The sequence below is a fragment of the Hyperolius riggenbachi genome, chromosome 1 (genome assembly GCF_040937935.1).
Source record: "Hyperolius riggenbachi isolate aHypRig1 chromosome 1, aHypRig1.pri, whole genome shotgun sequence".
In the NCBI taxonomy this organism is placed as follows: domain Eukaryota; kingdom Metazoa; phylum Chordata; class Amphibia; order Anura; family Hyperoliidae; genus Hyperolius; species Hyperolius riggenbachi.
In genome coordinates, this window is record NC_090646.1 from 506,650,186 (window position 1) to 506,722,274 (window position 72,089).

Below are 72,089 nucleotides of genomic sequence, written 5' to 3' on the forward strand. Positions count from 1 at the left end.
GTACACTGACATAAAGTTTAACAATTTTTCTGCAAACATAAATGTAATTATACATGACTTAAATGTTACTCAGTCAGAGAACACTTTTCCTGCTATCCAAGCTGAGTTGATAAGATCAACATTGCCCTGAATGAAACGTAACGTACACTCTGGTGACTGGCTAGCCATTGTAAATTCCAAGTTCAAATTGAAACTGGGCTAGTCACATCACATCACATGCACCATTAATTCTAAGCTAAAGAGAATTGTGGCATTTCAAACCAACGTATGCATGGGGAAAAAAAAGAATAGTGCCAGTAAACACCATCTTACAAAGCATATGACACAAACAATGAAGTAAAAAATTTAAATAAATCAATCATTTTGCGCATTGATAAACCCATTGTACAAGCATGAGAGGTTCTTAACAAGAGTCCTAGTTTAAACCAGGTTGTACAGATTTCATGAAATGTGTACATTTTGAATCTTGTGTACATCTCATTTTTTCCTTTAGAAGCCACCCATGAATACAGTGAATGTCAATGTATAAGTTGTGTTTTCAATGTGTTTGTCATGAAAAAGTACAACGAAAGTATTATAATGTGAAAAATCACTGTTTACTTTTCTCGAATCTAGCCTAACCAATCAATGCTATCACTGGGTTTCATAATGCCTTGCTTTTACTGATGGCTGATACGGTACCACACTCTACTGTTTATTCTTTTATTATCAGTTTTTGTTCATGCGTAGTGTAATATTTTATTTTTCTCCATCTTTTTCTTTACAGCTTCTTCTCATTTCGAGATTCTGGCCGGCCAAGTCTCAACCCTGCAGCAGGAAGTGGTGGTTCTGACTTCCACTGTTCAACAATTAGAACAGTGGAAGTCAGAACAACAAACGACTCTTCAGCAGCAGCAGGCGGACTTTGAGGAGCGACTTCGGCAGCAAGAGGCAGCTTTCCGCCACCAACTGCTGCAACAAAGGCAGGAGATGGAGGGCCAAATTGAGGAGCAAAGGCAACGCATCCTCGCTTTCAGGGAGGAGGCAGGACAGCTCCATGACTATTTTGGACAACTGGCAGGTACAAGGAGGATGTAATGTTGGTCCTGACTCCTCCTGGGTTCCGAATTATATCCAGTGGCTTGCAAAAGTATTCTGCCCCCTTGAAGTCTTCCACATTATATCATATTACTGCCACAAACATGAATCCATTGTATTAGAATTCCACGTGAAAGACCAATACAAAGTGGTAGACATGAATAGTATTTCTTGAAATATGGGCTACAAGGTGTAGAAAAGGCCGCCCGAGTTTTGATATAGCCTACAAGTGCTGGAAGCCGAAATATTTCATTCGCCACTATCCATGGCGGCCTGGAGGGGGAATAGTAATTAACACGGCCCTGGGCTTTTTTTGTAGCCAAAGTTTTTGTATGGGTACACGTGAGAAAAAGTGGACTGAAAATCATACATGATTACAAACATTTTTTAAAAATAAATAACTAAGTGGGGTGTACTTAATTATTCGGTCACCTGAGTCAATACTTTGTAGAACCACCATTTTTTTGCAATTACAGCTGCCAGTCTTTTAGGGTATGTCTCTACCAGCTTTGCACATCTAGAGACTGAAATCCTTGCCCATTCTTCTTTGCAAAACAGCTCCAGCTCAGTCTGATTAAATGGACAGCGTTTGTGAACACCAGTTTTCAGATCTTGCCACAGATTGTCGATTGGATTTAGATCTGGACTTTGACTGGCCCTTTCTAACACATATATATGTTTTGTTTTAAACCATTCCATTGTTGCCCTGGCTTTATGTTTCGGGTCATTGTCCTGCTGGAAGGTGAACCTCCACCCCAGTCTCAAGTCTTTTGCAGTCTCCAAGAGGTTTTCTTACAAATTTGCCCTGTAATTGGCTCCATACATCTTCCCATCAACTCTGACCAGCTTCCCTGTCCCTGCTGAAGAGATGCACACCCCCAGCATGATGCTGCCACCACCATATTTGACAGCGGGGATGGTGTGTTCAGAGTGACGTGCAGTGTTAGTTTTCCGCCACAGAGAGCGTTTTTCATTTTGTCCAAAAAATACCATTTTGGTCTCATCTGACCAGAGCAACTTCTTCCACATGGTTGCTGTGTCCCCCACATGGCTTGTGGCAAACTGCAAATGGGACTTCTTATGCTTTCTGTTAACAATGCCTTTCTTCTTGCCACTCTTCCATAAAGGCCAACTTTGTACAGTGCATGACTAATAGTTGTCCTATGGACAGATTCCACCACCTGAGCTGTAGATCTCTGCAGCTCGTCCAGAGTCACCATGGGCCTCTTGACTGCATTTCTGATCAGCGCAGTCCTTGTTCGGCCTGTGAGTTTAGGTGGATGGCCTTGTCTTGGGAGGTTCAAAGTTGTGCCATACTCCTTCCATTTCTGAATGGTCGCTTGAACAGTGCTCCGTGGGATGTTCAAGGCATAGGAAATCTTTTTGTAGCCTAAGCCTCCTTTAAATTTGTCAATTACTTGATCCCTGACCAGTCTGGTGTGTTCTTTGGACTTTACGGTCTCGTTGCTCCCAATATTCTCTTAGACAACCTCTGAGGCCCTCAAAGAGCAGCTGTATTTGTACTGACATTAAATTACACACAGGTGCACTCTATTTAGTCAATAGCACTCATCAGGCACTGTCTATAGGCAACTGAATGCACTCTGATCAAAGGGTGCCGAATAATTATGCACACACCACTTAGCAGTTATTTATTAGTAAAAAAAATGTGGACTCATGTATGATTTTTGTTGCACTTCTCATGTGTACACCACTTTGTGTTGGTCTTTCATGTTGAATTCCAATACAATTGATTCATGTTTGTGGCAGTAATATGACAAAATGTGGAAAACTTCAAGGGGGCCGAATACTTTTGCAAACCACTGTATATATGTTTTGTTTTAAACCATTCCATTGTTGCCCTGGCTTTATGTTTAGGGTCGTTGTCCTGCTGGAAGGTGAACCTCCACCCCAGTCTCAAGTCTTTCGCAGATTCCAAGAGGTTTTCTTCCAAGTTTGCTCTGTATTTGGCTCCATCCATCTTCCTATCAACTCTGACCAGCTTCCCTGTCCCTGCTGAAGAGATGCATCCCCCGAGCATGATGCTGCCACCACCATATTTGACAGTGGGGGTGGTGTGTTCAGAGTGATGTGCAGTGTTCATTTTCCGCCACACAGAGCGTAGAGTGTTGCATTTTGTCCAAAAAGTTCAATTTTGGTCTCATCTGACCAGAGCACCTTCTTCAACATAGTTGCTGTGTCCCCCACATGGCTTGTGGCAAACTGCAAATGGAACTTCTTATGCTTTCTGTTAAAGAGAGACACTGAAGCGAAAAAAATATATATGATATAATGAATTGGTTGTGTACTATGAATAATTACTAGAAGATTAGCAGCAAAGAAAATATTCTCATATTTTTATTTTCAGTTATATAGTGTTTTTTTCGCAGATTACATTATCCTATAATAATGTGCAGATTACACAACACTCAGCATTCAAAATGAGTCTTTCAGAGCAGTCTGTGAAGTAATGAACTCTCCTCTAGCAGAGGAAAAGTAAACAGTTCAATTACAGTTCAGATAATAAAAGTCAGATAACAGCCGTTTCCACAACTAAGTTAGTGGGAGAGCTTACTAGCTTTTTGGCATAGAGATAACAACTGGAGTTTCTAAATTCTTCCTGTACTGGAAACAATTAGACTGATGTATCTGATCTTAATGTTTTTTTTCTTAGCTGTACTACACATACAAATCAGAATATCATCTTTTTTTTAAGCTTCAGTGTCTCTTTAACAATGTCTTTCTTCTTGCCACTCTTCCATAAATGCAAACTTTGTACAGTGCATGACTAATAGCTGTCGTATGGACAGTCTCCCACCTGAGCTGTAGATCTCTGCAGCTCGTCCAGAGTCGCCATGGGCCTGTTGACTGCATTTCTGATCAGCGCTCTCCTTGTTCGGCCTGTGAGTTTAGGTGGATGGCCTTGTCTTGGGAGGTTTACAGTTGTGCCATACTCCTTCCATTTCTGAATGATCGCTTGAACAGTGCTCCGTGGTATGTTCCAGGCATAGGAATTGTTTTTGTAGCCTAAGCCTGCTTTAAATTTCTCAATAACTTTATCCCTGAACTGTCTGGTGTGTTCTTTGTACTTCATGGTGTTGTTGCTCCCAATATTCTCTTAGACAATCTCTGAGGCCCTCACAGAGCAGCTGTATTTGTACTGACATTAGATTACACACAGGTGCACTCTATTTAGTCATTAGCACTCAGACATCAAGTAATGTCTATGGGCAAATAACTTCCCTCAGATTATTTTTTTTTTCTGTTTTAAGAAACAAAAGTTTAAATTTTGTTTTATGTGTTTTATATTTGTTCACTTTTTAAAAAAAAGTTTAACAAAGTTGTTGCAAATTGCAATAAAATATTTATTATAACATGTTCACTGTTGGATTCTATGTATTGAACAATGTATGTATAACTACTAGCTGGTGATGATTGATAACCATCAGGCTCTTGCTTGCCTGGCATATTTTTATGTCGGTTGTATGCACCACAAAATATATTTACTGTAACACACAAATGTTCATTTGTCAAGGTTTAGAGATTTGCAATATTTTTCAAGCATAATTTGTTTCTTGCCTTACATCAAATTTGATGATATGGGGGTCAAACACCTCTCCTAGTTATTAACAAAGAATTCACTGTATCGGTTGAAAAGGGCACCTGGCCTACATCTATGAAAAGTGCGACGCCATAGAGATCAAAGTTATTTCTGGAAATATGGGCTTCTACAAGGTGTCTAAAAGTGCACCTGAGTTTTGATATAGGCTACAAGCCCAAATTATTTCAATCCCCGCTATCCATGGCCAGACCCGAAGTTGTTATATGGGCTACACCTGGTGCATTATTTGTCGCCGAAGTGTGTATATATGTGCTCTACCAGGCGCCCTATCCTGTTTAAGGATATCAAAATTCACCCTTGGATACAATATTAAGTAGCCAAGATGTAAAGTCTTTGTTCAGATTTTTAAACAAAATCTTTCATGCCATATTATATGATTTTGTTTAAAGCGGATCCGATATGAAACCGTAAATATAATAACAAGTCACTTGTCTATGTATCTTGTCTAAAGTTTAGATGGTTTACTCAGCAAATCTAGCTGCAAACACCTTCAACAGTGTATTTTTCAACAGTACTATTTTTTCCTGTGATACAATGGGATCAACCATGTATTCTGCTTGTCAGTCAATATTACACAATTACACTCAAGGCAAGCTTATCTGTATCTAGGCATGCTATTCTGCATATCTGCATATTCTTTGAATATTCCACTCCTATCTCCTCTATTACACAGAACACTGATCTGTATTCTGTATCTGCACTGCAACTCTCAGATTGTGATTACTCTGCCCCTGAAATCTATAGCTAGCAACACCCTTTTTAAACAACCCAGACTGAAATCACACAATCCCTTGCAAACACCAAGGCGTTTTCGAGAAGCTGTGGGCATGGCTTGCTTAGTTTATAGGAAATTAGGGTATTAAAAAACACAAGTATTTTCCTTAAGGAATGCCCTATAAACTATATGTAATGAAAACAATTATGCAATGAGTAAAAGTTCATCTCGGATCCACTTTAATAAATCTCTGACATCACTCGTTGTTCGAGGCACAGGGTATAACTTCCATAAGATGGCTTGGCAGTAGCGTAAGTCAATATTGGTTTTGAGGCAGCAGGTAACGGCTGCAGGGTAGACATGCCCTTCCAGAAGTCCAGAAGTTGAAGTTGTCAAAGCAGCAGAAGTAGGTATCATAAGGTTTGACGCAGCAGGTAATAATGTCAGCAGCGGTACAGGTCCTCGGACCCAAGAGAGACCAGGATTGAAGGATATAATGTCCAGCAGTTGAAGTTGTCCCAGCAGCAGAGGTAGGTATCGCAAGGTTTGACACAGCAGCAGGTAATAATGTCAGCAGCGGTACAGGTCCTCGGCCCCTAGAGAGACCTGGATTGAAGGATATAATGTCCAGCAGTTGAAGTTGTCCCAGCAGCAGAAGTAGGTATCATAAGGTTTGACACAGCAGCAGGTAATAATGTCAGCAGCGGTACAGGCCCTCGGCCCCTAGAGAGACCTGGATTGAAGGTTATAAAGTCCAGCAGTTGAAGTTGTCACAGCAGCAGCGGTAGGTATCGCAAGGTTTGACACAGCAGCAGGTAATAATGTCAGCAGCGGTACAGGTCCTCGGCCCCTAGAGAGACCTGGATTGAAGGATATAATGTCCAGCAGTTGAAGTTGTCACAGCAGCAGAAGTAGGTATCATAAGGTTTGACACAGCAGCAGGTAATAATGTCAGCAGCGGTACAGGTCCTCGGCCCCTAGAGAGACCTGGATTGAAGGTTATAAAGTCCAGCAGTTGAAGTTGTCACAGCAGCAGCGATAGGTATCGCAAGGTTTGACACAGCAGCAGGTAATAATGTCAGCAGCGGTACAGGTCCTCGGCCCCTAGAGAGACCTGGATTGAAGGATATAATGTCCAGCAGTTGAAGTTGTCCCAGCAGCAGAAGTAGGTATCGCAAGGTTTGACACAGCAGCAGGTAATAATGTCAGCAGCGGTACAGGTCCTCGGCCCCTAGAGAGACCTGGATTGAAGGTTATAAAGTTCAGCAGTTGAAGTTGTCCCAGCAGCAGAAGTAGGTATCATAAGGTTTGACACAGCAGCAGGTAATAATGTCAGCAGCGGTACAGGTCCTCGGCCCCTAGAGAGACCTGGATTGAAGGATATAATGTCCAGCAGTTGAAGTTGTCCCAGCAGCAGAAGTAGGTATCATAAGGTTTGACACAGCAGCAGGTAATAATGTCAGCAGCGGTACAGGTCCTCTGTCCCTAGAGAGACCTGGATTGAAGGATATAATGTCCAGCAGTTGAAGTTGTCCCAGCAGCAGAAGTAGGTATCATAAGGTTTGACACAGCAGCAGGTAATAATGTCAGCAGCGGTACAGGCCCTCGGCCCCTAGAGAGACCTGGATTGAAGGTTATAAAGTCCAGCAGTTGAAGTTGTCACAGCAGCAGCGGTAGGTATCGCAAGGTTTGACACAGCAGCAGGTAATAATGTCAGCAGCGGTACAGGTCCTCGGCCCCTAGAGAGACCTGGATTGAAGGATATAATGTCCAGCAGTTGAAGTTGTCACAGCAGCAGAAGTAGGTATCATAAGGTTTGACACAGCAGCAGGTAATAATGTCAGCAGCGGTACAGGTCCTCTGTCCCTAGAGAGACCTGGATTGAAGGATATAATGTCCAGCAGTTGAAGTTGTCCCAGCAGCAGAAGTAGGTATCGCAAGGTTTGACACAGCAGCAGGTAATAATGTCAGCAGCGGTACAGGCCCTCGGCCCCTAGAGAGACCTGGATTGAAGGTTATAAAGTCCAGCAGTTGAAGTTGTCACAGCAGCAGCGGTAGGTATCGCAAGGTTTGACACAGCAGCAGGTAATAATGTCAGCAGCGGTACAGGTCCTCGGCCCCTAGAGAGACCTGGATTGAAGGATATAATGTCCAGCAGTTGAAGTTGTCACAGCAGCAGAAGTAGGTATCATAAGGTTTGACACAGCAGCAGGTAATAATGTCAGCAGCGGTACAGGTCCTCGGCCCCTAGAGAGACCTGGATTGAAGGTTATAAAGTTCAGCAGTTGAAGTTGTCCCAGCAGCAGAAGTAGGTATCATAAGGTTTGACACAGCAGCAGGTAATAATGTCAGCAGCGGTACAGGTCCTCGGCCCCTAGAGAGACCTGGATTGAAGGTTATAAAGTCCAGCAGTTGAAGTTGTCACAGCAGCAGCGGTAGGTATCGCAAGGTTTGACACAGCAGCAGGTAATAATGCCAGCAGCGGTATAGGTCCTCGGCCCCTAGAGAGACCTGGATTGAAGGTTATAAAGTTCAGCAGTTGAAGTTGTCCCAGCAGCAGAAGTAGGTATCATAAGGTTTGACACAGCAGCAGGTAATAATGTCAGCAGCGGTACAGGTCCTCGGACCCAAGAGAGACCAGGATTGAAGGCTATAATGTCCAGAAGTTGAAGTTGTCACAGCAGCAGTTGTAGGTATCATGAGGTTTGACACAGCAGGTAATGGCAGCAGTACAGGCCCTCAAACACTAGAGACCTGGGCAGAAAAGTATAACGTCAGGTAGCTGAGTTGGCGGCCGCAGAAGTAATTTTGTTTTGGTTAGAGGCAGCAGAAATTATTTTTAAATAAAATACATTAGTTCCAGCCAGGCAGCGGTTGCGAAGCCGCAGTTCGACCCTCGCCACAGCTCGGACATCACTATTTTTCAACCCGGACAACACACAGAGTTTTTTTTTTTAAAAATGCAGCAGCAGTCAGCAGACAGTGTTGGAGTAGTATCAGCAGGCCGTGAACCCTCACTGTGGTACCACGGCACTTATTTTTATAACAAAATAATTGGGTTCAGCAGGAGTAATTTTTTTGGACAGCCGAGTATGTATTGTAGCACCCAAGCCTTTTTTTTTTCTTTTTTTTCTTTTTACTTTTAATTTGTTACACCAGTTGTGCCCTTGCCACAGGTGGGACATCACTATTTTTCTACCTGGACACCGCATAGAGTTATGAATTTTTTAAAAATAAATGCTGCAATAGATGTTTTTTGGATAAAAGTGGATCCGAGATGAACTTTTTCTCATTGCATAATTGTGTTTGTTACATATAGTTTAAAGGGCATTCCTTAAAGAGAACCAGAGATGAAGTACCCTCATGTATTTTGCCTTATAAATCAGTGGGAACATGACAGTAAACACCTAATCTGCTCTTTGTTTCATTGTTCTCTGTTTAATCTGACTGTTATCACCTCTGATAAGAATCCCCGACTGAGCTCAGTCTAGCTTTGCTACGGAAAGATTATAGCCGAGTCTGTCTTCTCTGGTGTCTTTTCAAGCCCAAGCCTGCCCCCTTGTGGCTCTGCTATAATGACTGAGCTATAATTATTCCCTGCAAAGACAGAGTGAATGCTCAGTCCGGGATTCTTATCACAGCAGATAACAGACACTTTTAGCAGTGATGATGAAACAGAGAGCATGGTAAGTGTTTTCTCTCATGTTCTTACTGATATATATGGTAAAATACACAAGGGTGCTTCGTCTCTGGTTCCCTTTAAGGCAAATATACTTGTTTTGTTTAAATACCCTAATTTCCTATAAACTAAACAAGGCATCCTATAAACTAAACAAGGCACACACACAACTTCTTAATAGAACCTTGGCGCTTGCAAGGGATTGTGGAATTTCAGTCTGGGCAGGTGAAAAAGGTGTTAATATCTATAGCTTTCAGAGGCATAGTTTCACAATCTGAGAGATGAAGTGCAGATACAGATCAATTGCCTTTGTAATGGAGGAAATAGGAGTGCAGTTTTCTCACAAAATTCAGATATGCAGATTTGCATGCCTAGACACAGATAAGCGTGCCTGCCTATGTGTGTAATTGTGTAATAGTGACAAGCAGAAAACATTTCTGCTCACATTGTATCACAGGAAAAAATAATATTGATGAAAAATATACCGTTGAAGCTGTTTACAGCTAGATTTGCTGTGTAAACCATCTAAACTTTAGACAAGATAGAGTATATAGACAAGTGACTTATTATATTTAGTTTTTCATCTCGGATCCGCTTTACATTAAAAAAATTTTGGGAGATTGTATCCAATTAATATATAATTTTGCGGGAGAGCGTGCGAGGGATTATGACCAGACCCTTTTACTCACTCTCTGGAATCAGTGACAGGGCCTTTGAACTGGTCATTGATCCAGGACTCATTCATTTTAATAAATGTGAGTCTGTCCACATTTTCTGCGGACAGACGGGTCCGGTAGTCGGTGACCACCCCACCTGCGGCACTGAATACCCGCTCAGAAAGCACACTGGAGGCGGGGCATGACAGAACCTGCAGTGCGTACTGAGCAAGCTCAGGCCAGGTGTCCAGCTTCTTCACCCAATACTCCATGGGGTCATCTGTATCCATATTGTCTGTTGCACTGGATGACCCCAAGTAGTCATTCACCATGCGAACCAGCCGTTGGTGGTGATGACTACTGCTGCCGATAGTGCTGCTGCTGGTGGGAGTATTGGGTGATTGGGGCGTATAAAATCCCCTCATCACAGCCAGCAGATTAACAGGTCGGGTGGGGTTGGTGCTCGTATTACCGCCACCACACCTCTGCTGGCTGTGACTAGCTGGCTGTCGCTGAGTAGTATGGGAAAGCGGAGGTTCAGGTGGTGGTGGAAAGGCCTGCTCCACTCGCCTGATTAAATCCTGCCGGATCGCTGACATTCGGGAGCTAAATTGTTGGGTACATCCCATTAACTCCCCCACTTTCCCCTTGCAGCGTGGGTCCAATATGGTGGCCACCCACAGATCATCCCTCGCTTTCAGTCGGATTATCCGGGGGTCCTTCCTGAGGCAGAGGAGCATGTGAGCAGCCATGTGGGAGAGATGACCGCTTTCCACCTCTTCCTGGCTGTCAGAAAGGGCATTTTCTGCTTCATGCTCCTGCTGCTCATTAAGGTCGTCCCACCCCCGGACGATTAGCTCTCCTGTTCAGGCCCTGACTCTGTCACCACCACCTCCTCCTCCTCCTCCTCCTCCTGGGCCTGAGCATCCTGGGGCTCTCCACCACTTGCCCCAGCATGGACTTCCTCCGCCAATTCTATCAGGTGACCCAGTGTCCTGTCCAGCATTAGCACAAGGGGGAGCACTTCTGAAATGTTGCAGTGCTCCATGCTGACCACCTTAGTAGCCTCATCAAAAGGCGCCAAAACATTGCAGACCTCCCTGATCTGCCGCCACTGGTCCCCAGTCAGATTCTCCGGAGGTGGTCTTGACGAATGGGAGGAGGAGGCTGAAGACAGGTAATGGATGACCGCCATTTTTTGCTCCAACAACCGTCTCAACATGTACAGTGTGGAGTTCCACCGCGTCTGGCAGTCAACCATCAGCTTGTGCTGCGGCAAGCTGTGGATGCGCTGCAGTTTGGCCAAGGACGCGGTGGCGGTTGCGGAGCGTCTAATGTGGCCACACACTTTACGTGCCAAAAGCACGACGTCACTCAAACCCTCATAGGTTCGCAGAAACCGTTGCACGATGAGGTTGAGGACATGTGCGAGGCAAGGCAGGTGTGTGTAGCCACCAGTACGAATGGCGGCCAGAATGTTGGTGCCATTGTCTGACACCACATTACCTGTCAACAGATCTCGGGGGGTCAGCCAATGCTGGATCTGCTCCTGTAGGACAGACAGGATCACATCTCCCGTCAGACTCCTGTGTTGCACTGGCTCCATCCTCAGCACAGCTTGACAGCGCTTGTGCTGTAGATTAGCGTAACAGCGTGGCCGCTTGCTGGGAGGCTCAGCAGCGGCCTGACCTGCTACAGAAGAAGTGGCAGAAGGGAGGGAGACGGGCCTCCCCTTGACCCCCCGGGGCGGCACCACCAGAGCCCCACAGCTCATACCCTCCCCAGCGCCATGAAGGGTGACCCAGTGAGCTGTCACAGTCAAATAGCGTCCCTGCCCATGCCTGCTGGTCCAGGCATCGGTAGTGAGGTGCACCCTTCCACAAACCGCGTAGTCCAACGAAAGGGATACACGCCCAGCTACATCCAGGTGTAGAGCAGGGATAGCAACTCGGGAAAAGTAATGGCGGCTGGGGAACCGCCATTGTGGAGCCAAACAGCTCATCAGTTGGCGGAAGGGGGCACTTTCCACAAACTGATAGGGCAAGAGCTGTTGGGCCAACAGCTTTGCCACGAGCCCATTGTTGCGTAGCGCTATGGGATCATTAGGGGGGAGAGGCCTCTTCCGTGCAACCATCTCAGTGAGAGAGGCCTGGCGCTGGGCGGCAACATTTTGTGGGGAGGATACAGCTGGTGATGAGCACACCGTCAAGGTCTGGTTGCCGCCACCAGCCTGGCGTGCAGAGGGAACAGCCATGCAGTGGGACTGCGCAGGTTGCACAGGACGCACAGAGGAACGGCTGAGAGGAACTGCTGCATCTCCTCCTGCCGCACTCTGTGCACTGCTGCCTTTACCTTGGCTGGTATTTTTTTTTATTAAGTCCCACTGCACAATATGACTTGTTTTAAGGTGGGAACGCAAACCTGATGTCCCAAACCCAGATGCTGCTTTCCCTCTGCTCACCGTCACACTGCACAGGTTACACACTGCACGGGAAGGATCCTGTGAGTGATCAGTGAAATAGTCCCATGCTTGGGAGGTCCGGCCCTTTCTCTTGGTGTTGACCGGTCGCTGACCAGCATGGGACTGGGTGCTCACAGATGGTGCTGCAGGCTGCTAGACAAGCTGCTGCTGCTGCTGTGTTTGGCCCTGCTGATTAAGCATGCTGCTGCTGCTGCCTATCACACCACCAGCGGAGTCCATGCCCCCCCTAGACTCCACCTGATGCACCCTCCTGACCGATGGACGCCTAACAGGTTCACTTTCACTGCTGCTGTTCGGTGAATTAGTTGGCGTCCAATTTTTGTCGGCCACCTCATCATCACCCACACAAGACAAATCGTCCTCCAAATGGGGACTTGACAATTCCCGACGACGAGTGACTGGGGCATTTCTTGGTGGAGTGGATGGAGAAAAAACTGGACCCACTTCATTCACCACATCCTCCACCAAACTTTGTGAATTGGGTCCCATAGTCTCATGCAGGGCTTCTCCCCACAATTGTCCAATATTACCCTCGTCAGCATTACCTTCAAAAAGATTGGGGGAGAAGCCAGACTCTGCAACATGACCAGCTGCCACAGAGTCTTCCCTGCTATTTGCACCGCTGCCACTCTTCAGATTGGGTGGAGGGCTCCGCACCGATCCAGTCAACCAATGAGGCCGCATCCTGCTTGCCAATGATGCGGCGCCTAGTGGTTGGGAACATAGAAGTGATCCGGGGAGTTCCCCTGCTGCGCCCAGGAAGAACCTCAACCTGATCTGTTTCTGCTACATTGCTGGGCCCTGCCTGCTGCTGGCGTCCTGATGAGGAGGAGCCACCTCGTCCACCAACACTCTTGATGTGCCTCATTTTTTAAAATTTTTTTTTGGGGTCGGGGACAGTAATGAAATTAAAGAAGAAGGGAGGGGACTTACAGGCAATCAATGAAGAAAATCAATGAAATAAATGTAGAAAAAAAGTATAAATGAAAAACTGACACTATGAAAAAGAAATAAAATACACTACACTATCTAGCTTTATCTAACCACTCTCACTGACTTACTAATTTCAAAATACTCTCAGTCACTTGTCACTCAATACTATATCTATCACACTAAATCTGTCTCTCACTCACACTACTAATACAGGCCTGATCTAACTTCAAACTGCTCTCACACTGTCTACAATCACACTACAATCTAATCTATCTCTCACTACTACTAGTATCTATCTAATATATATAGCAATAATAGCAATCACAGTGAAAAAAAATGTCTCAACAGCACACAATATAATAATGCAGCTCTGAGCTCTCTCTTTCACAATTCTCTTCTAACTAAAACCCACACATGACATCAGCATAAGCCTGTCTTATATACTAGAGGGGTGGGATAGACTCTGATAGGTTGCTAGGATGTGGTTGCTAGGGCCTGTGATTGGTGTAAATTTATGAGGACAGTTATTGGACAGTACTTTTCCATTTAAATCAAATTTCCGTATATTTATACGGATTTCCGCATTACATACACGGAATTACGCTTTTTTTACCGCGCTAAATTTCCTCTGATCATGATTGGTCAACTCATTCCGCATCTCCTCATTGGTCAATTCATTCCGGTTCCGTTTGGTCGGATTTCCGCGGAATTCCGCATTCCGGATTGTAAATTCCGGATTCCGCAGAACGATCCGGAAACCCAAATTCCGACGGAATTCGGAATTTTAGATTCCACGGAATTCCGGAAGCCCATGCCTGAAGCTTACGAGAAAATACATGATTTAGAAATCTGCGAGAATTATGTCTCAGATTCACATGTCTGGCACACTCATTCGCCCACACAAACAAATCCCCTTGGAAAAGATTGTAAGCAATCTGAGCACTCCAAGTGGAAATATTGGTGGCCTGAAATTCAGGATTTGCCAAGAATCTGGAACATTCTGATATAAACTCATCTCTGGTTTCAGAGTCCAGTATCTTAAACCTCTTAAAGATACAGGACCCATCTTTGACCAAATCGTACAAATCGGAAATTCCCTCTACACTGGGAATTTCGGTTTGGCTGGTCATACTGTAACGAGTGTGGAATTCTCTCCGTGATCAGCGCACAAGACGTGCGCTGACACTGCGGAAATCCTCCACAAGCGTGTAATTTGAGGGAACCCAGCAAAAGGTGCAATGCACCTGTAGAGGGAAATTCCTGTCGGCAGGTGGAGCTGTGGAGTGCAGAGGAACAGCTCCTCTGCCCTGCCACAGATGCAAGACAGGAATTGCATGAAGGGAAGAAACGCAGGGCAAGATTAGTGTTGGGCGAACAGTGTTCGCCACTGTTCGGGTTCTGCAGAACATCACCCTATTCGGGTGATGTTCGAGTTCGGCCGAACACCTGATGGTGTTCGGCCAAACCGTTCGGCCACATGGCCGAACTAAGAGCGCATGGCCGAACGTTCCCCGAACGTTCGGCTAGCGCTGTGATTGGCCGAACGGGTCACGTGGTTCGGACCCCGAACGTGCTCTGATTGGCCGAACTGTCACGTGGTTCGGGTAAATAAATACCCGAACCACGTCATATCTACGCCATTTGTCTGTGGGTTTAGCTTTGGGTAGGCAGGCAGGGTAGTTCGCGCTCCAGCCACGCTAGCCAGGGTCCCCCCAGTCATTGTGTCGCTGCTGGGAATAGTAGTACACCGCTCGCTCAGCCACACTATATAGCATTGTGTTTACTGCCACTCTGGGTACCTCGCTCAGCCACACTATATAGCATTCTGTTTACTGCCACTCTGTGTCTGCTGGGAATAGTAGTACACCGCTCGCTCAGCCACACTATATAGCATTCTGTTTACTGACACTCTGTGTACCTCGCTCAGCCACACTATATAGCATTGTGTTTAGTGACACTCTGTGTCTGCTGGGAATAGTAGTACACCGCTCGCTCAGCCACACTATATAGCATTCTGTTTACTGCCACTCTGTGTACCTCGCTCAGCCACACTATATAGCATTGTGTTTACTGCCACTTTGTGTCTGCTGGGAATAGTAGTACACCGCTCGCTCAGCCACACTATATAGCATTGTGTTTACTGCCACTCTGTGTACCTTGCTCAGCCACACTATATAGCATTGTGTTTACTGACACTCTGTGTCTGCTGGGAATAGTAGTACACCGCTCGCTCAGCCACACTATATAGCATTCTGTTTACTGCCACTCTGTGTACCTCGCTCAGCCACACTATATAGCATTGTGTTTACTGCCACTTTGTGTCTGCTGGGAATAGTAGTACACCGCTCGCTCAGCCACACTATATAGCATTGTGTTTACTGCCACTCTGTGTACCTCGCTCAGCCACACTATATAGCATTCTGTTTACTGACACTCTGTGTCTGCTGGGAATAGTAGTACACCGCTCGCTCAGCCACACTATATAGCATTCTGTTTACTGCCACTCTGTGTACCTCGCTCAGCCACACTATATAGCATTGTGTTTACTGCCACTTTGTGTCTGCTGGGAATAGTAGTACACCGCTCGCTCAGCCACACTATATAGCATTGTGTTTACTGCCACTCTGTGTACCTCGCTCAGCCACACTATATAGCATTGTGTTTACTGCCACTCTGTGTCTGCTGGGAACAGTACTACACCGCTCGCTCAGCCACACTATATAGCATTGTGTTTACTGCCACTCTGTGTACCTCGCTCAGCCACACTATATAGCATTGTGTTTACTGACACTCTGTGTCTGCTGGGAATAGTAGTACACCGCTCGCTCAGCCACACTATATAGCATTCTGTTTACTGCCACTCTGTGTACCTCGCTCAGCCACACTATATAGCATTGTGTTTACTGCCACTCTGTGTCTGCTGGGAACAGTACTACACCGCTCGCTCAGCCACACTATATAGCATTGTGTTTACTGCCACTCTGTGTACCTTGCTCAGCCACACTATATAGCATTGTGTTTACTGCCACTCTGTGTACCTCGCTCAGCCACACTATATAGCATTGTGTTTACTGCCACTCTGTGTCTGCTGGGAACAGTAGTACACTGCCGCTCACACAGTCACCCCATTACTATATAGCATTGCTGGGATCTGTAGTACTCTGCTCACCCACCCATACCATTGTACTGCCAGTCACTGTGTATTCTGCTGGGATCTGTAGTACTTCCCTCACTGTCAACCACTATATAGCATTGCGTACTCTGCCAGTCAGTGTGTATATTGCTGGGATCAGTAATACTCCACTCAACGTCAACCACTATATGAGCTCACCATGAGTTCCTCAGAGACCTCCGCTGTGAGCAGCACTCCCAACAACAGCAACAGCCAACGCCCCACGCAAGCTATAACATCCACCCCAGCAGCCAGTGGTCAGCAGCAGCCCTCCCCGGAGGAGAACGTTGTGTCCATCGGTCCGGTGCCAGAGCGATTATTGAGGGCTGCCATTGAGGAGATGATGGGGCCTGATGTGGAGGAGGAGGTCGGGCTCAGGCCAGCATCCCAAGTTAATGTTGAGGATGATGAGGGGTCTGTGTCTGGGGATGTTGGGGTGGCAGAGGTGGTGGGTGGGTCAGACTCAGGAGAAGAGTTGTATGATGAGGATGATGATCGGGACCATCTGTATGTGCCTCAGAGTCCGACCCCGGAAAACATGTTGTATCGTGTGTTTAGGTACTAAAATCTGCGTTCCCACTTCCCAGTACTGCCCGGGTCCACTGATCCATATAATTTTTTGGGCAGCACTATCGAACTGTGGTACTATGAGTGAGTTGCCATGGTCCTTCTGTGCTGTCACACTCACCGTCTGTCTGCAGATGGATTGTTCAACACAGCTACGCCATCTGACATGTAGTCCTTGACCATCTTCTCCAGGCGATTGGTGTTGGAGGACGTGGAACTGCCCGATTGCTGTTCTGTGGGCTGCTGCATGGGTGTCAGAAAATGTTCCCACTCCAAGGACACTGCCAATACCATTCCCTTTTGGGCACTAGCAGCAGCTTGTGTTCTTTGCTGCCCTCCTGGTCCTCCTGGGTTTGCTGAAGTCAGTCTGTCGGCGTACAACTGGCTAGAGAAGGAGGAGGATGTCAATCTCCACTCTAAAGTCTCCATCCTCAAGGGCCTGCTGGAATTGTTCCATTTTTGACCTGTCTGACACTTTCTTCAATCAGTTTTTTAACATTGTGTTTGTATAAACTGGGTATAAACCCAGTAATTGGAATAGTGAATAATGCGCGAGCCGTGTTCAATGCAGTCTAGCATGAATTGAGCCATGTGTGCCAGAGAATCCTGCCAGACTCCTCTGTCTTCATGTTCTTGTGAGCGTTGTGATTGTTGTGATGCATCATATTCGTCACCAGCATCACTTTCTTCCTCTTCTGCTGTCCATTCCCGTTAAATTGTGGAAGTCCAACGTGCACCGCTCTGTCCCTCGGCAGTGGGGGCATCCAATTCCTGCTCCAACTCCAGCTGTTCCTCGTCCTGTTCTTTGTCATAGCTGGGACCAGCGTTTCCTGAGGCAGGTTGCCTGATGTTGGTATCATCACGCTGATCGTTTTCATCTTCAGATTCCCCCACTTGCATCATGCCAGCGGTTTCCATCTTCAACATTGATTTCTTCAGTAAACACAGCAGTGGTATTGTAATGCTGACTGTAGAGTTGTCACTGCTCAGTCACAAGCAACGTGGATTGCTCAAAATTTTGGAGGACTTGGCAGAGATCCAACATGGTGGCCCAATCAGATCCACAGAAGCTTGGTAGCTAGCTGCTGGAATGCGCCTCGGCACTGCGCAAAAGTGTGCTAGCATGTGCAGCGTAGAATTCCAGCGCGTAGGGAGGGACATCACCCAGCGAGCGATGGTGCGCTACATTGAAGCGCTCCTGCATCTCTTGGTGAGTCCTTCAGAAGCGGTACTGGACTTTAAAAAATGTTTGTTTGTTTTTCCTTCAACAGAAGATCTGCCACGTTGGAGTGAGGAGGACGCCGCCGACCCCGACACCAAGCTGAACCCCGGCGAACTCCAAGCAGAGGGTCTTCAGGAACCCTCAAGGCTTTGAGCAAGCTGAGGAGGATCAGCAGTCCTGACGAGACCTCTCCTCATATGTGACTGTGTGCAGTGGAGTAGAGCTCCCCAGAACAACCTCTCACTTGTCACTTTGTCACTGGTCACTTTGTCACTTTGTCACTTTGTCATTTTGTCACTTTGTCACTTTGTCACTTGTCACTTGTCACTTTGTCACTTGTCACTTTGTCATTTTGTCACTTTGTCATTTTGTCACTTTGTCAGTCACTTTGTCACTTTGTCACTGGTCACTTTGTCACTTTTCACTTTGTCACTTGTCACTTGGTCACTTGTCACTTGGTCACTTGGTCACTTGTCCAGATGATCTCGGTACACCTCCTGCGATTCAAATTCCTGCACACATTGCTCTGGGATTTGGGTGTGATGAATGATGCATCTAACTGGCCACCGGAGGCAATTAAGGCCTTCAAAACATTGAAAGCAGCTTTCTGTTCCGCCCCCATTTTGCGTCATGTTGAGTTGTTGACGTCATATTCATCCTCGGCCTCGCCTTGCATTTCAGTGCGAGGTGCATTTTCCACAGAAAAAGGTTGTGAATCCGGGCACAACATTTGTGGCTGTTCCATTGACCTTTCACAGGTAGAAGATTGTGGGGGTGGGAATAGCTCCTCCGAATAGCCCATTGTGTCCTGAAAACTACTCATTGCATTGCTTTGTGCACGCATTTTTTTGTCCTCATGCAAGGCCTGAGTTGCGCATGAAAGCGTGGCCTTCTCCTCCTGCGCCTCCTCCTGTTCCATCACGTCTGCTGCTGCTGGGTTAGCGTTGCCGCCCGGTCCCTGTTTATTGAACCTCTTATCTTTATTACATTTATGACTGCATGGCGGTACAAAGCATGCTATCCGCATGCTTCTTGTCCTCATGCAAGGCCTGAGTTGCGCCTGAAAGCGTGGCTTTCTCCTCCTGCGCCTCCTCCTGTTCCATCACGTGTGCTGCTGCTGCTGCTGGGTTAGCGTTGCCGGTCCCTGTTTATGGAACCTCTCATCTTTATTACATTTATGACTGCATAGCGGTAAAAAGCATGCTATCCGCACGCTTCTTGTCCTCCTGCAAGGCCTGGGTTGTTGTGTCTCAAAGCGTGGCCTTCTCCTCCTGCGCCTCCTCCTGTTCCATCACGTGTGCTGCTGCTGCTGCTGCTGGGTTAGCGTTGCCGGTCCCTGTTTATGGAACCTCTCATCTTTATTACATTTATGACTGCATGGCGGTAAAAAGCACGCTATCCGCACGCTTCTTGTCCTCATGCAAGGCCTGGGTTGTTGTGTCTCAAAAAGCGTGACCTTCTCCTCCTGCGCCTCCTCCTCCTGTTCCATCACGTGTGCTGCTGCTGGTGCTGGGTTAGCGTTACCGGTCCCTTTTCCTGGAACCTCTTCTCTGTATTACATTTATGACTGCATGGCGACAAAAAGCATGTTACCTGTGCAAAGAAACATGACATTTTCCACATTAAAAGTTTTTCCTTTGAAACTTTACAATCAATTTTCTCAAAAACTATAAGCTCTTTTTCAAATATTTTTTCCCTCTTGCACCCACTCCCAAGGTGCACATACCCTGCAAATTTGGGGTATGTAGCATGTAAGGAAGCTTTACAAAGCACGAAAGTTCGGGTCCCCATTGACTTCCATTATGTTCGGAGTTCGGCGCGAACACCCGAACATCGCGGTGATGTTCGGCGAACGTTCGCGAACCCGAACATCTAGGTGTTCGCCCAACACTAGGCAAGATAGCCCTGAAGAAGAGAGAGCAAAGTGACAGAGGGTATGTGTGTGCACCAATCTAGTCGCCAACCCGCGACAGTGCATACACAACCATGAAGAACAGGAGAGAAGGCAAACCAACAGATGAGGAATGTATGTATGTCCACCAATCTAGCCGCCACCCTGCGACGGCGGACACACAACAAAGGAAACCAAGTGAGAACGCAATCGCAAGAGAAGCGTTTGCGAAAGAGAATGAGCACAGGGACAGATTGTATGTGTGTGCACCAAACTTTTTTGCCAACCCGTGACGGTGCATACACAACAGCAGATATGAAATAGGAATGCAATCGCGAGAGAGGCGATTGCCAGAGGTGACACAAGGCTACAGCAAGGCAGAGCACGAGAGTAGCAAAGGCACAGCAAATCATACAATGAGAAGATAATGAAAATAACAAACACTAGCTAAACGCGAACACCGCACTCATTCGCAACAGTGCACGCGTTTATGCGCGGTCTCCGCATGTTAAGCACAACAGAGACAAGCACGCCTAACTAACCACCGACAGACAAACATGAAACAGAGGACGCGAACGCTTGCTTAACGGTTACCTCACCGAGCCTCCAGCAAGCGTTCGTAGCAGACAAGACAGATACACGAAAACAGGATTAAGTGAGAGAGACGGATCCGCAGCACTAGCGCAAGGCGAGTGCGATCCAGGCAAAACAGATTAGAGGAGATAGCTGGTAGCAACCGCTGCTCCAGCTATACTCCAAGAACAAAGATCAGAATGACTTCCTGTCGACCACCGCTGGGACAGAACAATCGCAACAGACAAACAAAACAGATATGCAATCCTAACTGCACTAGGGAAACTGCCTAGTGCAGTTCCAGGGATTACTCTAGGCTAATCTTCAACAAAGAACAAGGCTGACACTCCAGGCGAGTGTTACACAGGAACTAACTCTTATGACCAGCAAAGGACTCTGGGAAACATAGCTCTTTATACTGTCAGTCATCAAAGGAGGCAGGTAGGAGATTTGCATGATGAGTGTATGCAAATTCCCCAGCAGCAGACCAGACCAGAAACTTGTAATGGAAAAACAGGTCTCTCTTGCAGAGACCTGCAGCCCACAGACTAGGGGAATGGTCAAACAGCTGTCTGCCAGTGCATCCAGCTGGGCGGATCATTACATGTTCATTTCCAGCTCCAGTAGCCAGGAAAGAAGGTGGAAATAAGGGTTGATTAGGAGACAGAGCACCCTCGAAATATTTTTTAGATGTTTAGAGGTCCATTTTAACTGTGGATCAGATGAATTAAGTTCCAGGGTTGGTATCTGCTCAATAGACCACAACGTTAAATTGTGGTTATATAGCACTGAGGTGGTGAGTTGGGTGCCCGTTGCTATCACTAGCCAATCAGCTAGTAGTTTGCCTTTAAGTAAAACTAGTTGATTGCCTATCACTAGCCAAAGTGCTATTCTTTTTAGGCTAACAAATTGGGTACTTTGGGCATCACAGGTTTAGTGTTAGACATTAGAAAGTGGGTTAGTGTTAGGCATTAAGTGTGTGTTAGGCATTAGGAATATTCGAATCAGGCATTAGGAGGAAGGGTTAGTCAGTAGTAAAATATTGGCATCAAAATGGAGCCCAGTTAAGCAGGTGACACTAACTAATTTAAAATCGACTGCTACCATATCATTCATATATTATAGTCATAGATTTTGCAACAAATATTTTTGCATTGAGATCTTATTTGGGTAGATTCATTAAATGGCGTCAGTCAGAATAACATGTGGAAAATCTTACTGCACAATGAGCAGAGCGTAATGCATTGCATGTAATATATTTCATTATGCTCTACTCATCGTGCAGTAAGATTTTCGCAGTGTTATGAGTATTAAGGAACATTTTGTGGTTAGAGTTGTTGTACAAAATAATTAAGATGGATCCCAGATGCAGAGGTCAAGAGTAAAAATTCCTGGACATCCACTTTAAACAATAATAATGTAGCAGCCAGTGTTCTAGCATTTTGTAACTTTTTTGTGAAGGTGCGAAAAAGGTGCAAAAACTACAGATTTTCTGCAGCTGATTGCTCATTAATGCAACACATGTTCAAAAAGTACAAGGAGAGGAATTAGTTTCTTGCTTGTTTGATCTTCAATTTCTGTCGTAATTGTATGTAGTTCGGCGTTATTCATGTAGAGAATCTGTAGACATAACAACAAAAGTTGTTTAGATGATACCTTTTATGACTAACTGTACAAGATTTCGTTGCACGTTTTTGAAACTTAAAGGACAACTATAGTGAGAGGGATATGGGGCTTGATTCACAAAGCGGCGCTAAGTGTTAGCGCCGCTGTGAAAGCCTCTTAGTGCCCCTTAAGTAGCTCTGCGCGCACTAATGGCCACACAGAGCTACTTCACGCACAGCCCCGCTCAGTGCGCACACAGGGCTGTGCGCCGGTAAAAGTGCGCGGTGCGACGATAACGTCACACACCGCTGCCCTTTAAATGTTGCACCCAGTGCGACGATAGCGGCGCATCAGGTGCCCCTGACACGGCGCATCAATGCGCCACTTCGGGGGCACCCGGTGCACCGCTATCGTCGCACCGGGTGCGACATTTAAAGGGCAGCAGGTGCAACGTTATTGTCGCACCGCACACTAATACAGGTGCACCTGCGCTGCGCGCGCAGTGAACGGTACTGAGAGATGTGTGGGCGCAAACTACTTAGTGCCATGGTTTGCGCCCACTAAGTGATAGGGCTCACTAACCAGCTTAGCACTGGTTAGTGAATCAAGCCCATGGAGCCTGCCATACTTATTTCCTTTTAAGCAATGCCAGTTGCCTGATGGCCCTGCTGATCCTCTACCTTCGCTAAAACTCATATCGTCCTGGCAATATGAATTTCTTTGTTACTCTGAGTTTTGGAAAGACTCTGTCCACTTTCGTCTTGTTGGTTGATATACCAAGCTTCTCGGTACCCTCATATAAACAGCTTGTGCTGACGGATGCAATAAACAGATTCTACATTTAGGTATGATGTACTAACCTAACTCTGTTCCTTTATATAAACATGGAGTGATCTAAGAAAGCCACTGACTAGTCAGAAAGCCTTGGGGACAAAATTGGAGCGCAAACTGTATCACTGACTAAGGGAACTCATATGCATTCTCTCTACTTATGTATATTGAAACAGTAATACCTAGTTTACAAAAATGGGAGTTCGCTGCTGGCCTTATAGAGACCCCTGGCAAGCACCTAGTGTAAGGTGGGGATTTTGTACGGTCATGTGATCTGCTTCCTGTTTCCTGTGCCTCTGGTTAACAATATGAGCATCTCACATGACCCATATTCCACTTGTGGATCACCAGACCCCTGGCCTATGGATCGTTCGGACTGGGACTCAAGTGTGGTTAAATTTTCATGTACTTCAGGATGTGCAGCTAAGCTGACATGTACTGAACTGTCAAAGTTCAAGACACTCAACAACAGGGTTTTTTTATGAATCAAAGTTCTCTTGTTTATTCTTCATACGTTATTTCTTCAAATTGCGGATCATACATGTAGATATAGCATCAGACCTTCACTTCACATCAAAAAATGCCTGACACGTGTTTCATGGCCAACAGCTGCTTCCTCAGAGGCACACCGTATACAAAACATCCGGGGTGTAAGCCCATACAGCTTTGGGATCATCGCTGATGGCAGTTTTACTCTAGACTTCAGATTGCGTTTAGAAGTTTGTCGTAGGCCCACGGATGTTTTGTATACGGTGTGCCTCTGAGACAGCGGCTGTTGGCCGTGAAACATGTGTCAGCATTTTTTGATGTGAAGTGAAGGTCTGATGCTATATCTACATGTATGAGAATGTCACACAGGACATGTTTGGGTGAAGGCAGTTTAATATATGCTGTATCTGAGCAGTATGTGTGTATGCATGCAGACAGGTGTGTATGTAGCAAGGCATGGCTACTGGTGGTTATGACAGTCTGCTCTAGTGTGTGACTCATATCTTAGTGTAGTCAACTGTACTAGACAGACTGGGCAGATGACAGTTGGACAGATGTAATGCAATTCATGTCTTTAATGTAAATGAAAAGTTATGCAGTCATGTGAATGATGATTAATGAGAACAGCAAGTTCTGTGCTACATTTTATATTACTGAGAAAAGGATGGCAGATTCTATATAACTGTAACTGATGTAACTGCGATTTATAGAAATGAAGAAGTGGACAAGAAAACTCTGCACTGCATTATATTTTACTGAATGCAGGCATGTTGTATTGAGGACAGGCAAGTTCATGTGGTTTAGTTTCTTTTACTGAGGACAGGCAGAGCATTTTATCAGTCTAGACATAGGGATGCTCATTCGGATTCCGCAGAAATGAAATTTCCACATTTCTGATCGGAAATCAGTAATCATAGTACATCCGTTGGAAATCCGAGATACCGATAGTCAGTATTTTTAGTCCAATCACAGCATTCTGAATGAATACGCCAATCATAGAATCAGATTGTACATTTGGAAACTTGGATTGATTCTGTAGAAAAAATGAAGCGTCATTACAACATGGCAATACGGATTCCAAGCGGATTTCTGATCATTTTCCTAACATTTTCAGATTCCGATTAGAATTCTGCACTGCAGCATACCAAATAGATATTAAGTTCAATCATTATACTGCAGACATGAGATCAGAATGAGAATTGGAAGCAGTATAGGATTTTGATCAGAATTGGCACAGCAATATGACAATCGGGTATTCAACGGAATCGGAAATCAGCATTTCCGACCATCCCTAGTCTAGAGCATACAGTCATGGCAGAAACTGCAGGGGATGTGCATATCCATATATGGGTATTGGTAGTGCTTATGGGTGGCGAGGGGCACACCGGAACAGTTGATTAGTTGTTAGATGGTTCAATCAGTTTATATTCAGTACAAGCGCTGCACTAGTCCACAAATATATCCTCATCTTCTGCCACAATTTCTCCTAGCTCCTTCTTCTGGTGTGCCAACAGAAATACATCCACCATGCCCAATCAAGCAACACTCACCAGTTATGAAGACCACCGGGGCCTAATAGCATGTTGGGGATATTCCTAGGTCACTCCTAATCTACATGACCAATGCCACTTCAAGTTCCTTGATCCAACTTCGATATCCCATACACGACCATATGATATCACCACAAATAAAAGCCTCTCATAGCGTAATACTTTAAAACTATTTAATACTAGTATAAAAGGGTATTGCACTGAGCACTCACATAAAAAGACTTGTAAAACAGCGTAGAGTTTTTTGTACTGGCTCTTCCCCAATCAAGGTGGCCTCAGCTGGCTCTGCCCCATGTAGATATCCTCCCAGTAGGTAGACAGCTGCCACGTGCATATCCTCCAGCCCAGAGCAATCAAACACAGATTGCTCAGTAGTACACGTGCATTGCCACATCAAGCCACATCCGGGATCTCTCCATGTCATGTGACATTTATCAGAAGTTGCAAGGAGATAGGCTGCAAGGCTATACTGAAGAGAGATGTGAGGACTTGTCCTGCCACTCTGCAAGTCAACGTAGGAGCAAATCCCATTAGGCTCTAGACCACCCGCAGTGGTGTGGGTTGTAGGGACTATTGTTACACCCCTGGTGCCACTGGTCACATAAAGCAAAGCCCAGCTCTACTTCTGGAAAAGCTTGAACATGTCCTATTTTTGGATAACGCATGGCCATCGTTTACTTTATGTGCATTGTTACACTAATTCACAAAGCTTTGCTATACCACAAATCCTAACTCAGAAGACAGCTTCGCTGCTTTATATGGTAGCAGCTTTTTGTCAAACATTTGGATTTGTCTTCAGGGTTTTCACCTACTGAACCATTTAAAAAAAATTTATCTTAGCAGTCAACTCTATGGAGTTAATCCATACCATTGTATACACCCACTAAAAACAATAGCAATCATATACACTACTGCAGGCTTCTGTTATTAAGGTAATTATTGCTAGTTGCCTTGGATAATCGTAGCTTAATAAGCACCTGTTAGCTAAATCCATTCTCACATTGACAGAATTGTTTTCCTATCAATTTGTTAATTACTCGAGGAGTTGCAGAGAATTATTTTAACATTTAATTAAGCATGGTGCATTAGCAAACTGATCTACAAACCTAAGACTGTGCTAATAAATATAATATACATACTCTCAACGTTCAGATTTAAAGTGTTCTAGCCATGAGAAAGTAATGTGAAATCCTTTCACACACATAGACGTGTACCTTGCCCTGCAAGGCTCTGTAGGTGATTAGGGACAAGCAGAAAGCTGTGGCATACACTTTCCCATTGTTTCCACAAAGCAGAAAAGCTTTCACCAAAATGTATTTTTACATTGAAGTCAATAGGGGAAGGGAAAATACATTTTCAAAGAACAGCCACAGGAGTGTCAAGACTCTATGTAAAAGCCGATCCATTACTGGTAACCTGTCGATGTTGCTGAGATCCAGGTCTTGTGGCAATTTAAAACCAGCTATTTTCCTAAGATGAAATTCCTTCCTCATTAAATATGCTATAAGTATGCATCAGTGCTGCTCGAGTCTTGCTGTGTTCAAACTTATTTCTTTACAGTACAGTAAAACCATGGTTTGAGAGTCATTTTGTTTAACCACTTCCCGACCGCCGTATATACAATTGGCGGCCGGGAAGTGGACCCCGCAAGGACTGCCGTATTGACAAATGGCGGCGGTCCTTGTAGGGGCATGGGCGGAGCGATCGCGTCATCAGTGACGCGATCCTCCGCCTCCTCCTAGCGCCGCTCACCCGCCGTAACATCCCGCCGGCCATACGGAAGCGCCGGCGGGATGTTAACCCGACGATCGCCGCATACAAAGTGTATAATACACTTTGTAATGTTTACAAAGTGTATTATACAGGCTGCCTCCTGCCCTGGTGGTCCCAGTGTCCGAGGGACCACCAGGGCAGGCTGCAGCCACCCTAGTCTGCACCAAGCACACTGATTTCCCAGCCCCCCTGCCCCAGATCGCCCACAGCACCCATCAGACCCCCCCCTGCCCACCCCCCAGACCCCTGTTTGCACCCAATCACCCCCCTAATCACCCATCAATCACTCCCTGTCACTATCTGTCAACGCTATTTTTTTTTTATCCCCCCCTGCCCCCTGCTCCCTCCTGATCACCCCCCCACCCCTCAGATTCTCCCCAGACCCCCCCCCCCCCCATGTACTGTATGCATCTATCCCCCCTGATCACCTGTCAATCACCTGTCAATCACCTGTCAATCACCCATCAATCACCTATCAATCACCCCCTGTCACTGCCATCCATCAATCAACCCCTAACCTGCCCCTTGCGGGCAATCTGATCACCCACACCAATAGATCGCCCGCAGATCCGACATCAGATCACCACCCAAGCGCAGTGTTTACATCTATTCTCTCCTCTAAACACCCACTAATTACCCATCAATCACCCATCAATCACCCCCTATCACCACCTGTCACTGTTACCCAGATCAGACCCTAATCTGCCCCTTGCGGGCACCCAATAACCCGCCTACACGCTCAGATTGCCCTCAGACCCCCCCTTATTAATTCGCCAGGGCATTATTTACATCTGTCCTTCCCTGTAATAACCCACTGATCACCTGTCAATCACCTGTCAATCACCCATCAATCACCCCCTGTCACTGCCACCCATCAATCACCCCCTGTCACTGCCACCCATCAATCAGCCCCTAACCTGCCCCTTGCGGGCAAACTGATCACCCACCCACACCAATAGATCGCCCGCAGATCCGACATCAGATCACCACCCAAGCACAGTGTTTACATCTATTCTCTCCTCTAAACACCCACTAATTACCCATCAATCACCCATCAATCACCCCCTATCACCACCTGTCACTGTTACCCATCAGATCAGACCCTAATCTGCCCCTTGCGGGCACCCAATCACCCGCCTACATGCTCAGATTGCCCTCAGACCCCCCCTTATCAATTCACCAGTGCAATATTTACATCTGTTCTCCCCTGTAATAACCCACTGATTACCTGTCAATCACCCATCAATCACCCCCTGTCACTGCCACCCATCAATCACCCCCTGTCACTGCCACCCATCAATCACCCGCTGTCACTGCCACCCATCAATCACCCGCTGTCACTGCCACCCATCAATCAGCCCCTAACCTGCCCCTTGCGGGCAATCTGATCACCCACCCACACCAATAGATCGCCCGCAGATCCAACGTCCGATCACCTCCCAAGTGCAGTGTTTACATCTGTTCTCTACCCTAAACACCCACTAATTACCCATCAATCACCCGCTGTCACTGCTACCTATCAGATTAGACCCCTATCTGCCCCTAGAGCACCCAATCACCTGCCCACACCCTCAGAATGCCCTCAGACCCCAGCCCTGATCACCTCGCCAGTGCATTGCTTGCATCTATTCCCCCCTCTAATCACACCTTGAGACACCCATCAATCACCTCCTGTCACCCCCTAGCACACCTACCCATCAGATCAGGCCCTAATTTGCCCCGTGTGGGCTCCTGATCACTCGGCCAAACCCTCAGATCCCCCTCAGACCCCCTTCCGATCACCTCCCCAGTGCAGTGGTTGCATCTATTTTCCCCTCTAACCACCCCCTGAGACACCCATCAATCACCTCCTGTCACCCCCCTAGCACTCCTATCCATCAGATCAGGCCCAATTCAACCTGTCATCTAAAAGGCCACCCTGCTTATGACCAGTTCCACAAAAGTCACCCCCTCATAGACCACCTGTCATCAAAATTTGCAGATGCTTATACCCCTGAACAGTCATTTTGAGACATTTGGTTTCCAGACTATTCACGGTTTTGGGCCCGTAAAATGCCAGGGCGGTATAGGAACCCCACAAGTGACCCCATTTTAGAAAAAAAGACACCCCAAGGTATTCTGTTAGGTGTATGACAAGTTCATAGAAGATTTTATTTTTTGTCAAAAGTTAGCGGAAATTGATTTTTATTGGTTTTTTTTTCACAAAGTGTCATTTTTCACTAACTTGTGACAAAAAATAAAATCTTCTATGAACTCGCCATACACCTAACGGAATACCTTGGGGTGTCTTCTTTCTAAAATGGGGTCACTTGTGGGGTTCCTATACTGCCCTGGCATTTTAGGGGCCCTAAAACCGCGAGGAGTAGTCTAGAAAACAAATGCCTCAAAATGACCTGTGAATAGGACGTTGGGCCCCTTAGCGCACCTAGGCTGCAAAAAAGTGTCACACATGTGGTACCGCCGTACTCAGGAAAAGTAGTATAATGTGTTTTGGGGTGTATTTTTACACATACCCATGCTGGGTGGGAGACATTTCTATGTAAATGGACAATTGTGTGTAAAAAAAATCAAACAATTGTCATTTACAGAGATATTTCTCCCACTTAGCATGGGTATGTGTAAAAATACACCCCAAAACACATTATACTACTTCTCCTGAGTACGGCGGTACCACATGTGTGACACTTTTTTACACCCTAAGTACGCTAAGGGGCCCAAAGTCCAATGAGTACCTTTAGGATTTCACAGGTCATTTTGCGATATTTGGTTTCAAGACTACTCCTCACGGTTTAGGGCCCCTAAAATGCCAGGGCAGTATAGGAACCCCACAAATGACCCCATTCTAGAAAGAAGACACCCAAAGGTATTCCGTACGGAGTATGGTGAGTTCATAGAAGATTTTATTTTTTGTCACAAGTTAGCGGAAAATGACACTTTGTGAAAAAAAAACAATTAAAATCAATTTCCGCTAACTTGTGACAAAAAAATAAAAACTTCTATGAACTCACCATACTCCTAACGGAATACCTTGGGGTGTCTTCTTTCTAAAATGGGGTCATTAGTGGGGTTCCTATACTGCTCTGGCATTTTAGGGGCCCTAAACCGTGAGGAGTAGTCTTGAAACAAAAATGACCTGTGAAATCCTAAAGGTACTCATTGGACTTTGGGCCCCTTAGTGCAGTTAGGGTGCAAAAAAGTGCCACACATGTGGTATCGCCGTACTCGGGAGAAGTAGTACAATGTGTTTTGAGGTGTATTTTTACACATACCCATGCTGGGTGGGAGAAATACCTCTGTAAATGACAATCTTTTGATTTCTTTACACACAATTGTCCATTTACAGAGTTATTTCTCCCACCCAGCATGGGTATGTGTAAAAATACACCCCAAAACACATTGTACTACTTCTCCCGAGTATGGCGATACCACATGTGTGGCACTTTTTTTGCACCCTAACTGCGCTAAGGGGCCCAAAGTCCAATGAGTACCTTTAGGATTTCACAGGTCATTTTGAGAAATTTTGTTTCAAGACTACTCCTCACGGTTTAGGGCCCCTAAAATGCCAGGACAGTATAGGAACCCCACAAATGACTCCATTTTAGAAAGAAGACACCCCAAGGTATTCTGTTAGTAGTATGGTGAGTTCATAGAAGATTTTATTTTTTGTCACAAGTTAGCGGAAATTGATTTTTATTGTTTTTTTTTCACAAAGTGTCATTTTCCGCTAACTTGTGACAAAAAAATAAAATCTTCTATGAACTCACCATACTACTAACTGAATACCTTGGGGTGTCTTCTTTCTAAAATGGGGTCATTTGTGGGGTTCCTATACTGTCCTGGCATTTTAGGGGCCCTAAACCGTGAGGAGTAGTCTTGAAACAAAATTTCTCAAAATGACCTGTGAAATCCTAAAGGTACTCATTGGACTTTGGGCCCCTTAGCGCAGTTAGGGTGCAAAAAAGTGCCACACATGTGGTATCGCCGTACTCAGGAGAAGTAGTATAATGTGTTTTGGGGTGTATTTGTACACATACCCATGCTGAGTGGGAGAAAGATCTCTGTAAATGGACAATTGTGTGTAAAAAAAATTAAAAAATTGTCATTTACAGAGATATTTCTCCCACCCAGCATTGGTATGTGTAAAAATACACCGCAAAACACATTATACTACTTCTCCTGAGTACGGCAATACCACATGTGTGGCACTTTTTTGCAGTCTAACTGCGCTAAGGGGCCCAAAGTCCAATGAGTACCTTTAGGCTTTACAGGGGTGCTTACAAATTAGCACCCCCCAAAATGCGAGGACAGTAAACACACCCCACAAATGACCCCATTTTGGAAAGTAGACACTTCAAGGTATTCAGAGAGGGGCATGGTGAGTCCGTGGCAGATTTCATTTTTTTTTGTCGCAAGTTAGAAGAAATGGAAACTTTTTTTTTTTTGTCAGAAAGTGTCATTTTCCGCTTACTTGTGACAAAAATTTATATCTTCTATGAACTCACTATGCCTCTCAGTGAATACTTTGGGATGTCTTCTTTCCAAAATGGGGTCATTTGGGGGGTATTTATACTATCCTGGAATTCTAGCCCCTCATGAAACATGTCAGGTGGTCAGAAAAGTCATAGATGCTTGAAAATGGGAAAATTCACTTTTTGCACCATAGTTTGTAAACGCTATAACTTTTACCCAAACCAATAAATATACACTGAATGTTTTTTTTTTTATCAAAAACATGTTTGTCCACATTTTTCGCGCTGCATGTATACAGAAATTTTACTTTATTTGAAAAATGTCAGCACAGAAAGTTAAAAAAATCATTTTTTTTGCCAAAATTCATGTCTTTTTTGATGAAGATAATAAAAAGTAAAAATCGCAGGAGCAATCAAATAGCACCAAAAGAAAACTTTATTAGTGACAAGAAAAGGAGCCAAAATTCATTTAGGTGGTAGGTTGTATGAGCGAGCAATAAACCGTGAAAGCTGCAGTGGTCTGAATGGAAAAAAAGTGGCCGGTCCTTAAGGGGGGTAAAGCCCTAGGTCCTCAAGTGGTTAAGAGCACTTTGCAACACAAGCAAATGGGTGTAAATAACTACAAATGATGGGGTCCCCCAGCAAAACTTTGATGGGGGCCCCTTCATGTTCCCAACCATTCACTTGCCTTCTGTGATGATCCGCTCAGCTGGCTGCACAGGCAGACAACTGTTTGTCCATTCCTCTAGTCTGTGGGCTGCAGGTCTCTGGAACAGAGACCTGTCTTTCCATTGCAAGTTTCTGGTCTGTTCTCTTGCTGGGGAATTTGCATACATTCGTTATGCAAATCCCCTACCTGCCTTCTTTGATGACTGGCACTATAAGAGCTTTATGTTTCCCAGAAGGCTTTGCTGGTCATTTCCCTTCCATGGTCTGTTCCTGATGGACACTGCTGGAGTGTCAGCCATTGCTATCTAGTATAGTTAATTCCTGGGGGTTGCTTTAGGCTCCCCTTCTAGCCCAGTCAGGTTGTATTATCTGTATTGCCTGTTCTGTCTTGTCTTGCCTGTTGCCATTGTCCTGTCCCAAAGGTGGTCGACAGGAAATGGTTCTGATCTCTGTTCTTGGAGTATAGCTGGTGCAGCGGTTGCTACCAGCTATCTCTTCTGTTCTGTCTCCTGGGATCGCGCTAGCTACTTTTCGCTAGCGCTGGGGATCCTTCTGTTCTGTCTTCTGGGATCGCGCTAGCTACTTTTCGCTAGTGCTGTGTATCCTATCTCTCGCTTGTCCCTGTTTTCGTGTGTCTGTCTTGTCCGCTACGCTTGCTGGAGGCTCGGTGAGGTAACCGTTAAGCCAAGCGCTCGCGTCCTCTGTTTCATGTTTGTCTGTTAATGGTTAGTTAGGCGTGCTTGTCTCTATTGTGCTTATCACGTGGAGATCGCGCATAACCGCGTGCACTGTTGCGAATGAGTGTGGTGTTCGCGGTTAGCTAGCGTTTGTTATTTTCCGTATCTCCTTATTGTATTATTTGCTGTGCCTTTGCTACCCTCGTATTCTATCCTGATCTGCCTTGTGTCACGTCTGGCGATCGCACCTCTCGCGATCGCGTTCCTGTTTCATATCTGCTGTTGTGTGTGCGCGGTCGCGGGGTGGCGACTGGATTGGCGCACACACGTACAACCTGTCCCTTTGCTCAATCTCATTCGCAATCGCCTCTCTTGCGATTGCGTTCTGCGCTTCGTACAATTCCTGTCTGGCATTTGTGGAGGTACAGAGGATTGGTTCCTCTGCACTCCTCAGCGCCATCTGCCGACAGGAATTTCCCTCTACAGGTGCGTAGCACCTTTTGCTGGGTGCCTGCAAATATACGCTTGTGGAGGATTTCCGCCGTGTCAGCGCACGCGTTGTGCGCTGATTAGAGATGGGCCGAACCTCCGATTTTAGGTTCGCGAACCGGGTTTGCGAACTTTCGCGTAAAGTTCGGTTCGCGTTAAAGTTCGCGAACCGCAATAGACTTCAATGGGGATGCGAACTTTGAAAAAAAAAAAATAATTATGCTGGCCACAAAACTGATGGAAAAGATGTTTCAAGGGGTCTAACACCTGGAGGGGGGCATGGCGGAGTGGGATACATGCCAAAAGTCCCGGGGAAAAATCTGGATTTGACGCAAAACAGCGTTTTAAGGGCAGAAATCACATTGAATGCTAAATGACAGGCCTAAAGTGCTTTAAAACATCTTGCATGTGTATACATCTCACCGTGTAACGCACCGCAAACAGCTGTTTGTGTAATGATGGCCGTGCTGGACTGGTGTGCACCATGGCGAGAGTGCAGGTTTTGGTGGCTTTACAGCCCATATGGTCGCCTGGCTGATGTAGCTGAATGACAGAACAGTGACTGTCCAGCTGATCAAATTTGGTCTGACCACAATGAAGCAACGACCTTATTATCTTTTGTGTGCCCTCCGAGACACTCATCGAGGCGCCGGTCATTGCTTCATTGTGATACGCAAGCCCCTTCACCACGGCAAGGTAATGATCACGAAGGGGAATGGGCGCATGTACATGCCTTTTCTTTTGTTGTTGCAGCTGCCCGCAGTGCAGCCAGAAAAATTAGGCAGTCATGTACACGCACCAGAAAAATTATTACAGCTGCCGCTGCTAGCAGCGGCCTAAAAAATTCAGCAATCCACTGAACAGTACAGGTATACAGTGGCAGGTTCACTGAACAGAACAGGTATGCAGTGGCGGGTTCACTGAACAGTACAGGTATACAGTGGCAGGTTCACTGAACACAACAGGTATGCAGTGGCGGGTTCACTGAACACAACAGGTATGCAGTGGCGGGTTCACTGAACACAACAGGTATGCAGTGGCGGGTTCACTGAACAGGTATGCAGTGGCGGGTTCACTGAACAGTACATGTATACAGTGGCGGGTTCACTGAACACAACAGGTATGCAGTGGCGGGTTCACTGAACAGGTATACAGTGGCGGGTTCACTGAACAGAACAGGTATACAGTGGCGGGTTCACAGAACAGGTATGCAGTGGCAGGTTCACTGAACACAACAGGTATGCAGTGGCGGGTTCACTAAACAGGTATACAGTGGCGGGTCCACTGAACAGAACAGGTATGCAGTGGCGGGTTCACTGAACACAACAGGTATGCAGTGGTGGGTTCACTGAACAGGTATGCAGTGGTGGGTTCACAGAACAGGTATGCAGTGGTGGGTTCACAGAACAGGTATGCAGTGGTGGGTTCACAGCACAGGTATGCAGTGGTGGGTTCACAGCACAGGTATGCAGTGGCAGGTTCACTGAACAGGTATGCAGTGGTGGGTTCACAGCACAGGTATGCAGTGGCAGGTTCACTGAACAGGTATGCAGTGATGGGTTCACAGAACAGGTATGCAGTGATGGGTTCACAGACCAGGTATGCAGTGGCAGGTTCACTGAACAGGTATGCAGTGGTGGGTTCACAGTACAGGTATGCAGTGGTGGGTTCACAGAACAGGTATGCAGCCAGCCAGGAACAAGTTAAGCCTAACTAATCTTTCCCTGAGAGACAGTCTGCAGCAGCTCGCCCTACTCTCACTAACGCAGGCAGCACACGAGTGACCGTAATGGTCGCCGCTGCCTGCCTTATATAAGGGGGGGTGGGGCTCCAGGGGCTAGTGTAGCCTAATTGGCTACACTGGGCCTGCTGACTGTGATGTAGAGGGTCAAAGTTGACCCTCAAGGTGCATTATGGGGCGAATCGAACTTCCGCAAAGGTTCGCCAGCGGGACGTGAACGCGAACCACCGAAGTTCGCGTGGAACCGTTCGCCGGCGAACCGTTCGGCCCATCTCTAGCGCTGATCACGGAGAAAGTTCCACAATCGTTACTAGTGATGCTCAAATACCCCTTTTTAAAATTCGAGTTTGGTCGAATTCGAATAGTAAATTATTCGAGGTCAGTCGAATATTCGAGTCGAATAATTTTTACTATTCGATTCGACCTCGGACTTCGAGCTCACTATTCGAGTCGGTATTCGAGCTCACTATTCGAGCTGACTATTCGAATTGGCCTTAAATAGCTTCCAACACTTGTTTTGAGGGTGAATGATGCAAGAAACATCTTTTTTTCCAAGTAACAACAGCAAGTGATTATGTGGGGATGTTCCTTTAAAAAAAAATGTGGAAAGAGAAGTTGTGTCCTAAATTTTGTTCAGTAGTGTTACTGTATATACTTGTTCTTCTTCTTCTTTATCGTTCTTCTTCTTCTTCTAGATCTTCTTCTTCTATATCTTCTTCTTCTTCTTCTTCTTCTTCATCTTCTTCTTCTTCTTCTTCATCATCTTCTTCTTCTTCTTCTTCATCATCTTCTTCTTCTTCTTCTTCATCATCTTCTTCTTCTTCTTCTTCTTCATCATCTTCTTCTTCTTCTTCTTCTTCTTCATCATCTTCTTCTTCTTCTTCATCATCTTCTTCTTCTTCTTCATCATCTTCTTCTTCATCTTCTTCATCTTCTTCTTCATCTTCATCTTCATCTTCTTCTTCTTCTTCATCTTCATCTTCTTCATCTTCTTCTTCTTCATCTTCTTCTTCATCTTCTTCTTCTTCTTCTTCTTCATCTTCTTCTTCTTCTTCTTCTTCATCTTCTTCTTCTTCTTCTTCTTCATCTTCTTCTTCTTCTTCATCTTCTTCTTCTTCATCTTCTTCATCTTCTTCTTCTTCTTCTTCATCTTCTTCTTCTTCATCTTCTTCTTCTTCATCTTCTTCATCTTCTTCTTCTTTTTCATCTTCTTCTTCATCATCTTCTTCATCTTCTTCTTCATCTTCTTCTTCTTCATCTTCTTCATCTTCTTCTTCTTTATCTTCTTCTTCTTTTTCATCTTCTTCTTCATCATCTTCACGTATTTCTCTTTTTAATTTTTTTTTAAAGAAATGCAGCTATTTTTGAGCGTAACAAATAGCTGGTGGGCGCACGCATGTTGGAAGCGCCATTGTATGTGCTCCCTGGCAGTGGAAACACAAAGACAGCAGGAGGTAAATTCAGCAGCAGGAGGAGGAGGATGAGTGTGTGGCAGCAGGCAGTCAATGAGGCAGGCAGCTCGCCGTGACATAATAGCCCTGGTACCTAGCGGTGATACCAGGGCTGTAAATAAACACAACAGGAGGTCCCAGACAGCGGTCGTGCAGCCCACATTGTGTCCAATACACAACTGGGACAACACAGTTTTCAACCCGGGCACCTCAGAAAAATTAAACCTTTTTTTTTTTTTAATGGTTTGTTTGGTTTTGATTTTGCAACCAATATAGCTATTGTTTGACGTAATAGCTGGTGGCAGAGTGGCAGCAGAAGGTAATTCTGTGTACCCTGGCAGTGGGAAACACAGACAGACAGCAACAGCAGCAGGAGGAATGGAGGAGTAATGTGAGCAGCTATTGTTTGACGTAATAGCTGGTGGCAGAGTGGCAGCAGAAGGTAAATCATCTGTGTAGTGTACCCTGGCAGTGGGAAACACAGACAGACAGCAGCAGCAGCAGCAGGAGGAGGTATGGAGGAGCAGTGTGAGTGTGGCAGCAGGTAGGCAGCGTGACATAATAGCCCTGGTACCTAGCGGTGATACCAGGGCTGTAAATAAACACAACAGGAGGTCCCAGACAGCGGTCGTGCAGCCCACATTGTGTCCAATACACAACTGGGACAACACAGTTTTCAACCCGGGCACCTCAGAAAAATTAAACCTTTTTTTTTTTTTTAATGGTTTTTTGGTTTTTGGTTTTACAACCAATATAGCTATTGTTTGACGTAATAGCTGGTGGCAGAGTGGCAGCAGAAGAAGGTAATTCTGTGTACCCTGGCAGTGGGAAACACAGACAGACAGCAGCAGCAGGAGGAGGAATGGAGGAGTAGGCGAGCAGCTATTGTTTGACGTAATAGCTGGTGGCAGAGTGGCAGCAGAAGGTAAATCATCTGTGTACCCTGGCAGTGGGAAACACAGACAGACAGCAGCAGCAGCAGGAGGAGGTATGGAGGAGCAGTGTGAGTGTGGCAGCAGGTAGGCAGCGTGACATAATAGCCCTGGTACCTAGCGGTGATACCAGGGCTGTAAATAAACACAACAGGAGGTCCCAGACAGCGGTCGTGCAGCCCACATTGTGTCCAATACACAACTGGGACAACACAGTTTTCAACCCGGGCACCTCAGAAAAATTAAACCTTTTTTTTTTTTTTAATGGTTTTTTGGTTTTTGGTTTTACAACCAATATAGCTATTGTTTGACGTAATAGCTGGTGGCAGAGTGGCAGCAGAAGAAGGTAATTCTGTGTACCCTGGCAGTGGGAAACACAGACAGACAGCAGAAGGGCAGTACACAGCAGCCCACTGTAGGTGTAAAATGTGTGGCTGCAGGCGACGTAATAGTCAAAGTGAACCAGGCTGGCTTAGTGAGCAGGAGCCAGGAGGTGGTAAAGGGTGGTAAGGCACATTAACGATGGTTCCGGCAGCCAGTTCATGTCCCCCTCTCGCCGACAACAGGGGCCAGGAACTCGCCTTCCACCCACGCCTGGTTCATCTTGAGAAACGTCAGTCTGTCCACAGACTTGTGAGACAGACGTGAGCGTTTCTCGGTGACCACGCCACCAGCTGCACTGAAGCAGCGCTCGGACAGCACGCTGGAAGGGGGGCAGGACAGCACTTCCAGGGCGTACTGCGTAGTGTTGGGCGAACATCTAGATGTTCGGGTTCGGGCCGAACAGGCCGAACATGGCCGCGATGTTCGGGTGTTCGACCCGAACTCCGAACATAATGGAAGTCAATGGGGACCCGAACTTTTGTGGTTTGTAAAGCCTCCTTACATGCTACATACCCCAAATTTACAGGGTATGTGCACCTTGGGAGTGGGTACAAGAGGAAAAAAAATTTAGCAAAAAGAGCTTATAGTTTTTGAGAAAATCGATTTTAAAGTTTCAAAGGGAAAACTGTCTTTTAAATGCGGGAAATGTCTGTTTTCTTTGCACAGGTAACATGCTTTTTGTCGGCATGCAGTCATAAATGTAATACATATAAGAGGTTCCAGGAAAAGGGACCGGTAATGCTAACCCAGCAGCAGCACACGTGATGGAACAGGAGGAGGGTGGCGCAGGAGGAGAAGGCCACGCTTTGAGACACAACAACCCAGGCCTTGCATGAGGACAAGAAGCGTGCGGATAGCATGCTTTGTACCACCATGCAGTCATAAATGTAATAAAGATAAGTGGTTCAATAAACAGGGACCACGCGGCAACGCTAACCCAGCAGCAGCACACGTGATGGAACAGGAGGAGGCGCAGGAGGAGAAGGCCACGCTTTGTGAGACACAACAACCCAGGCCTTGCATGAGGACAAAAAGCGTGCGGATAGCATGCTTTGTACCGCCATGTAGTCATAAATGTAATAAAGATAAGAGGTTCAATAAACAGGGACCACGCGGCAACGCTAACCCAGCAGCAGCAGCAGCAGCAGCACACGTGATGGAACAGGAGGAGGCGCAGGAGGAGAAGGCCACGCTTTGTGAGACACAACAACCCAGGCCTTGCATGAGGACAAAAAGCGTGCGGATAGCATGCTTTGTACCGCCATGTAGTCATAAATGTAATAAAGATAAGAGGTTCCATAAACAGGGACCGGCAACGGTAACCCAGCAGCAGCAGCAGCAGCAGCAGCACACGTGATGGAACAGGAGGAGGCGCAGGAGGAGAAGGCCACGCTTTGTGAGACACAACAACCCAGGCCTTGCATGAGGACAAAAAGCGTGCGGATAGCATGCTTTGTACCGCCATGTAGTCATAAATGTAATAAAGATAAGAGGTTCCATAAACAGGGACCGGCAACGGTAACCCAGCAGCAGCAGCAGCAGCAGCAGCACACGTGATGGAACAGGAGGAGGCGCAGGAGGAGAAGGCCACGCTTTGTGAGACACAACAACCCAGGCCTTGCATGAGGACAAAAAGCGTGCGGATAGCATGCTTTGTACCGCCATGTAGTCATAAATGTAATAAAGATAAGAGGTTCCATAAACAGGGACCGGCAACGGTAACCCAGCAGCAGCAGCAGCAGCACACGTGATGGAACAGGAGGAGGCGCAGGAGGAGAAGGCCACGCTTTGTGAGACACAACAACCCAGGCCTTGCATGAGGACAAAAAGCGTGCGGATATAGCAGCAATGCTTTTTGCCGCCATGCAGTCATAAATGTAATACAGATGAGAGGTTCAATAAACAGGGACCGGAAACGCTAAACCATCCCAGATGTTCATCGGTCATGTTACTTGGTTGGGGTCCAGGAGTGTTGCGTAGTCGTTTCCAATCCAGGATTGATTCATTTTAATTTGAGTCAGACGGTCTGCATTTTCTGTGGAGAGGCGGATACGCCGATCTGTGATGATGCCTCCGGCAGCACTGAAACAGCGTTCCGACATAACGCTGGCTGCCGGGCAAGCCAGCACCTCTATTGCGTACATTGCCAGTTCGTGCCAGGTGTCTAGCTTCATGCCCGGTTTCAGGTCCAGCGGTGCCAGCCACAAATCCGTCTGTTCCTTTATTCCCCTCCAAATTTCCTCCCCTGTGTGCTGCTTATCCCCAAGGCAGATCAGCTTCAGCAACGCTTGCTGACGCATGCCAACAGCTGTGCTGCACTGCTTCCACGATCCTACTGCTGCTGGTGCTGGGTTAGCATTTCCGGATGAGGTACAGCTTTGAGATGCGTTGGAGGAGAAGGAGTCAGAGAGGTAGGTGCTGCTGTTGTTATCCAGCTGTTTGCGGCGTGGGCAACACCCGCGCCGTTGCAGGTGAGGAATCGCTGCCAGGCTCCACAAGGTTCACCCAGTGCGCGGTAAGGGAGATGTATCGACCCTGGCCGAACGCACTCGTCCAGGTGTCAGTGGTGAGGTGAACCTTGCAGGCAACGGCATTCTTCAAGCTTCGGGTTATTTAGCTGACCACGTGCTCATGCAACTCAGGCACTGCAGAGCGCGCAAAGTGGTAGCGGCTGGGAACCACGTAACGTGGGATGGCCACTGACATCATGCCCTTGAAGCTGTTTGTCTCCACCACTCGATATGGCAGCATTTCGCAGGCCAGAAGCTTGGCTATGCTGGCTGGCTGTTACTGCCACGGCCCGGGGGTCATTTGCTGGCAATTTCCTCTTGTGCTCAAACATCTCAGAGACAGACAACTCAACCGTAGCGCTGCACACCGAAGGGCTGTTGGTTGTTGTGTTTGATGAACACTGGGAGACCTCAAGAGCACTAGTCCGGAAAGTGACAGTGTCAGCATCGTCTGATGTTTGTGAATGTTGTGAACCACGCAATGGCTGGGCTACTGCTGCTGCTGAGGCGGGTCTGGTGGTGAGTCTGGTGAACCCAAGGGAGGCAGTGTTGCTGGTGGTACCCTGTCCTGCCGCGTTTGCCCACAGAGTGGGATGTTTGGATAGAATGTGGCGGCTCATGCTGGTGGTGGAGAGGTTGTTAATACTTTTCCCCCTGCTCAGGCGGGTCTTGCACACCTTGCAAATCGCAATGGTAACATCCTCAGTGCAGTCTTCAAAGAAAGCCCAGACTTTAACTGGCTGAGGACTCGGACCTCGTGCGTGATGTGCTGGTGCTGCTTAACCCACTGCTGGACGCTTGAGAGGTCATCCAAGTAATTATCTGGTCCTGTTCTTTTGGATCTGTGAGGGTTGTTGTCCTGGACAACATGGGCAGTATTGAGTGGGTTTTCTTGGGTGCTCCCCTGTGGCCTGTACGTGAACCGTCAGGGGAAACACCTCTTCCCTTGCCCCTCCCTCTTTCACCGGATTTCTTCCTCATTTCACTTATCCTTAAAGTACACGCTGACTGGCAGCAGTACAGTGGCAGTACAGAAATGCTATACAGTGGTGGGTGAGCGGTGTACCACTATTGTCAGCAGTGACACAGAGCACAATGCTATACAGTGGCGGGTGAGCGGTGTACTACTGTTCCCAGCAGACACAGAGTGGAAGTAAACACAATGCTATATAGTGTGGCTGAGCCGTGTACACAGAGTGGCATTAAACACAATGCTATATAGTCTGCTATATAGTCACCCCGAACAGGGTGATGTTCTGCAGAACCCAAACAGTGGCAAACACTGTTCGCCCAACACTACTGGGAGGGAACGCAGATTTTAGTACCTAAACACACGATACAACATGTTTTCCGGGGTCGGACTCTGAGGCACATACAGATGGTCCCGATCATCATCCTCATCATACAACTCTTCTCCTGAGTCTGACCCACCCACCACCTCTGCCACCCCAACATCCCCAGACACAGACCCCTCATCGTCCTCAACATTAACTTGGGATGCTGGCCTGAGCCAGACCTCCTCCTCCACATCAGGCCCCATCATCTCCTCAATGGCAGCCCTCATTAATCGCTCTGGCGACGGACTGATGGACACAACGTTCTCCTCCGGGGAGGGCTGCTGCTGACCACTGGCTGCTGGGGTGGATGTTATAGCTTGCGTGGGGCGTTGGCTGTTGCTGTTGTTGGGAGTGCTGCTCACAGCGGAGGTCTCTGGGGAACTCATGTTGAGCTCATATAGTGGTTGACGGTGAGTGGAGTATTACTGATCCCAGCAATATACACACTGACTGGCAGAGTACGCAATGCTATATAGTGTGGCTGAGCGGTGTACACAGAGTGGCAGTAAACACAATGCTATATAGTCTGGCTGAGCGAGCGGTGTACTACTGTTCCCAGCAGAATCAGAGTGGCAGTAAACAATGGTATATAGTCTGGCTGAGCGGTGTACACAGAGTGTCAGTAAACAATGGTATATAGTCTGGCTGAGCGAGCGGTGTACTACTGTTCCCAGCAGAATCAGAGTGGCAGTAAACAATGGTATATAGTCTGGCTGAGCGAGCGGTGTACTACTGTTCCCAGCAGAATCAGAGTAGCAGTAAACAATGGTATATAGTCTGGCTGAGCGGTGTACACAGAGTGTCAGTAAACAATGGTATATAGTCTGGCTGAGCGAGCGGTGTACTACTGTTCCCAGCAGAATCAGAGTGGCAGTAAACAATGGTATATAGTCTGGCTGAGCGGTGTACACAGAGTGTCAGTAAACAATGGTATATAGTCTGGCTGAGCGGTGTACACACAATGCTATATAGTCTGCTATATAGTGTCAGTAAACAATGGTATATAGTCTGGCTGAGCGAGCGGTGTACTACTGTTCCCAGCAGAATCAGAGTGGCAGTAAACAATGGTATATAGTCTGGCTGAGCGGTGTACACAGAGTTTCAGTAAACAATGGTATATAGTCTGGCTGAGCGGTGTACACAGAGTGTCAGTAAACAATGGTAAATAGTCTGGCTGAGCGGTGTACACAGAGTGGCAGTAAACACAATGCTATATAGTCTGGCTGAGCGAGCGGTGTACTACTGTTCCCAGCAGAATCAGAGTGGCAGTAAACAATGGTATATAGTCTGGCTGAGCGGTGTACACAGAGTGTCAGTAAACAATGGTATATAGTCTGGCTGAGCGGTGTACACAGAGTGTCAGTAAACAATGGTATATAGTCTGGCTGAGCGGTGTACACAGAGTGGCAGTAAACACAATGCTATATACTCTGGCTGAGCGAGCGGTGTACTACTGTTCCCAGCAGACACAGAACAGTAAACAGAATGCTATATAGTGTGGCTGAGCGAGCGGTGTACCACTATTCCCAGCAGACACAGAACAGTAAACAGAATGCTATATAGTGTGGCTGAGCGAGCGGTGTACCACTATTCCCAGCAGACACAGAACAGTAAACAGAATGCTATATAGTGTGGCTGAGCGAGCGGTGTACCACTATTCCAAACAGACACAGAACAGTGAACAGAATGCTATATAGTGTGGCTGAGCGAGCGGTGTACCACTATTCCCAGCAGACACAGAGTGGCAGTAAACAGAATGCTATATAGTGTGGCTGAGCGAGGTACACAGAGTGGCAGTAAACAGAATGCTATATAGTGTGGCTGAGCAAGCGGTGTACTACTATTCCCAGCAGACACAGAGTGGCAGTAAACAGAATGCTATATAGTGTGGCTGAGCGAGGTACACAGAGTGGCAGTAAACAGAATGCTATATAGTGTGGCTGAGCAAGCGGTGTACTACTGTTCCCAGCAGTGACACAATGACAGGGGGGACCCTGGCTAGCGTGGCTGGAGCGCGAACTACCCTGCCTGCCTACCCAAAGCTAAACCCACAGACAAATGGCGGAGATATGACGTGGTTCGGGTATTTATTTACCCGAACCACGTGACCGTTCGGCCAATCAGAGCGCGTTCGGGTCCGAACCACGTGACCCGTTCGGCCAATCACAGCGCTAGCCGAACGTTCGGGGAACGTTCGGCCATGCGCTCTTAGTTCGGCCATGTGGCCGAACGGTTTGGCCGAGCACCGTCAGGTGTTCGGCCGAACTCGAACATCACCCGAACAGGGTGATGTTCTGCAGAACCCGAACAGTGGCGAACACTGTTCGCCCAACACTAGTACTGCGCCAGCTCGCTCCAGATCTCCATGCGCTTGACCCAATACTCCATGGGATCAACAGGGGCATCGCTGTCAAGCCCGCTGTACGACCCCATGTAGTCAGCCACCATGCGGGTCAGGCGCTGGCTGTGACCGGAGGAGGATGCTGCTGCATGCATCTCCTCTCTAGTCACTGCTGCCGGAGCCTCTACAGTCCTGTAGAGCTCGTGGCTGAGAGACAGCAGGTCTGTGGGGCGCTTGCTGCTGCTGGATGCAGGCACCTGCTGCTGCCTCTGTGCTGGCTGCTGGACAGTGGGGGTGGAAGGCTGGGGGAAGGCTTCCAGCAAGCGCTCAACAAGGGCCTGCTGCAAGCTCCTTATTTGTTGCGCTGGGTCTCCTCCTGCAGGCGGCAGGAACTGGCTCAACTTCCCCTTGAGGCGTGGGTCCAACATCATGCTGATCCAGATCTCCTCCCTCTGCTTCATCTGGATCACCCTGGGGTCCCTGCGCAGGCACGTCAGCATGTGCGCTGCCATTGGGAAGAGGCGGGCCACGTCTGCTGGCACATCGACGTCAGTGCTGTCCTCATCCTCCTCCTCTGCCGCCTCATCCTCTCTCCACCCCCGCACCAACTCAGCTGCGCTGTGCTGATCCCCCTCATCAGCAGCCAGGTCAGGGACCTCCACCAAGTCCTCCTCCTCCTCCCCCTCAGAGGTGGACTGCGCAGCTGGTTGCCGCTCCTGCTGGTCCAAGGCTGCCGCTCCCTGTTCCAGCAAAGCATCGAGGGCCCTGTTCAGCAGAGAAACCAGGGGCACCCACTCGCAGACCATAGCATGGTCCCTGCTCACCATGTTTGTGGCCTGCAGGAAGGGAGCCAGCACAAAGCACACCTGCTGCATGTGCCTCCAGTCATCATCGGGGACGATGGACGGGATGTTGCTGGTCTTGTCCCTTCTCTGAGCTGCGGAAACAGTGGCCAGGGCAAGGTACTGTTTGACAGCGTGCCTCTGTTCAACCAGACGCTCCAACATCGCCAGGGTGGAGTTCCAGCGAGTCGGAACGTCAAGGATCAGCCGATGGCGTGGCAGATCCAGCTCCTTTTGCACGTCTTCCAGGCTCGCACAGGCTGCAGCCGAGCGCCGGAAGTGACGCACAACATTCCTTGCCGTTTCCAGCAGTTCGCCCATCCCCTGGTAGGTGCGCAGGAACTTCTGCACCACCAGGTTCAGCACGTGGGCAAGACAGGGGATGTGGGTCAGGTTTCCCCTGTCTATTGCGGCAACCAGATTGGCCCCATTGTCGGCCACCACCTCTCCGACTCTGAGGCCTCTGGGGGTCAGCCAAATCCTCTCCTGCTCCTGGAGTTTGGCCAACACATGGGTTGCCGTCAGCTTGGTCTTCCCAAGGCTGACCAAGTGCAGCAGCGCTTGGCAGTGGCGGGCCTTCACGCTGCTGCTGAGGCGGGGGGTTTGGCCAGGTGTGCCGGAGGATGGCAGAGGATCGGAGGAACCTGCTGCAGTTCCCCTGACCCTGCGGGGTGGCACCACCCACTGTGTTGCTGCTGCTGCTGTGCCCGCTGCTGCTCTCCCATCCTCACCCCCTTCCACCAAGCTGACCCAGTGGACAGTGAAGGACAGGTAGCGGCCTGTCCCGAAGCGGCTGCTCCAGGAGTCCATGGTGACGTGGACCCTTTCACCAACCGCGTGCTCCAGCCCTCGCTCCACATTGGCCATCACAAAGCGGTGCAGTGCAGGAATGGCCTTGCGGGCAAAGAAGTGTCTGCTGGGGAGCTGCCAGTCTGGGGCTGCGCAAGCAAGCAGCGCACGAATGTCGCTCCCCTCCTGCACGAGCGTGTACGGCAGGAGTTGGGAGCACATGGCCCGTGCCAGCAAGCCGTTCAGCTGCCGCACGCGACGGCTGCTGGGAGGCAGAGCCCTAACCACCCCCTGGAAGGACTCGCTCAAAAGGCTCTGGCGTGGCCTTTTGCTGACACGGGAATCAGCAGACACAGCAGAGGAGGCCACTGAGGACTGGCTGCCAGAACAGGCCTCAGTGTCGGCGGCAGGAGTTGCAGAGGGGGGAGGAGCAGTGCGTTTCCGCACTCCTGCTGGTGCTGCTGGAGGAGCAGGAGGGCAGGTGGCTGCTGTTGCTGCTGCTGCTGCTGAAGGCTGTGCAGTGATGGGTGTGGTGCCACTGCCAGCACCAGATGCCTTCAGCCTCTGGAACTCCTCATGCTGGTGGAAATGTTTAGCCGCAAGGTGGTTGATGAGCGAGCTGGTGCAGAACTTTAAGGGGTCTGCACCTCTGCTCAACTTCCGCTGACAGTGGTTGCAAGTGGCGTACTTGCTGTACACAGTGGGCATGGTGAAATATCGCCAGATTGGTGACTTAAACATCCCCCTACGGCATGGAAGCGCTGCTGCCTGTCTCCCTGTGGTGGTTGGGGGGGGGGGCTTGGGGGGCTTGGGTGCGGCTGGTGGTGGTACTGGCTGATGCTGCTGCTGCTGCTGCTGAGCCTGAGACACCAGCAGGCTGTGGGACCTGCCTACTGCTGCTGCCAATGCTTGCAATGATGCGCCTCCTTGCAAGGCCCACAAGAGCATCCTCCTCCTCCTCCTCAGAGCTGCTGAGGACGACATCCCCTGGAGGTGGTGGCACCCAGTCTCTGTCTGTCACCGGGTCATCATCATCCTCCCCCTCCTGAAACATGTCCTGCTGGGATGAGGACCCCCCAAACTCCTCTCCTGATGCATGGATGGGCTGCTTGACTGTCGCCACAGTCTTGCTGTCCAATCCCTCATCCCCCAAAGTGCCCATCAGCATCTCCTCCTCAAGATCGCCAACAACAGCAGACAATTTACTCATGATGCCTGGGGTCAAAAGACTGCTGAATGACAGGTCGGCGAGTGACGGTGAACTGGCCTCCTCCCCAGACCCTGCTGGGCGGCTGCTGCAAACAGGGGTGGTGGTGGTGGTGGTGGTGAGGGTGGAGGCCTCGGATGCAGAGCTGATGGCGGGCTGCTCATCCTCCGTCATGAGTTGCACCACAGTGTCTGCATCCTTTTCCTCAATGGGACGTTTCCGACCCGGCTGGAGGAAAATGGGAGCAGGTGCTACACGCTGCTGCTGCTGTGTCTCTGCAGCGTGAGTTGCAGATGCTCCTGCTGGGCGGCGCCCAAGGCGTCCACGGCCAGTGGCTATGGGAGGAATGTTAGCCACTGACGCTGCTGCTGCTGCTGCGGAACTGTGCATGGTGGCGCGCCCGCGGCCGCGGCTTGCCACAATGCTGCTCCCTCTCCTCCTGATTCCCTTGCTGCCCTTCCCCTTGCCCAAACCGCGCTGGCTGCCACTTCCAGACATCTTCAATGTTTTGGGCGTATAGAGAAAAGTTTTTTAAAAGGGCGGCTGAAAAGTGGGGTACTTTAATGGAGTGGGTTGGTTGGTGAGGTGACTGAGTGAGTGTCCCCTAGTACAGTAAGTAAGTAGTAACAGTCAGGAAGTACAACTAGCAGTTACAATAATCAGTAGTAATCACAAGTAAATTTAGTGTGTGTACACTCAGACAGTGAGTGCACGCACGCAGGAGCTAGTAGCCTATGGACAGTGACTGAGTGTCCTAGACTCCTAGTACAGTAAGAGTAAGTAGTAACAGTAAGTAGAACTAACTAATTACGATAATCAATCAGCGATCAGAAGGAAATAGAGTGTGTGTTGTGTGTGTACACTCAGACAGTGAGTGCACGCACGCAGGAGCTAGTAGCCTATGAACACAGTGACTGAGTGTCCTAGACTCCTAGTACAGTAAGAGTAAGTAGTAACAGTAAGTAGAACTAACTAATTACAATAATCAATCAGCGATCAGAAGGAAATGGAGTGTGGGTGTGTGTACACTCAGACAGTGAGTGCACGCACGCAGGAGCTAGTAGCCTATGAACACAGTGACTGAGTGTCCTAGACTCCTAGTACAGTAAGAGTAAGTAGTAACAGTAAGTAGAACTAACTAATTACAATAATCAATCAGCGATCAGAAGGAAATAGAGTGTGGGTGGTGTGTGTACACTCAGACAGTGAGTGACCGCACGCAGGAGCTAGTAGCCTATGAACACAGTGACTGAGTGTCCTAGACTCCTAGTACAGTAAGAGTAAGTAGTAACAGTAAGTAGAACTAACTAATTACAATAATCAATCAGCGATCAGAAGGAAATGGAGTGTGGGTGTGTGTACACTCAGACAGTGAGTGCACGCACGCACGAGCTAGTAGCCTATGAACACAGTGACTGAGTGTCCTAGACTCCTAGTACAGTAAGAGTAAGTAGTAACAGTAAGTAGAACTAACTAATTACAATAATCAATCAGCGATCAGAAGGAAATGGAGTGTGGGTGTGTGTACACTCAGACAGTGAGTGCACGCACGCAGGAGCTAGTAGCCTATGAACACAGTGACTGAGTGTCCTAGACTCCTAGTACAGTAAGAGTAAGTAGTAACAGTAAGTAGAACTAACTAATTACGATAATCAATCAGCGATCAGAAGGAAATGGAGTGTGGGTGTGTGTACACTCAGACAGTGAGTGCACGCACGCAGGAGCTAGTAGCCTATGGACAGTGACTGAGTGTCCTAGACTCCTAGTACAGTAAGAGTAAGTAGTAACAGTAAGTACAACTAACTAATTACGATAATCAATCAGCGATCAGAAGGAAATAGAGTGTGTGTTGTGTGTGTACACTCAGACAGTGAGTGCAGTGCGCACACGCAGGAGCTAGTAGCCTATATGAACAGTGACAGTGAGTGTCCCTACGGGTACAGTAAGAGTAAGTAGTAAGTAAGTACAACTAAATAACAATAATCTATCAGTAATCAGAAGGAAATAGAGTGTGTGTACACACAGACAGTGAGTGAGTGCACACACGCAGGAGCTAGCTAGTAGCCTATAAACAGTGACAGTCAGTGAGTGTCCTACTCCTAGTACAGTATAACTACAATACTATTAGTAAAGGACAGCAGAAATACTGGTATAGATGAGAGAAATAAACAGAGGACAGCTGCCCACAGAGGCAAGGCCCCCCTGAGGCCTAAACCTGTAAGCTTGCAGCAGCTGCCTGTCTCTAATGTAACACACAAGCTACTAACTAAAATACAATGTCTATCTAACTAACAACAATATAGGTGTATATGGCAGGTGTAGGTGAGCAAAAACGCTAGGTAAATGATCACAATAGAGCACTTGCTAAGCCAAAGCACAAAGGAGCAACTCTCTCTCTGTACAAGTCTCAGGCAAGCATGGAGAAACGGAACATGGCGGCCGCTATTTATAGGGTAGGGGCTGGCCAGGGTCCCCCTCTGTGATTGGCTGCCGTCAGAGGGCCTGGGAGCCCTCTGATTGGCTCTAAGGACATCAATCTGGGCTATGACGCTATTCGAGCTCGGTACCGAGCTCGAATAGCGCCGGGTTGCTCGAATAGCTCGAATAGTGAATGGGCTATTCGAGTGTACTCGGATAGCCCATTCGAATAGCTCCAGCTATTCGGAGCTCGAATACCGAGCTCGAATAGCTGAAAAAGAGCTCGAATATTCGAGCTACTCGAATATTCGAGCTCTGCTGAGCACCACTAATCGTTACACCTTCCCTTTGGTGGTCCTCACAACATGGGGGTTTATCATAAAAGGGTCATAAAACAAGTGTGGCCATCGGAATCTATGGTCTGGAGTATCAGAGAAAGGGAAGGTTAGTAGATGGGGCCCTTCAACACCACTGTGGTCCCCTGCAGTTGCATGGTCTGCTCCCCCCCTAGTTACGCCCCTGCAAGCAAAACACTTGTTAACAAATTTGGACTTGATAAGCAACCAACGTCTTGCTATATAAGCACGGAATGTATATGCGCGTCACGTCATCACAACTGAGGCGATTGTTCTTCTCCCTTTGATGCTGCAGGATTGAACTTCCGTGACATCCTCAAAAGTAGGCAAAAGCAACTGTCATTGGATAAGTTCCAAATTTTAACAAGCTGTGAATTTACAAAACTGTGAGCTTTAAGTGCATCAGAACCACAACTTTCTTTGTTTTTTTGGGTTTTTTTCTCAATAGACAGGCTACCTATATTAGGCACCCCTTTCCATCCCCTCTTCCTGGTGCCCATGGTGGCCCCTCCCAGCACATTCCCCGGGTGTTTTCATCAAGGCAATGCTAACCATACCATTGCACACTACAGCAGGGGTAATGCAGGAACTGCCAGGTCGTTGGGGCACTTCCTCCCAGGCCGCTCCAAGGCCAACGGAGCAGTTGTGTGAGGGGAGGTTTGTGCATATCCCGTGGTGGGAGTGGCTAGAGAGGACCAGGCACTACTGCAGCAGTGGCACATTAAAGAAGACAGAAAGTAGAACCAAGAATAAAAGATGAGGAAGGCAGGAAAGTATGCATTTTTCTAATCTAAAGGTTACCTACCTCTCAGCAGCACTAGTTGTGACCAGATCTTTCAATTTTCAGTAGTGATAAGTGAATGTGACAATTTTGCTTTGCCAGAAGTTCTGTAAAGATATTTATATTTTTACAAAGATGAGGATTTTGATATAACATAGAGTTTTCATAAACAATACATTGAAATCAATAGGGCATGGGAACATGTATTTTGAGAACTTTCATGATCTTATTCATTATGATAAATTCACTGTATGTTGATGACTATTTCTCCTCTGGCCACAACAACATAAGATGCTGTGCAAGGAGGACCATAATGTACTAGGCAAGTCGATCCACTTGTATTTTCTTCATTACTCCAGTTCAGTTAAATTTGCTTCAGATCAACCCATAGATTTTCAGTGATAATAAAGTCAGGTGATTGTGATGGCCATTACCGAACTTTTTACTTCTCCCTCTACATGAATGCCATTGTAGATTTTTACTTTTTTTGGAATATCCAGCTGCTGCATAACTTCAACTTAGTGACTGATGCTGAACATTCTGCAGAAATTGATATTGTTGATATTGGGTTATATTCATCAGTCCCTCAACTTTAGCAAGGGCCCAGGCCCTGAACTATAGCTACACAGCCCCACAGAATCATGGAGTCTCCACCACATTTGACACTGGGTAGCAAATGTTTTTCTTGGAATGTGGTGTTCTTCCACCACGCAAAGCACTTTTTGTTATGACCAAATAACTCAATTTTTATCTCATCGGTCCAAAGCACTTTGTTCCAAAATGAATCTGGCTTGTCAAAATGAGCTTTTGCATATAAGTATACAAATAAACTAAACAGATAACTAAACAAATAAGTGACTCTGTGGCATGGGTGAAGATAAGGGTTATTTCTCATTACCCTGCCATACAGATGTTCTTTGTGCAAATTAAACTATATTGTAGAAAGATGAACAGATACACCATCTGTGACTAGATGTACTTTCAGGTATTTGGAGGTGATCTGTGGGTTGTTGACACTGACAGTTTAAACCTCTGAGATAGCTTTTTGTAGCCTGCTTCTAAACCACAATCGTTTTTTTCAGATGTTTGGAGAACTGCTTTGAGGATCCCATGCTGTCACTCATCAGAGGAGAGTCAAAGAAAAACACAACTTGCAATTGGCCACCTTGCATATCTTTTCTCATGATTGCTGAAAAATCCAGGAGGTCTGCTCACTCAATTGGAATAAAAGCAGTGTTTATTCACATACAGTGGCTTGCAAAAGTATTCGGCCCCCTTGAAGTTTTCCACATTTTGTCACATTACTGCCACAAACATGAATCAATTTTATTGGAATTCCACGTGAAAGACCAATACAAAGTGGTGTACACGTGAGAAGTGGAACAAAAATCATACATGATTCCAAACATTTTTTTAAAAATAAATAACTGCAAAGTGGGGTGTGCATAATTATTCAGCCCCCTGAGTCAATACTTTGTAGAACCACCTTTTGCTGCAATTACAGCTGCCAGTCTTTTAGGGTATGTCTCTACCAGCTTTGCACATCTAGAGATTGAAATCCTTCCCCATTCTTCTTTGCAAAACAGCTCCAGCTCAGTCAGATTAGATGGACAGCATTTGTAAACAGCAGTTTTCAGATCTTGCCACAGATTCTCGATTGGATTTAGATCTGGACTTTGACTGGGTCATTATAACACATGGATATGTTTTGTTTTAAACCATTCTATTGTTGCCCTGGCTTTATGTTTAGGGTCGTTGTCCTGCTGGAAGGTGAACCTCTGCCCCAGTCTCAAGTTTTTTGCAGACTCCAAGTGGTTTTCTTCCAAGATTGCCCTGTTGGCTCCATCCATCTTCCCATCACCTCTGACCAGCTTCTCTGTCCCTGCTGAAGAGAAGCACCCCCAGAGCATGATGCTGCCACTCATCATATTTGGCAGTGGGGATGGTATGTTCAGAGTGATGTGCAGTGTTAGTTTTCCACCACACAAAGCATTTTGCATTTTGGCCAAAAAGTTCCACTTTGGTCTCATCTGACCAGAGCACCTTCTTCCACATGTTTGCTGTGTCCCCCACATAGCTTGTGGCAAACTGCAAACGGGCCTTTTTATGCTTTTCTGTTAACAATGGCTTTCTTCTTGCCACTCTTCCAAAAAGGCCAACTTTGTGCAGTGCATGACTAATAGTTGTCCTATGGACAGATTCCCCCACCTGAGCTGTAGATCTCTGCAGCTCATCCAGAGTCACCATGGGCCTCTTGACTGCATTTCTCCTTGTTTGGCCTGTGAGTTTAGGTGGACGGCCTTGTCTTGGTAGGTTTACAGTTGTGCCATACTCCTTCCATTTCTGAATTTCTGAATGAGCGCTTGAACAGTGCTCTGTGGGATGTTCAAGGCTTTGGAAATCTTATTGTAGCCTAAGCCTGCTTTAAATTTCTCAATAACTTTATCCCTGACCTGTCTGATGTGTTCTTTGGACTTCATGGTGTTGTTGCTCCCAATATTCTCTTAGACAACCTCTGAGGCCATCACAAAGCAGCTGTATTTGTACTGACATTAAATTACACACAGGTGCCCTCTATTTAGTCATTAGCACTCATCAGGCAATGTCTATGGGCAACTGACTGCACTCAGACCAAAGGGGGCTGAATAATTACGCACACCCCACTTTGCAGTTATTTATTTTTAAAAAATGTTTGGAATCATGTATGATTTTCATTCCACTTCTCACGTGTACACCACTTTGTATTGGTCTTTCACGTGGAATTCCAATAAAATTGATTCATGTTTGTGGCAGTAATGTGACAAAATGTGGAAAACGTCAAGGGGGCCAAATACTTTTGCAAGCCACTGCATATGCTAGGTGTCCATTCACATAACCAACTCATAACTAGACACATCTGTCTATGAAGTTTAACGTGTAACAAATTAATCCAAACAATTTGGTGTGCCAAGTAGTATAAGTCAGTATTGAGCAGTTACATGCATTCAAATCAGCAAAATTACAAGGGTACTCAAATGCTTCCACAGCCAGTTTTTCACATTGGATTGCATTTCATACAACTAAATACTGCTTCACTAAAAATGGTTATTCAACAAAAATGCCACGTTACACAGATGTTCCTCAGCAATGACAGACATACCACTGTTATCTTTTTTTTTTATCATTATGATCATTATGGTGTTGATGGTGTTGGTGTTAAGAGCACTAACAATAAAGCTGAGAGCAGTCCCCAGAATTATTCTGCAACACCATCTGATGCACTGTGAAAGGCTGTGATCTGTTTCAGCACTTTGTCAGAATGGCTGCTAAACACCAGATTTGGAGTCTATCTGTTAGCAGATATTCTACAACTGTCTAGTACAAAAAAATATCTTTCCTTTTCATGGCAATCATGAACTTGGCTTATAGACTCGGCACTGCAGCCCCAAAAGTGAGCAAAATTGTGCTCCAACAGTCTCCTGGCTTGTCCTATCCCCTCTTGGAGCTAAACTCAATAAAGCAGTATGCTTGCATTTCAGATCAGGGAGTATTTTTTTAGTTAATACTGTCTGTGTCAAAATATCAATTTTACATAGGGATAATGACAAAAGTGTTATGTAAATTGCAAAAGAGAAAGAAACTCCCCACAAAACTCAAGATTTTAGCTATGAACGGATCGTGCTAAACACAATAAACAGTATATTTTACATGTGATATAATGTGGTCATCGAGAAGGCACTCACAGCAGGGAGGGCTGCATAATGAATCCTCTTCATAGCAAGTCCCCATAGTGATTTTGTGAGATGTATTTACAGTCTTTCAATGAAAGTATAGAGGTGGTTTGATGTGTTAGTGTACTTATAATCAGCTGTGCTTAACTCTTGCAGCCACATATAGCAAAGCTATATGTGCACTGCAGGGAGGATTTTTCTTTTGTTGCAACTGGGGCAGTTTGCCTGGCAGGGTATGCAGAGTGCAGGGCCAGAGCTACCATAGGAAAAATTAGGCAATTGCCCCAGGGCCCCAGAGCCTGTAGGGGCCCCCAAGTTGTCCCTCCCCCATCTGAACTGTTGCTCCCCAGGGACACTGCAGAGTCTGTTAAGTTGGAGGATGTTTGGGGGAGGGTCAGCAGCCAGCTCAGGGTCCCAGGAGGGAAATTTGGCTGCAACAAAGGGCCTCTGATGACGCTTTTTGGTCAGGGTGGTGTCTGTTGGGGGGCCCCCAGACTAATCTTGCCCTAGGGCCCCATTGTTACTTGAACCGGCCCTGGCAGAGTGGCACAGGGAGCTGTCATATTTACCTGTTCCAGGCAGCTGGATTGGCGTCTCCTATTCTCCGCTCATGGGGATGCAATGCTGCTGACATCCTCTTTGGGGTTCTGATCACATATTATGACATGTGATCGTAACCCAGGGGATAGTTTCAGCATTGCAGTGGAAGAGGGCTGATGGAAGAGTCTCCTGGGTTATGTCGATCACATGTCATATCATGTGATCTGAACTACAAAGAGGATGCTGGGAGTGCAGAGTAGTGGGTGGATGAGGAGGAGAAGCCGATACAACCACCTGGAACAGGCACATATAAAGAAGCTCCCTGCGCCGCTCTGCATAGCTGCATTAGGCAGCTAAATGGTATATGCTGTTAGATGCCATGGCACACATTATCTGTCTCGAGATAATGTGCAGGGCTTCCAACTAGTTAAAATAATCTTAAATGAGGCTATAATCAATAATGCAATATATCTGCACTATTTATTTTACACCATTTGTAAAATGCAGGCATGACAACTCCAGTACAGTATGAGCAATGCTCTTGAGCCAGGAGCGTAACAATAGACCCTGCAAGGGATGCAGCCGCAGGGGGTCCGGAAGCCGCAGGGGGCCCCTTAGGGGGAAAGTTTCTGTTCCCTGCCCTGAGAGACTGACAACTAAGGGCATGGAGAGAAAAACATGTCTGCTCTCTGCACAATTGTTCTAGTGACTGCATCTGCTCAGCAAGTTTTGCAGACAAAGATTTGTAGACAGTCCCTATTCAGTGTACAGAAGGGTCTTGTGTACAGTGCCCAGTCTCCAACCTCCCTACCCCTCCCAAAGTGCTCTGTCCTGTAGTGATGCTTTAGAAGTCTGCAGAGTGTAATAAGCTAAAAGCTGGGTGCACACTCATCATTTTTTTTCTATGCGTTTTAAGCGAGTGCACATAATCGCATGCAAACCTTCGCTTATCACGCGAAGTAATGCTGTACGCGTGAAAACCTTTGTATGCGGCAGATCACGTGATAAATGCTGTGATAGCAGTTATCACACTTTTGTGAATCGAGCCCCATATGTGTCTGTATGTGTGAAAACATGCACATTTTATCACAGAAGCTAATGTAATTGATAGAGAAAGTGCGTGCAGTGCTTCACTGCTGTCTGTTTTTATCTGCATGGGGAAAACACATTCAAGTGTGCACTAGCCAATTGAATAACATTGGTTCTCAGTTTACCTGTGCAGAAAGCGAGGGGTGGGGGCCCCATCCAAAGTTTTGCACAGGGGCCCAGTGATTTCTAGTTACACCCCTGTCTTGAGAATATTTTTATGATAACCAAGCTGCAGTCTTTGCTGATCTCTGGTTGTATAAAGTTCTTAGAAGTTTTGCTCTCTGCTGCTACAAGGTTGAATTGACTCTTTAAATACATCAGCACAGGTATTAAAGTGCTGATGATTACTAAAAAACACTAAAGCTACATACACATGCTGGTGTGAACTTGGCTGTGGCGATAACAACCAAAATTGTGTCAAAATTGCGTATTCTGATTCAGTGACTTAACTGGATGAAAGCTTGAAACACATAAAATCATTAGAAATGTTTATATCAACTTGGTTTTAATAAATCATCCAGTGGAACCTATTTGAATTAACCACTTCAGGACCACAGTGCTAAACACACCCTAAAGACCAGGCTATTTTTTTAAAAATAGACCACTGCAGCTTTAAGGCCAAGCGGCAGGGCCACACAACACAGCACACTAGTGATTCCCCCCTTTTCTCCCCACCAACAGAGCTCTCTGTTGGTGGGGTCTGATCACCCCTAGTGTTTTTTTTTTTTCAATAAATATTTGTGTCATTATTTTATTATTTTTTTACTGTTTATTTATTTTTTCAAACCCCTCCCTCCCCCCAGCCAGCCAATCCTGGCGATCAGCTGTCATAGGCTTCTAGTGTCCCAGGGGTGTCACACGACTGTCCCCAGTACTGCACTGCTGCAGATCGCAGTGCTGTACACAGTTATTAGACTGCCGTTTCACCGTCTACCAGTCTCCGAGTGGCGATTGCCACTGCAAGCAGGAGATGCACGCGCAGCCTGCAGTAGCCGGCCCCAGGACTTTAGGCCAATTGGCGTTAGGCGGTCCTGGGGCTACCGCCGACCATTGGCGTGACGCGGTCTTGAGGTAGTTAAAGATCCCAAAAAATAAGACGCATAAGTTATCGGAATTTTTATACATGATAAGAAAAAATCATTCATGCTTTATTATGTCTGCAACAAGCATAAGTATGCAAGCCCATGTATTATTATTATCTGAGTTAATCTTTGCACTTGATTTTATTGTCTTTACCTGTTAACAGGCTGGCAGTGTGTTTTATAGTCCCATAAGTGCTAACACTGCTGCCTCTGTTTTAACATGCTGACTTATTAGAATGCAAATACATCTGCAGCACGGTAGAAATAGTGCTAAGAGTTTGTAGTCGATTTAACATACCTGGTGAAAAAAAAATCACTAAAAGGAAAATCTATTTTTTCTTCCTAAACAAAATGATGTAAATATGATGATGTATATACAGGATCTTCTCAAAAATTTAGCATATTGTGATAAAGTTCATTATTTTCTGTAATGTACTGATAAACATTAGACTTTCATATATTTTAGATTCATTACACACAACTGAAGTAGTTCAAGCCTTTTATTGTTTTTCTTATTGATGATTTTGGCATACAGCTCATGAAAACCTAAATTTCCTATCTCCAAAAATTAGCATATTTCATCCGACCAATAGAAAAGTGTTTTTAAAACAAAAAAAGTCAACCTTCAAATAATTATGTTCAGTTATGCACTCAATACTTGGTCGGGAATCCTTTTGCAGAAATGACTGCTTCAATGCGGCGTGGCATGGAGGCAATCAGTCTGTGGCACTGCTCAGGTGTTATGGAGGCCCAGGATGCTTCGATAGCGGCCTTAAGCTCATCCAGAGTGTTGGGTCTTGCATCTCTCAACTTTCTCTTCACAATATCCCACAGATTATCTATGGGGTTCAGGTCAGGAGAGTTGGCAGGCCAATTGAGCACAGTAATACCATGGTCAGTAAACCATTTACCAGTGGTTTTGGCACTGTGAGCAGGTGCCAGGTCATGCTGAAAAATGAAATCTTCATCTCCATAAAGCTTTTCAGCAGATGGAAGCATGAAGTGCTACAAAATCTCCTGATAGCTAGCTGCATTGACCCTGCCCTTGATCAAACACAGTGGACCAACACCAGCAGCTGACATGGCACCCCAGACCATCACTGACTGTGGGTACTTGACAATGGACTTCAGACATTTTGGCATTTCCCTCTCCCCAGTCCTCCTCCAGACTCTGGCACCTTGATTTCCGAATGACATGTAAAAGTTGCTTTCATCCGAAAAAAGTACTTTGGACCACTGAGCAACAGTCCAGTGCTGCTTCTCTGTAGCCCAGGTCAGGCGTTTCTGCCGCTGTTTCTGGTTCAAAAGTGGGTTCATGCTTCCATCTGCTGAAAAACTTTATGGAGATGAAGATTTCATTTTTCAGCACAACCTGGCACCTGCTCACAGTGCCAAAACCACTGGTAAATGGTTTACTGACCATGGTATTACTGTGCTCAATTGGCCTGCCAACTCTCCTGGCCTGAACCCCATAGATAATCTGTGGGATATTGTGAAGAGAAAGTTAAGAGACACAAGACCAAACACTCTGGATGAATATAAGCCCGCTATCGAAGCATCCTGGGCCTCCATAACACCTGAGCAGTGCCACAGGCTGATTGCCTCCATGCCACGCCACATTGAAGCAGTCATTTCTGCAAGAGGATTCCCGACAAAGTATTGAGTGCTTAACTGAACATAATTATTTGAAGGTTGACTTTTTTGTTTTAAAAACACTTTTCTTTTATTGGTCGGATGAAATATGCTAATTTTTGGAGATAGGAAATTTGGGTTTTCATGAGCTGTATGCCAAAATCATCAATAAGAAAAACAATAAAAGGCTTGAACTACTTCAGTTGTGTGTAATGAATCTAAAATATATGAAAGTCTAATGTTTATCAGTACATTACAGAAAATAATGAACTTTATTACAATATGCTAATTTTTTGAGAAGATCCTGTATATATTGTATATTAGATTCTGTTCTGCTCATATATACTTATGTACGGTACATACTGCAATGCCTTGTCTAGTACAGATATACAGTATATGGCATGATCTGATTGAGCACCTGAACAGTGGGATAAATGGGCATGTCTACAGATTCTATTTCTGGTTTTCTGCAAACAAAAAAAAATAATTCTGGACTGTGCCAGTTATTAAAAGTGTACTGTCGCCATGGGTGCAAACTAAGTATTTAGAATTACTTCCCAAGTCTGGAAAATATTAGCTAACTGCAATTTCAATAACATTAAACTACAAATTGCTTGTGTTGTACTGATCTTTTATCAGTCTTCAACAAAGTTTAGCTTTTCATTAGAGTAAAATGGTCCCATGTCAATAGATTAAACAATGACCTTTAGAATTATTTTTTTGAAATACACTTGACACATGTGTTACATTATCTATGGCTGATGACTCCTGAAAAGAAATTCAGCTTTTGGAATAGGTACCCAAGTAGCACAGAGCTCAGTCAGTACAGCTGAGTGGGAGGCGCAGAGAGCCCTTGTCGCTAATGAATAAACTGTACAACTCTTCTTAATCCAGATCATGCCATCCTTCATAAAACATCACAGATTCATGTAGCACAGACCTGCAACATTCACTGATTAGAAAGGAAGGCAGAATGCATTTCCAGTCTTTGATATTTTTGTTATGCTCAGAGCTCAGCTTTATATACAGGAACAATGGATTTGTTAGAATGAAGGCACAGACAAAAAGCCGATATTGACATAGGATGTACGGCTGATGCATGATCAAAGATACTGAACAGGGCAGAGCAGGCTATAAACCAAAAAAGTCAGTAATTCAACAGAATTATTGCTTTTTTTTTTCTATTAGTACCGGTATATTAGCATATTTATAAACGTGACTAACAAAGTGTCCCTAAACACACACAGGGGGGGCTCAGGCAGAACATGTACATTTAAAAAGGGCATTGCAGTAATTTGGGTGGCGGAGATAGCTCCAAATAGAATATTGGTAAACTACGCATATTCTGCTATGAATCACTAGGCATTTGAGTTATTTTAATATTGGTAATTTGTAGCAATATTTTACTATGGCCTAACTTACCCTTATTTTACATGAACCCTGCCTATCTGACCCCTCTCCCTGCCAATGCCTAACCCTAACAGACTTCGCCCCTGCTGATGTTTAGCCCTAAGCAATCCCCCCACCAATGCCTAAACTTAGACGACCTCCCTGACCCTAATATCCACAATATCCACCAGTAATTACAACTAAACCTAACCCAATTCTCGCTCTAACCCTCCTGCTACCAATGCTTAGCATGCCATAATCCCTGCCGATATTAGAGTTGGGCCGAACCTCCGATTTTAGGTTCGCGAACCGGGTTCGCGAACTTTCGCGGAACGTTCGGTTCGCGTTAAAGTTCGCGAACCGCAATAGACTTCAATGGGGATGCGAACTTTGAAAAAAAAAAATAATTATGCTGGCCACAAAAGTGATGGAAAAGATGTTTCAAGGGGTCTAACACCTGGAGGGGGGCATGGCGGAGTGGGATACACGACAAAAGTCCCCGGGAAAAATCTGGATTTGACGCAAAGCAGCGTTTTAAGGGCAGAAATCACATTGAATGCTAAATGACAGGCCTAAAGTGCTTTAAAACATCTTGCATGTGTATACATCAATCAGGTAGTGTAATTAAAGTACTGCTTCACACTGACACACCAAACTCACCGTGTAACGCACCGCAAACAGCTGTTTGTACTAGTGACGGCCGTGCTGGACTGGTGCGCACCATGGCGAGAGTGCAGGTTTTGGTGGCTTTACAGCCCATATGGTCGGCCTGGCTGATGTAGCTGAATGACAGAACAGTGACTGTCCAGCTGATCAAATTTGGTCTGACCACAATGAAGCAACGACCTTATTATCTTTTGTGTGCCCCCCGAGACACTCATCTAGGCGCCGGTCATTGCTTCATTGTGATACGCAAGCCCCTTCACCACGGCAAGGTAATGATCACGAAGGGGAATGGGCGCATGTTCATGCCTTTTCTTTTGTTGTTGCAGCTGCCCTCAGTGCAGCCAGAAAAATTAGGCAGTCATGTACACGCACCATAAAAATTATTACAGCGGCCGCTGCTAGCAGCGGCCTAAAAAATTCAGCAATCCGCCTGGAGTCCCGGACCCTGTTGGTGGTGGCGGAGAAGGTAGTGAAGCGGCCTGCAGGCAGACATGCTGTGTGGAGGGACTGGGAGCGACTTAGTCTTTTGGGGGCAGGCCAGGCAGCCAGTCACACGGCGTGCAGGCAGAGATGCTGTGTGTGCGGGGACTGACTTAGTCTTGGGGCGGGCAGCAGCCCTCCGGGATCCATGCCTCATTCATTTTGATAAAGGTGAGGTACTTAACACTTTTGTGACTTAGGCGACTTCTCTTCTCTGTGACAATGCCTCCAGCTGCGCTGAAGGTCCTTTCTGAGAGGACGCTTGCGGCAGGGCAGGAGAGAAGTTGGATGGCAAATTGGGACAGCTCTGGCCACAGGTCAAGCCTGCGCACCCAGTAGTTCAAGGGTTCCTCATCGCTGTTCACAGCAGTGTCTACATCCACACTTAAGGCCAGGTAGTCGGCTACCTGCCGGTCGAGGCGTTGGTGGAGGGTAGATCCGGAAGGGCTACGGCGAGGCGTTGGACTAAAGAACGTCCGCATGTCCGACATCACCATGAGATCGCTGGAGCGTCCTGTCTTTGACTGCGTGGACACGGGAGGAGGATTAGTGGCAGTGGTACCTTGCTGGCGTTGTGCTGTCACATCACCCTTAAAGGCATTGTAAAGCATAGTTGACAGCTGGTTCTGCATGTGCTGCATCCTTTCCACCTTCCGGTGAGTTGGTAACAGGTCCGCCACTTTGTGCCTGTACCGAGGGTCTAGTAGTGTGGCCACCCAGTACAGCTCATTCCCCTTGAGGTTTTTTATACGGGGGTCCCTCAACAGGCAGGACAGCATAAAAGACGACATCTGCACAAAGTCGGATCCAGTACCCTCCATCTCCTCTTGCTCTTCCTCAGTGACGTCAGGTAAGTCAACCTCCTCCCCCCAGCCGCGAACAATACCACGGGAAGGTTGAGCAGCACAAGCCCCCTGCGACGCCTGCTGCGGTTGTTCTCCTGCCGCTGTCCCCTCCTCCTCCTCCTCCCCCAAAGAAACACCTTGCTCATCATCCTCTGAGTCTGACTCGTCTTCTGCACACGACCTCTCTTCTTCCTCCTCCTCCCCCCTCTGTGCTGCCGCAGGTGTTGAGGAAACAGCTGGGTCTGATGAAAATTGGTCCCATGCCTGTTCCTGCCGTAACGGTTCCTGGTCACGCTCATTCGCAGCTTCATCCGCCACTCTACGCACAGCACGCTCCAAGAAGTACGCGTAGGGAATTAAGTCGCTGATGGTGCCCTCACTGCGGCTCACCAGGTTGGTCACCTCCTCAAACGGCCGCATGAGCCTGCATGCATTTTTCATCAGTGTCCAGTTGTCGGGCCAGAACATCCCCATCTTCCCAGACTGTTTCGTTCTACTCCAGTTGTAGAGGTACTGGGTGACGGCTTTCTTCTGTTCTAGCAGGCGGGAGAACATGAGCAGGGTCGAGTTCCAGCGAGTGGGGCTATCGCAAATGAGGCGTCTCACCGGCATGTTGTTTTTACGCTGAATTTCTGCAAATCGTGCCATGGCTGTGTAAGAGCGCCTCAAATGCCCACAGAACTTCCTGGCCTGCTTCAGGACATCCGCTAAGCCAGGGTACTTTGCCACAAATCTTTGAACCACTAGATTCATGACATGTGCCATGCAGGGTATGTGTGTCAGCTTCCCCATATGCAAAGCGGCAAGCAGATTGCTGCCGTTGTCGCACACCACGTTGCCTATCTCCAGGTGGTGCGGGGTCAGCCACTCATCCACCTGTTTCTTAAGAGCAGCCAGGAGAGCTGCTCCAGTGTGACTCTCCGCTTTGAGACAAGCCATGTCTAAGATGGCGTGACACCGTCGTACCTGGCATGCAGCATAGGCCCTGCGGAGCTGGGGCTGTGTAGCTGGAGAGGAGAACTGCCACTCAGCCAAGGAGGAGGAGGAGGACAGCGAAGAGCATGTAGCAGGAGGAGAGGAGGTGGCAGGAGGCCTGCCTGCAAGCCGTGGAGGTGTCACAATTTGGTCCGCCGCTTTCTGCTTGCCATCGTTCACCACCAGGTTCACCCAATGGGCTGTGTAGGTAATGTAGCGGCCCTGCCCGTGCTTGGCAGACCAGCCATCCGTGGTCAGGTGTACCCTTGACCCAACGCTCTTCGCAAGAGATGACACCACTTGCCTCTCAACTTCACGGTGCAGTTGGGGTATGGCCTTTCTCGAAAAATAAGTGCGGCCTGGCATCTTCCACTGCGGTGTTCCGATGGCCAAAAATTTACGGAAGGCCTCAGAGTCCACCAGCCGGTATGGTAACAGCTGGCGAGCTAACAGTTCCGCCACGCCAGCTGTCAGACGCCGGGCAAGGGGGTGACTGGCCAAAAGTGGCTTCTTCCGCTCAAACATTTCCTTCACGGACACCTGACTGCTGCTGTGGGCAGAGGAGCAGGAACCGCTCAAGGGCAGAGGCGGAGTGGAGGAGGGTGCCTGTAAAGGTGCAAGGGAGAAAGCGGCAGAAGCAGATGATGCACCTGAAGGAGGAAGAGGAGAAGGAGGGTGACTTTTCTTTTGTGTGCTGCTGCTGCTTTTGCTCAGGTGGCCATCCCATTGCTGTTTGTGCCTTTTCTCCAGGTGCCTTTGTAAGGCACTTGTCCCTACGTGAGTGTTGGCCTTTCCACGGCTCAATTTTTGTTGGCAGAGCGAACAGATGGCTTTGGTCCGATCTGAGGCACACACATTAAAAAATTTCCACACCGCTGAGCCACCCTGGGATGTGGGCACTATGGGGACCTCAGCAGCTGATGCTGAAGGGCAAGTTGGCTGGCTGTACATAGGTGGCGATACATGGTGCCGGACTCTGCCACCAGCTGTTTCTGACGAAGAGCTGCCCCAGCTTCTTTCAGCAACTTCTCTCCTCCTACTACTCTCTGACTCCCCCTCTGAACTGTCCCCCTCTTCATCTCCTCTATTGGGAACATACAGAGGATCCCTATTACCGTCATCATCGTAGTCATCCTGCCCAGCTTCGCTTGCCTCAGACAAATCCAAACTTGCACCATCAGTAGGTCCTTCATCCTCCTGACACGTTACATCCATAGTGTTGCCGCGTAACTCAGACATATTAGCTGGTGAAAATTCATCTGGCTGTAACAACAATGGCTGTGCATCAGTGATTTCAACACTAAATAATTCTTGCGAAGTGTCAAATGCAGCGGAAGTGGTGCTAGTAGTAGCGCTGGTGGCTGAGCAAGATGAGGTGTTCTGTGTCGCTAAATACTCAACCACGTCCTGACAATCTTGGGAGGTGATGGGACGTGCCTTCTTCCGAGCACTGTACTGTGGGCCAGGTCCACACGAAATTACATTTACACGACCTCGCGCAGACCTGCCGGGTGGCCTTCCTCTGCCTCTGCCATTACCTCTTCCTCTTCCTCTACCTGTTTTGTCCATATTGGGTATGCACGGAGTGGTATATCACACTGCGTGCACTCACGTAGGTAGGTGGGTTCACTTAACTGCACAGGTATGCGCACTGATGCGGTGGGTTCACTGAACAGAACAGGTATACAGTGGCGGGTTCACAGAACAGGTATGCAGTGGCAGGATCACTGAACACAATAGGTATGCAGTGGCGTGTTCACTAAACAGGTATACAGTGGCGGGTCCACTGAACAGAACAGGTATACAGTGGCGGGTTCACAGAACAGGTACACAGTGGCGGGTCCACTGAACAGAACAGGTATACAGTGGTGGGTCCACTGAACAGAACAGGTATACAGTGTTGGGTCCACTGAACAGAACAGGTATACAGTGGCTGGTTCACAGAACAGGTATGCAGTGGCAGGATCACTGAACACAATAGGTATGCAGTGGCGTGTTCACTAAACAGGTATACAGTGGCGGGTCCACTGAACAGAACAGGTATACAGTGGCGGGTCCACTGAACAGGTATACAGTGGCGGGTCCACTGAACAGAACAGGTATACAGTGGCGGGTTCACAGAACAGGTATGCAGTGGCGGGTCCACTGAACAGAACAGGTATACAGTGGCGGGTTCACAGAACAGGTATGCAGTGGCAGGATCACTGAACACAATAGGTATGCAGTGGCGTGTTCACTAAACAGGTATACAGTGGCGGGTCCACTGAACAGAACAGGTATACAGTGGCGGGTTCACTGAACAGGTATACAGTGGCGGGTCCACTGAACAGAACAGGTATACAGTGGTGGGTCCACTGAACAGGTATACAGTGGCGGGTCCACTGAACAGAACAGGTATACAGTGGCGGGTTCACAGAACAGGTATGCAGTGGCGGGTCCACTGAACAGAACAGGTATACAGTGGCGGGTTCACAGAACAGGTATGCAGTGGCAGGATCACTGAACACAATAGGTATGCAGTGGCGTGTTCACTAAACAGGTATACAGTGGCGGGTCCACTGAACAGAACAGGTATACAGTGGCGGGTTCACTGAACAGGTATACAGTGGCGGGTCCACTGAACAGAACAGGTATACAGTGGCGGGTTCACAGAACAGGTATGCAGTGGCAGGTTCACTGAACACAACAGGTATGCAGTGGCAGGTTCACTGAACACAACAGGTATGCAGTGGCGGGTTCACTGAACAGGTATACAGTGGCGGGTCCACTGAACAGAACAGGTATACAGTGGCGGGTCCACTGAACAGAACAGGTATACAGTGGCGGGTCCACTGAACAGAACAGGTATTCAGTGGCGGGTTCACAGAACAGGTATACAGTGGCGGGTCCACTGAACAGAACAGGTATACAGTGGCGGGTTCACAGAACAGGTATGCAGTGGCAGGATCACTGAACAGGTATGCAGTGGCAGGATCACAGTACAGGTATGCAGTGGGCTGAGGGCTCACTGAACAGAACAGGTATGCAGTGGCAGGATCACTGAACAGGTATGGAGTGGCAGGATCACAGTACAGGTATGCAGTGGGCTGAGGGCTCACTGAACAGAACAGGTATGCAGTGGCAGGATCACTGAACAGGTATGCAGTGGCAGGATCACTGAACAGGTATGCAGTGGCAGGATCACAGTACAGGTATGCAGTGGGCTGAGGGCTCACTGAACAGAACAGGTATGCAGTGGCAGGATCACTGAACAGGTATGGAGTGGCAGGATCACAGTACAGGTATGCAGTGGGCTGAGGGCTCACTGAACAGAACAGGTATGCAGTGGCAGGATCACTGAACAGGTATGCAGTGGCAGGATCACTGAACAGGTATGCAGTGGCAGGATCACAGTACAGGTATGCAGTGGGCTGAGGGCTCACTGAACAGAACAGGTATGCAGCCAGGAAGAAGTTAAGCCTAACTAATCTTTCCCTATATGAGAGACTGCAGCAGCTCGCCCTACTCTCACTAATGCAGGCACACGAGTGGCCGTAATGGCCGCCGCTGCCTGCCTTATATAAGGGGGGGTGGGGCTCCAGGGGCTAGTGTAGCCTAATTGGCTACACTGGGCCTGCTGACTGTGATGTAGAGGGTCAAAGTTGACCCTCAGTGCATTATGGGGCGAACCGAACTTCTTCCGCAAAAGGTTCGCGTGCGGTACCCGCACGCGAACCACCTACGTTCGCGCGAACCACGTTCGCCGGCGAACCGTTCGGCCCAACTCTAGCCGATATAACAGTTACCGCTAAATACTCCCTCTCTTATGCCAATTAATGGGTGCAGGCAGCCTAATCCTGATATTTACTGGTGCCGCCAGCACCATAATTACCCCCAGGTGCCGGGATAACCACAACTAACGCTATCCTCTCTGCATGTCCCTTTTAACATAGCTCCACCAGCAGCTAAATTACCTGCTTCAGGAGGAACTTATGTTGTAGGTTTATGCAGTGATACAACAATTTAAGAAATATACAGAAAAGGCAAGTTGGACAGAGATAACTGAGAGAGCAAAGGGATTAGAAGAAAGAGCACACGGTATTGGAGAGGGAAATTCAGAGTGCAAGGTAGCTGAAGGAGAGAGGAAAGTAGCACAACAAAAGAGAGTGCACAAAGTTCTGCATGCTGAAAGGAATACAATGGCTTCAATTTATCAAAGGCTGTTCGAGTCCCTAAAAGTTCAAAGTCCTTAAAATACCGCAAAATAAAATAATTGGAAATAATTAAGTTCCATTTGGAAATTCTTACTAACCTTTTGGATGTTAAGAAGTAATTGCACAACTCTTAATCCTTCATCATTACTACGCAACCTAAAGATTTAGATTGGTATGCATTCTAAAGTGAGAGCTCATTATTTTGGATGAATTCATTTTAAATTTGAGATGATCATGCCAGGGCAGTTTCTAGGTTAAATTGCACCCCCTTCCCCCACCCCGTGGATTCACAAACCCTTTCTCTTTAGGGACAGTCACACAGCCACAGGTCACAAGTAGATCTGCCTACTTACTAGTGACCAGCCGCTCATCCAGGAGGAAGCAGGGACCAGAAAAACACACAGGTGAAGAGAGCCTGGAAAACCGACTCCACCGTGGACACTGCACACTGACAGCTTGCAGTACCGCTACAGTACATCAGGTGTCATCATGCGGTGGTGACGTGATGATGACTTGACGTCGGACACAGGCATCCCAGGAGGAGTCAAGGTAGGTGACCGCAGTGGTAATCTTCTTCTTCCATTTGGCTGCACCGCGTGTCACCAGCTCCCTAGCAGTTATGTCCTTTTGCCTGTGCCCCCCTTTTTCTACTTGCCAGCGTGCGCCCAGTGTGGAGAGAACTGCAATACACTAGTCAAGATGCATTTTCTGTTTCTCTAGAGAACAATGGCATGGCTTATATGCGTTTTCATCACATTTTGTTGATGTTTATGATCGCTAATCACTTGCAGGGCCGGTACAAGGTAGAGGCAAGAGAGGCTCCAGCCTCAGGGCGCAGTGTAGGAGGGGTGCACAACTCACTCAGCTATCGTTCCCATATTGTGTTTTAAGCAAAGAGAAATAAGAAAAGGGGATACATAGCAGTGACTGCAAGCTAGATAACTAGAGATTAAGGTGTTGGGGGCCCTGGGGCGCCTCTTAGTTTAATAGAAATCAGTGTGTGAGGCTGGGGTGGGAGGGATGGGGGGGGGCCCACTTTGGTGTCTCAGCCTTGGGTGCTGGAGGACCTTGTCCCAGCTCTGATCACTTGTTCTCTATTCACTAATGGCCATTAAAATTGACATGCTCAGAATAAGCATGTCAATGTGACTGAGCGTTACACAAACTACATAATTAGGGGCATAATTACAAACTATGGGGTTCCCCCTGCAAAAATGTAATCCCCCAACAGTGAACTAGTGAGACCAATCCCCCCTTCTCCGCCCCGAACACATGTGCAGTCACTATTCACTGTGATACTGTAGGTAAATTGTAGTTGCCGGCAGTGGGGTAACTACAAATCATGTGGCCCCCGATGTTCACAACCTTTATTTTGCCTACCCCTTGTGACCCTAGGGACATATCTTGCAAGGGTCATAACACAAGTGTGGACATTATAATCACCATACCAATAACAAGTGTAGCCACAAAAACACCTGATCTGAAGGATGGATCCCTTTAATGGTGAAAGTGAAGTAGTAGTTGGGGCCCCATTACGGCACTGCCCCCCCCCCTGTGGTCCCAGGGCTGCTCCCCTGTAGCTATGCCCCTGTACATAATGTATATTACATAAGCTTGTGTAGTGCACACCATAAAAGTAATGCTAGCATTGCTTGTGTAATGCATGTTACGCCAATAGTGTACTGCACGACATTATACAGGGAAAGCACATGCTCTGTGTATAACATGAGCAACACAATCTATGTAACAAGCCTTACTTCTCCGTAACTCAAGGTAAAGTTTGTGTGTACTGTCACTGCATGAGAATTTTACCAACCATTAGGCCTCTTACACAGTAAGACGCTGCGTTTCATGCGACGTTAAGGTCGCGTAACGTGCCCCTAATACAACGTATTGAAAGACTATAACTTGGACGTTGTTTAGCCCTGCGTTTGGTGCGCCATTTTCATCGCACAGTGATAGAACGAAAACGCAGCTAAAAACGTGTGTAACGCGTAGCATGGAGCACTTTCATTTAACGTGCAGTGTTAGACACCAACGCAACGTCTGCACTGTGAACAGCCCATTGATTTCTCATTGCTCTAAGTTATTGTGCATTACGTGTTGTTGTAATGTGCGACTTTAACGTCAGACTGTGAAAGAGCCCTTAGTAAATAGACCCCATTGTTACCTATTCTGGACAGACAGGGCAGTCTGCACATTATCAACCTTAATAGCAGTCTTCACACTAATATTTTGCACATTATAACGAAATTTGGCTGAACTCCCTAGTCCCTACACACGTGTGTGTACACACACATACATACATACATGCATAGATATACTTACATGGAAAAAAAAGTTCGAAAGAGAAACTAGGGTTAAAATAAGGAAACGTGAATGATTTATGTGTTAATGAAACACTATTGTATCTATTGCTGATCTCCACTCACAATGTGAGGAGTGGAGGGGTAACCCATGCACATAAATAAAATGTAGCAATCTATGGCATTGTCTAATTCAAAACTAAACTGTTGCTTTAGAAAGTCAGTCCTTGAGAATGCATTTTAATTATTTTCCTCTCAAAGTTCCTGCTTTTGACTATGAATTGAAATGTAAATGTACATATGCTGTCAATATGTGAATCACCCATAGAGCTAAATATAGTAAGTAATAATAACACGAAAAGCTGTTACATAATTCCTCTTTAATATAGTAATGAAAAGAAAGGTCTCCACATCCTGGCATCTATTTAAAAGGTAAGCTTTATTTGTTTCTTGACAAAAGGAGCACAACTAAAGCCGGTCACACTGTTTGGACTGCATCAAGTACATAATCATAGCATATGTGAAAACGACATAGGAATACATTTATAGGATGCGCCTAAGGGACACTTAAGCCAGGAATAAAAAATCAATTTTAATTTCCTGGGGCTTCTACCAGCCCCCTCCATCTGTCCCGAGCCCTTGCAGTCACTTACGGAACCTTCGGTCCCCCACTGCCAGCTAGTTTCGTTTTCACTGACAGGGAGTCGACGGGCTGTCTGCGCCTGCGCAGGCTTGGCTATGCATATCCTTCTTCATGTTTCCACCCTCAATAGCGTCCTGCGCAGGATGATACTGCGGATGGAAACGTGAAGGAAAATACGCGTGGCCAGGCCTGTTGGGCCTGTCAGCAAAATCGAAACTAGCTGGCGGCGGAACGGAACCTCCGTGAGTGACTGTGAGGTCATGGGATGGCTGGAGGGGGCTGGTAGAAGGCCCAGGGAAGTAAAAATGATTTCTTATTCCTGGCTTAAGTGTCCCTTTAAAGCCTTTTAAAGTACCAGCACTTCACCAATCACTTCCTGTCAGTGGTGCTCGGCTCATTTCCATGATCACGGAATAGCCGTGATTCATTAGCATTTTTCCACTATTCGACTGTCGAATCCGAATTTGTGTTTCTGGATCACAGAAACCGGCCACAGGAATTCTTTGATTGCAAGTAATTGAAATTCGGTTACAGCTGTGATGGCGATGGAAATCCAAGATTAGGTCGTGATTGCCGGAAATGGGCAGAATTGACATCCCTGGGCCAATCAGAGGCCCCCAGCCAGGCCCTAGCAACCAATCATAGGAGGGGAGGCTCTGCCCTCCCCTCCTGTATTTAAAGTGGGGGCAATTTCCAGAGCTTCATTCTTGCTAGACTCAGGGCCGGCGTTACCATTAAGGCAAAGGAGGCAGCTGCCCCAGGGCCCCAGAGCTTGTAGGGGCCCCCAGTGGCTACAAGAGGAAAATTTTTTTTTGCAAATCGGCCTTATAGTTTTTGAGAAAATCGATTTTAAAGTTTCAAAGGAAAAAAACAACACACATTTAAAAACCTGTCGACTTTAACGGTTAATAGCAAATCCACCTTAAATGCTAGAAACCCTAAATTTGCAGGATATGTTAAGGAGATCATTAGGAATAAGAGGAAAAAACAATTTTTCAAAAAGACCTTATACTTTTTGAGAAAATCGATTTTAAAGTTTAGAAGGAAAAAGTATACTTTTAAATGCGGTAAATGTCACTTTTAGTAGCAAACCTAACTGTAGTGTAATTTTACATGCATCAAACGAAAGAGCAATAATTTCCTGACGGGGTTTCCAGGGGTCCATACGCAGCCGCAGCGCTTTGGCCAGGGATCGCTATACAGCCGCAATATGGCTGCATGAAGATCCCTGGCATTTTTTCCTATTTTCCCAATTTTTTTTTTATGTTTAGAGTGCAGGAATTTAAAAAAAAAAATTATGTGGGGTCCCCCCTCCTGAAACTTTTTAACCCCTTGTCCCCCATTCAGGCTGGGATAGCCAGAATGTGGAGCTCCGACCGATTTGGACTTCACACCATGACTATACCAGCTGCAAAAAAGGTCCCCTAATGCCGGGGTATATGTTGGGGGGCCCCCCAGGTTTATTTTGCCCTGGGGCCCCATTGTTGCTTAAACCGGCCCTGGCTAGACTCTGTGGCACTGAGAGGATCATCTCCAGGCCATATTGTACATCAGCAAGAGCGTTTTCAGTCCTTACATTGCAAAGAAATGAACAGCGCTACTTAAAAACAGATGAGTGCTTACCTGCAAAAAAGTGCAAACCCCACTCATGGGATAAAAATACACAATGAGCATACACATGACCTGTCTACCACTTGGAGGATGTTAGTTTCCACTAACAGCTTGCATGCAATTTGTTAGGTACTCGTCCCTCCCACTGTCGAAGAAGTCTTTCCTCCATGGGAGGGGACCTAACACTAACTAAATTCTACCTATGCACATGCATAGCCTGGGCGCGCTACCAGTAAAATTGAGAATTGCGCAAAAAAAGTGGGATCAGCGCATCACCAGGCCGCCTCTTTTTTTTTTTTTTTTCTCAGTCCTCACATTGCCCTTATACTGTATCTGATACTTGTATTCAGCTAGCTAGCCAATGAGTGATTACTTAAGTCAGCCCCACGCTTGCTGTGACATCCACCCACGGACATCCACCTGCCAGGTGCCATTGGGATTCACCTCTGTGATTGCTTAAAGTGTATTCACCTGTTTAAAACCACTTATTACCAATTAAGAGCCGCATTTAAAGTGTTGATTTAACTTTAAACTCCATATACTCAAAAACTAAAAGTTATTTTTGGAATTTTAGCCACTTATCACCATTATAATCCATGCAATTTGGGGGATTGTTTCGTGTATGGGGGCTTTAATAATAGCTTAAACGTTTTTCCGTGATCACGGGCGTGAATTTTTGTGATTGCCTCATTCACGGA

General features: G+C 46.9%; 1 long non-coding RNA gene across 1 annotated transcript; it reads right to left on the reverse strand.

The window, feature by feature from the left end:
* Window positions 1–22,095: 22,095 nt before the first annotated feature.
* LOC137555877 (uncharacterized) lies at window positions 22,096–54,662 on the reverse strand. The gene is made up of 3 exons (XR_011028547.1): window positions 54,510–54,662; window positions 50,255–50,337; window positions 22,096–22,209 (listed from the first exon to the last, which is right to left on the reverse strand). It is a non-coding gene; the product is annotated as an uncharacterized lncRNA (long non-coding RNA).
* Window positions 54,663–72,089: the final 17,427 nt, after the last annotated feature.